The sequence below is a fragment of the Callorhinus ursinus genome, unplaced genomic scaffold, assembly GCF_003265705.2.
Source record: "Callorhinus ursinus isolate GAN/ISIS: 27379988/994484 unplaced genomic scaffold, GSC_fseal_2.0 scaffold30, whole genome shotgun sequence".
In the NCBI taxonomy this organism is placed as follows: domain Eukaryota; kingdom Metazoa; phylum Chordata; class Mammalia; order Carnivora; family Otariidae; genus Callorhinus; species Callorhinus ursinus.
Genome location: NW_027397092.1, coordinates 11358812 through 11419759, shown reverse-complemented (window position 1 = coordinate 11419759; position 60948 = coordinate 11358812). Strand labels below are relative to the sequence as shown.

At 43.0% G+C, this 60948-nt stretch overlaps 3 protein-coding genes and 2 pseudogenes across 5 annotated transcripts in view; 2 read left to right on the top strand and 3 right to left on the bottom strand.

Moving 5' to 3' along the window:
• Positions 1–3911: 3911 nt before the first annotated feature.
• Positions 3912–5496, top strand: LOC112815164 (SH2/SH3 adapter protein NCK1-like; annotated as a pseudogene).
• Positions 5497–5753: 257 nt separating this feature from the next.
• LOC112815165 (U3 small nucleolar ribonucleoprotein protein IMP4 pseudogene) lies at positions 5754–6755 on the bottom strand (annotated as a pseudogene).
• A 23839-nt stretch (positions 6756–30594) lies between these two features.
• SPMIP10 (sperm microtubule inner protein 10) lies at positions 30595–34898 on the bottom strand. The gene is made up of 3 exons (XM_025860967.2): positions 34708–34898; positions 34052–34160; positions 30595–30832 (listed from the first exon to the last, which is right to left on the bottom strand). Exons 1-3 carry the CDS (start codon positions 34791–34793, stop codon positions 30623–30625), a joined length of 405 nt encoding a protein of 134 aa, XP_025716752.1. The 5' UTR covers positions 34794–34898; the 3' UTR covers positions 30595–30622.
• Positions 34899–38676: 3778 nt separating this feature from the next.
• PHAX (phosphorylated adaptor for RNA export) lies at positions 38677–53852 on the bottom strand. 2 transcript variants are annotated; one of them, XM_025860956.2, is made up of 5 exons: positions 53730–53852; positions 50105–50718; positions 47917–48037; positions 44565–44648; positions 38677–39682 (listed from the first exon to the last, which is right to left on the bottom strand). In XM_025860956.2, the coding sequence occupies exons 1-5, from the start codon at positions 53817–53819 to the stop codon at positions 39413–39415; spliced, it is 1179 nt and encodes a 392-aa protein (XP_025716741.1). In that variant the 5' UTR covers positions 53820–53852; the 3' UTR covers positions 38677–39412. The 2 variants fall into 2 exon arrangements, with proteins under 2 accessions (XP_025716741.1, XP_025716740.1); XM_025860955.2 differs by having other exon boundaries at positions 53724–53838.
• Positions 53853–59049: 5197 nt separating this feature from the next.
• ALDH7A1 (aldehyde dehydrogenase 7 family member A1) overlaps positions 59050–60948 on the top strand; it is a 42341-nt gene continuing 40442 nt past the window's right edge. For both annotated transcript variants that reach the window (XM_025860916.2, XM_025860915.2), the window contains exons 1-2: positions 59050–59279; positions 60583–60636. In XM_025860916.2, the coding sequence (XP_025716701.1) occupies positions 59088–59279; positions 60583–60636 (246 nt within the window). In that variant the 5' untranslated portion in view covers positions 59050–59087. The remainder of the gene's footprint in view (positions 59280–60582; positions 60637–60948) is intronic.

Sequence of the window (60948 nt, the reverse complement as noted above, 5' to 3'; positions counted from 1 at the left end):
TTAAAAATAGAACTGCCCTGGGCGCCTGGGGGGCCCAGTCGGTTAAGCGACTGCCTTCGGCTCAGGTCATGATCCTGGGGTCCCGGGATCGAGTCCCGCATCCGGCTCCCTGCTCAGCGAGGGGCCTGCTTCTCCCTGTGACCCTCCCCCCTCTCATGTACTCTCTCTCTCTCTCATTCTCACTTTCTCAAAATAAATAAATAAATCTTAAAAAAAAAAAGAACTACCCTATCATCCAGCAACTGCATTCCTAAGTATTTACCCAAAGGATACAAAAAATACCAATTCCAACGGACGCATGCACCCTATGTTTATAGTAGCATTATGTACAATATCCAAATTGTGGAAAGAGCCCAGATGTCCACCAACTGGTGAATGGATAAAGAAGAGGTGGTAATATATACACAATGGAATGAAATCTTGCCTTTCACAACAATGTGGATGGAGCTAGAGAGTATAATGCTAAGAGAAATAAGTTAGTCAGAGAGAGACAAATACCACATGATTTCACTCATACTGGGAATTTAAGAAAAAACAAATGGGGGGGGGAAGAGAAAAACCAAGAAAAAGACTCTTACCTCTAGAAAACAAACTGATGGTTACCAGGGGAGACGTGGGTGGGGGATGGGTTAAATCGGTAATGGAGATTAAGGAGGGCACTTGGTGTGATAAGCACCTGTGTTGTATGTAAGTGATGAATCACTAAATTCTACTCCTGAAACTAATATTGCACTGTATGTTAACTAATTAGAATTAAAATAAAAACTTGAAACAGACAAACAAAAAAAGAATGTAATGGGTTCTAAAGACCAAAAAGCTTGAGAAGCACCATTTCATATGGTATAATCGATCTGAACTCAGAAAGCACAGAGGGCTTAACATGTGAACATAATTATTATTAGAAATGGGCTTCAGGAAGTGTTTGGTTTTGCTCGTGGAAGAAAGAGACCAGTATAACATGGGCACACATTCCTGTAGTCTCAACTTGCCCAAATTAATTAATAAAATAATTTAGTAGGACAAGTTTCTATGCCAACACATGGGACTCTGCCACCAAACAAAAAGTCTCGTGGCTTCACTCTGACAAATACTGGGAAACACAAAACTTACTTTTTTTTTCATAGCTACAATCATTAGCCTAGACTGTCATCTATGAAGTGCTTGTGGGCAGGAAATTGCAATGACAGAATGTCAAGAAGGGTACAATACAGCCAATGATGCGTGAACACTCAAAGCTCTGATGATCCACCAACTATATCAAGCCAAAGGAAAATTCTCATTTGAACAAGTGTTGGTCTTCTTTTTTTTTCTTTTTTTAATGATACAATTTAGGGAGATGACACAGTTAATAGATGTATTTAGATGCATGAATTTTTGACATTTTCATTATGAAAATTAAATACAACAAAGACGAGAGTATAGTACATTACATCCTGTGTGTCCATCCTCTGTTTCAACAGTTACTAACAGTTTTATCAATGTGGTCTTATCTATCTACCACCCCACAACCCCACTTTTTAGCAGCAGTATTTAAAACAGATCCCAGTTCAGCCTGGGAAATATAGTCAATGTTATTGTAATAACGTTGTATGGTGACAGATGGTAACTACACTTATCATGGTGAGCACTTTGTAAGGTATATAAACGTCAAATTGCTGTGTCGTACACTTGAAACTAATGTAATTTATGTCAACTATACTTCAATTTTAAAAATCCCGGACATTATACTATTTCACTCATAAATAATTCAACATGACTTGGTAATAAAGACTTTTAAAATTCTATCTAATAAAATGGTCAATACTTTCTTGGTACACAGTAATCTAATACCTAGTCCATGTGCAAATTTCCCTGATTATCTTAAAACTTCCATTTGCAGTGGCCTACCCCCCCTTTCCTTGGGATTCAAATCAGTTTCCCTGATTTTCTTTGTCTCTTAAATCTCTCTTAATCTCATTTGTTTGTTGAAGAATCCAGGTAATTAAAATGAATATTTTAATTCCATCATTAAGTAGAGAGGCACGAAGGAGCACCTGGGTGGCTCAGTCAGTTAAGTGTCTGCCTTCCACTCAGGTCATGATCCCAGGGTCCTGGGATGGAGCCCCATATTGGGCTCTCTGCTCACAGGGGAGCCTGCTTCTCCCTCTGCCTGCCCCTCCCCCTGCTTGTGCTCTCTCTCTCTCTCTCTCTCTCTCTCTAATTCTGGTAAATAAATAAATAAAATCTTTTAAAAAATGTAATTAATTCAAATTTGATACAGCTAACGATCGAAAAGTAGGGGGGATGAGATAGGGCTTTTTTTCATTTAAAATAGAGTGGCAAATAACTTTCTCAAGTCACAGTTACTTTGCTTTGTTCTCTTTCTTCCTCTGTTGCCTGAAGGAGAATGGGGGTTCTGAGGGAATGCAAGGAACCTCTGGGATGAGACAGGAGCTCCAGGAGGTCAAACCAATGTCAGAGTCGTCTACTTAGAGTGCTTCCGGCCTCCAAAGACAGCTTCAAAGGAGGCTGCTTTCGGTCGCAGCCTCCGGTACTGTCAGAATAGAGTACTGGCTCCTTGCTTACCCCACTCAAGTTATTCTATTTAGTTATTTTGGAACAAATTCAAAGGTATACTGCCCTGATTCCCCCTTCAGGGCTGAGGCCCCCACAGCCCTGCTGTTGGGAACATTGGTGGCAATTGGCATCAGCCGCTGGGAGCTGCCTCTCCCAAAATTACATCCCTCCCAGAGGGCAGCCCCAGGCCAATGACCAGTTGAGGCCGGGATACAAAGTCCTGGTTTCCTTGCTTCAGCTGGGGCCAAAGCTGAAGGACCCAACCCGCTCTGGAGTTCACCACAGACTGGAGGACAGTCCAAGGCCTCACCTGCAACTGACATCGTGGGTCAACCTCTCCCTCTGCCCAGCACCGCCTTCTTCATCCCTGGGGGGTGAATCTCCTGAGAGCACTCCCTAATCAACCTTCTGTACTCATTTTTGTACTGGTCTGTTTCCAGCAAACTCTGTCTAAAACGGTTGGTTAAAGAAGCTTCTTCCCACAGTTATTCTTCAGCCGCTTGATTGCTTTCCAGAGGCAATCGTATGTATCAGTTTGTCATACATACTTGCAGAGACATTTCATGTAGTTCTAAACATACATGTATATATTCTGTCCCTCGTATATGTTTTTTAAACATATACCAGCTTTCAACCATTCTTTGCTTTGCTTTATTCTTTTAACAATATATTTATCTCTTAATAGTATGCTTTGCAAGACTGCCTTATCGGGCGCCTGGGTGGCTCAGTTGGTTGAGCGACTGCCTTCGGCTCAGGTCATGATCCTGGAGTCCCGGGATTGAGTCCCACATCGGGCTCCCTGCTCAGCGGGGAGTCTGCTTCTCCCTCTGACCCTCTTCCCTCTCGTGCTTTCTATCCGTCATTCTCTCTCTCAAATAAATAAAATCTTTAAAAAAAAAAAAAAGACTGCCTTATTATTTTTGTTGGATGTTCACTATGGCGTTACCACAATTTATTTAACCATTACTCTATTATTATTGCATATATAAATTGTGTCCAATTTTTTTTTATTACATGCCATGCTGTAAGATATCACTCTGGCCATGTATCTCTTTCTAAATATGTGACTACATCTCTAACACACAGAGTTAGAAGTCAAATTGTTGGGTCAGAGAATATGCATTTAAAATGCTGATTGATGTTGGGGCGCCTGGGTGGCTCAGTCGGTTAAACGGCTGACTCTTGATTTCAGCTCAGGTCATGATCTCAGGGTCGTGAGATCCAGCCCCACGTTGAGCTCCGCTCTGGGTGTGGAGCCTGCTTAAGGTTCTCCCTCTCCCGCGTCCCGCCCCTCTCCCGAGAGCTACGCGGCAGTCTCCCGGTGCCCTCTTCAGTGTAGCTGAAGCTGCTGAGAGATGGCAGAAGAAGCGGTGGTAGTAGCCAAATTTGATTAGGTGGCCCAACAAGAACAAGAGCTGGACATCAAGAAGAATGAGAGATTATGGCTTCTGGATGACTCTAAGTCCTGGTGGCGAGTTCGAAACTCCATGAATAAAACGGGTTTTGTGCCTTCAACTATGTGGAGAGGAAAAACAGGGCTCGGAAAGCATCCATTGTAAAAAATCTAAAGGATACCTTAGGCATTGGAAAAGTGAAAAGAAAACGTAGTGTGCCAGATTCTGCATCTCCTGCTGATGATAGCTTTGTTGACGCAGGGGAACATCTCTATGACCTCAACATGCCTGCTTATGTGAAATTTAACTACATGGCAGAGAGAAAGGGTGAATTATCATTGATAAAAGGGACAAAGGTGAGCGTCATGGAGAAATGCAGTGATGGGTGGTGGCGGGGTAGCTACAATGGACAAGTTGGATGGTTCCTTTCAAACTATGTGACTGGGGAAGGTGACAGTTCTTTGGGTGACCATGTGGGTTCTCTGTCAGAGAAATTAGCAGCAGTTGTCAATAACCTAAGTACTGGGCAAGTGTTGCATGTGGTACAGGCTCTTTACCCATCCAGTTCGTCCAACGATGAAGAACTTAATTCTGAGAAAGGAGATGTAATGGATGTTATTGAAAAGCCTGAAAATGACCCTGAATAGTGGAAATGCAGGAAGATCAATGGAATGGTTGGTCTGGTGCCAAAATCTATGTTACCATTATGCAGAATAATCCATTAACCTCAGGTGTGGAACCATCACCTCCGCAGTGTGATTACATTAGGCCTTCACTCACTGGAAAGTTTGCTGGCAATCCATGGTATTATGGGAAAGTCACCAAGCATCAAGCAGAAATGGCATTAAATGAAAGAGGGCATGAAGGTGATTTCCTCATTCATGATAGTGAATCTTCGCCAAATGATTTCTCTGTATCACTAAAAGCACAAGGGAAAAACAAGCATTTTAAAGTCCAACTAAGGGGCACCCGGGTGGCTCAGTCGTTAAGCGTCTGCCTTCGGCTCGGGTTGTGATCCCAGGGTCCTGGGATCGAGCCCCGCTTCGGGCTCCCTGCTCCGCGGGAAGCCTGCTTCTCCCTCTCCCACTCCCCCTGCTTGTGTTCCCTCTCTCGCTGTCTCTCTCTCTCTGTCAAATAAATAAAGAATCTTTTTTTTTTAAAGATTTTATTTATTTATTTGAGAGAGGGAGAATGAGAGATAGAGAGCTCGAGAGGGAAGAGGGTTAGAGGGAGAAGCAGACTCCCTGCTGAGCAGGGAGCCCGATGCGGGACTCGATCCCGGGACTCCAGGATCATGACCTGAGCCGAAGGCAGTCGCTTAACCAACTGAGCCACCCAGGCGCCCCATAAATAAAGAATCTTAAAAAAAAAAATAAAGTCCAACTAAAAGAGACTGTCTACTGCATTGGGCAGCGTAAATTCAGCACCATGGAAGAACTTGCAGAGCATTACAAAAAGGCACCAATTTTTACAAGTGAACAAGGAGAAAAACTGTATCTTATCAAGCATTTGTCATGATAATGCTGACCAGAAGTGACTGCCTCACAGCTATAATTCATCATGTAATTAAAGACTGAGAAAATGTAGTCCAGTCATGTTTGATTGGAAATTGCTTTCTGACCCTACATGAGAATTGACTATAATACATAAGTATTTTTATTATAACTCAGCCCATACATATATACTACATATGCAAAGCATCTGCACAAAGCAGTTCCTTATCCTTGGTCTTTTGTTTTATTGTTTTCTTTGCTGTTTTTCTCTTTGCTTCTAATATTAAGGTTTTTGTTTTTGGGGTTTTTTTTTTGGTGTGGCACATAGACTTTATTCTGACCGCTCCCCAAGTCCTGGGTCCAGGCCCGCGTCCTGACCAGCGTGTGGGTTCACTCAGCACTCAGAAAGACCCTCTTGTGTGCGGTATTGGTGTACGGGTGCCAGCGCCACTCCACGTCTGCTATGGCCTCCTGCTCCAGCGTGCCCAGGCGGATCATGTACAGCTTCAGTTCAAAGCGAGGTCCAACCTCGGTCAGCTCCACACTGCGGTGGCTGGTGACTTCCCATATACATGGTGCCGGAAGGAGATATAGTCATCTTGGTTTGCAAAGGTGATGACCCGGTGGCTGTCATCTTTGGGCACGGAACAGGTAACGGAGTATGTCGGAGACCCGCTTGCCTAGTCGGGAGGAGAAGCCATGCATGATGAGGTGAGGCTTGGCCTCGGACACGGAGCCCAGGTCAGGGATGTCGTGCCGCATGACCACATTGCACAGTGTGAAGTAAGCAGTAGGGCCGAAGGGCAGGTGGCCGACAATGAGCCCCACAGGTGTGCCTCGATGTTCATGGACAACCAGCAGGTCAGTGACACCATTGGCTTTGCAGGCTTGCACCAGTGCCCCTACCTCATGCCAGCCATGGTTCATGCGTTGGGCACCTGGGAACACCAACTTCAGCTCCTTTGCAAACATCTTGAGGCGGGAACTGGGGTCTCGGGAGATAGTGATCATGACCTTAGGATCCTCGACCCCTGCCCATCGATATTCATCATCCATTTGGTTGGTCACACCTTCACCGCCGGCGTCATCGAACTCCAGGGAACCCTGTAAGGCCAGAGCCTCCCTGCGTAACTCGGTGGGAATCAGGCGATTCTCTTCCAGGGCGCGCCGAACCTTCTCCTTCCCCCCCCCCGCCCCGGGCGGTTCGCAGCGACTCCTCGCGGGCCTTGCGGTACAGGTACTCCCGGCCAAGGCGGGCCTCAGGACGCAGCATCCTGAGCGTGACTTCCACGTGGGTCCAGGAGAATGCCAGGGCAGCCGTAAGCCTCTAATATTAAGGTTTTATGTTTTGAAAAAATAATGCAGATCAAGTCTTTACCTGGAAGAATTAGTTGGTTTATTTTCTTTATTTCCTTGTATGGGCACCATATTAGTCACTTCTGCAATGGTTTCTCTTCAAATAAAATTATTATATCAGTATATGGCTAAAATAAATTTCTTGGACAATGCTTTTTTCTGTGACTAAATAGCAATAATAAACAGAAAATTAGAAATTATTTTCAGGTATTTGTTGAAAGCCATTGTAAATACCATGTTGTGTCTGCCATTTTTAAAAATATATTCATTGTCTTCATTGTAAAGTAAAACAAATGGGACATACGTTTGAAATGTATCTTGTACACTTTTAATTTACAGCTGTTGGAAACAAAAATCTCTAAATTTCTAGGATTTTGGGGGGTTGCTTCTTATCTGGTTATTCAAAAGAATAAAGCAGTCTCTGAGGAAAAAAAAAAAAGATTCTCCCTCTCCCTCTGCCTCTGCCCCCCTTCCCCGACCCTTGTTTCTCTCTCATAAATAAATAAATAAATAAAATATTGCTTGATAATGCCAAATTTGCCCTTCGTGGAAGTTGATGAGAATGTGTATCATGCTATACCCTAGCCAATGGCCTGAGTTATTGATATTTTTTATCTTTATCAATCTGATGAGGAAATCATCTAATGATAGCGTTAACTTTCTACTGAGTCATAGAGAGTGTCTTGTGTTTAAAAAACATTTATAGGGGTGCCTGGGTGGCTCAGTTGGTTAAGCGACTGCCTTCAGCTCAGGTCATGATCCCAGAGTCCCGGGATCGAGTCCCACATCGCCTCTCCCTCTGACCCTCTTCCCTCTCGTGCTCTCTGTCTCTCATTCTCTCTCTCTCAAATAAATAAATAAAATCTTCAAAAAACACACACACACAAAAACTAAAAAAAAATTTATAATGAGCTTTTTATCATGTACTGTCTGTTCATATCCATTGTTGATTTTTCTATTGGGTTTTTATTGTTGTTTCTTATCTTTTTGTAGAAGCTCTTTATATATTAGGAAATGCAATATTATAGTATAAGCTATAAATACTGTTTCATGATTTGTCATTTGTATTTAGACTTTGCTTTCGGTAGTTTCTATCATGCTAATTTTTAAAATGTAGTTTAATTTATCACTTGTCTCTGGTTTCTGAGATTTGTGTTAAAGAGTACTAGGAGAAAAAGACTTTGAGATAAAACCCAGGATGTGCTAGAAAGGAACATTCTAATTAAAACTGTGGATAAGACTAAAACTATTCGCAATTATCACTGATATTTCTCCAAAGAAGACATGCAGATGGCCAACAGACACATGAAAAGATGATCATCATTTCTTACCATCAGGGAAATGCAAATCAAAACTGCAATGAGGCATCACCTCAAACCTGTCAGAAAGGCTAAAATCAACAACACAAGAAGAAACAGGTGTTGGCAAGGATGTGGAGAAAAAGGAACACTTGTGCACTGTTGGTGGGAATGCAAACTGGGGCAACCACTGTGGAAAACGGTATGGAGTTTCTTCAAAAAGTTAAAAATAGGGGTGCCTGGGTAGCTCAGTCTGTTAAGCATCTACCTTTGGCTCAGGTCATGATCCCAGGGTCCTGGGATCAAGCCCTGCATCTGTTCATGCTCTCTCTCTCTCTCAAATAAATTAAAAAATAAATAAAATCTTTAAAAAAATCCCATTAAAAAAAAGTTAAAAATAGAGCTACCCGATAATCTAATCCTGCAATTGCACTACCAGGTATTTACCCAAAGAATACAAAATACTAATTCTAAGGGATACATGCACCCCGATGTTTATAGCAGCATTATCTACAATAGCCAAACTATGGAAGCAACCCAAGTGTTCATTAATAGATGAATGGATAAAGAAGATGTGACATGTATACAATAGAATATTACTCAGCCATAAAAAATAATGAAATCTTGCCATTTGCAATGACATGGATGGAGCTAGAGAGTATAATCCTAAGAGAAGTAAGTTAGAGAAAGACAAATACCATATGATTTCACTCATGTGGAATTTAAGAAACAAAACAAATTAGCAAAGGGAAAAAGAGAGAGAAAGAGACAAACCAAGAAACAGACTCTGAACCATAGAGAACACACTGATGGTTACCGGGGGGGAGGAGACGGGGGGATGGGTGACATAGGTGATGGGGATTAAGGAGAGCACTTATCGTGAGGAGCATCGGGTGATGTATGGACCTGTTGGATCACGATATTGTACACCGGAAACTAATATTACACTGTATGTCTACTAACTGGAATTAAACTAAAAACATAAAACAAAACAAAAAGAATTATCACCAATAACCTAATAAAAATCATGATCTTCTCTCTACCTCACCCTCTAAAACTCGTTCCTCTCATAGTCTGCCCCATTTCAGTAAGTGCCAACTTTATCCTTCTATTGGCTCAAGGATGGCCTAGGAATTCTCCTTGGCTCTCTCTTTCTCTCACATCTCACATTCAACCCATCAGCACTTCTTATCAGCTCCTAGAGCTGATAAGAATCTGACCTCTTCCCAAAACTTTCACTATTACCCTAGTCCAGGTCACCATCATGGATCATCATAGAGGCACCTAAATGGTTTCCCTGCTTCTACTCTGGCTTCTACAGTTTACTTTCAAGCAGTTAGAGAGATCCTTTGAAAATATAATACAGATCACTGAACTCTTCTACTCCGCACCCTGCAAAGTCTACAGCTATTTGGTTTAGGGTAAAAGCCAAAGTCTTCCCAATGGCTTAGGGTCCACTAAGTTCCTCCAACCTCATCTCTTACCACACACTGCCTGGCTCACTCTGTTGTCTTTGCTATTTACTCCTAGAATGCTAAAAGTTTCTGCCTCAGGGCCTTTGCAAGTCTGGTGCCTGTCTTTAGAAGCTCAGTAGCCACAGCTCATTTTCTCCCCCCTTTTCGTATTTTGCTCAAATGTCACTTTTTCAGTGGGTCCCTCTGTGATCACCATATTCAGAACTCCGGGCCCCATTTCAACATTTTCTGCTACTCCTTGCCCCCCTTCCTACTCTATAGCTCACATATACATATGGCCTTCTGAATATGTTGTTTATTTATTTAATATCTTCATACCCTAGCCCTGCCACAACTCATTTAAGCTCCATGAGGGCAGAAATCTATTCCTGTTGTGTTCACTTTTATATCCTTAGCCCTACAACAGTGCCTGTCAGATAATTAGGATGAAATGGATTTTGAATTTTACCTGAGGGATTTCATTTCTTAATTTGATTCCACAACAGTGTACTGAAAAGTAGCTATGTGGATGGCTCTGCACTTGGAGCACTAGGAGGGGGGAAAAAAAACCCACCAGACATATTTTTCATATGGAAAAAGTTTCAAAGAAGAACTGAGGCAGAGTATTAAAAAAGATACACATGGGATGCCTGGGTGACTCAGTCAGTTAAGCCTCTGACTCTTGATTTTGGCTCAGGTCGTGATCTCAGGGTCATGAGATTGAGCCAGGCGTTGGGCTCCACGCTCAGCACGGAGTCTGCTTGTCCCTCTCCCTGTTCCTACCCCTGCTCTCTCTCTCTCTCAAATAAATAAATAAACTCTTTTTTTTTTAAAGCACATATGTAGGAAAGCTTAAGCTTTTCCAGGTAGTTATATTAGAGGTGGGTGTATGAAATAGATACTAGGAAATTAAACCTGAAAAATGCAAATTTTCTTAGTTTTAAGAGATTCTGGGGTTAGGTTACACCAAATTATACATGCACTAGGAAACCAGGACAAGACTTGAGCAGAACTTGATATGGTGGGAAATGAGTTTAGGTGCTTCATTTCCCAGTATGTCTAGGAGGCAATGGGGCTGGAAAGGCAGTTTAGAGCCTAATGCTTACCCTGTCAGTGAGAAAGCTTGAGGTCAGCGATAGTGGCCTTCGAAAGGAGTCACATGAAAAATCCCGTGTATGTTGAATAAACATAAGCTAGCATATGATTGGCTATAGAAGGCAAAAGGGGGCGGGGGGTCAGATGATGCTAAAATTTGAAGTGTAGGTGACCCTTACAGCATAGAGACGCCTTATGTAACTGCGTCTTGGATCCTTCAACATGTCCTCTGGTGCTTTGATGTATTTGTGTGTAAGGAGACTTGTGATCACTCCATAGACCCTCAGCGGAGAAAGCCAGCAATGCCTTGGCTCTAGCTGCTTAAGGAAGTACTTGTGCCCTTTACACTAGTAACAGGAGTACAAGGAATAAACAGCACAACCCCAGGGAGACAGGTTTGTGGGGAGCTGAATGGAGCCAAAACCTGGGTAAAGAGGCTGAGAAGATCATCTGCCTTTTCTCTCCCTTGAAGTGTTCTATGGAATGTCATTGCTCAAGCAGCTAACCCCTAGAATTTGACAAAAATTTGCATGGCTCTTCAGGAAAGCGAACTCCACTCTGCCTAAATTGAATCCAGCAGTTCTTTAGCCTCCGAGGATTGGTCATCATCCTCGCCTGTGGGAAAATCAGCCCAGACTGAATTTGTATATTGTACAGTGGGTCAGACAAAGGCAGCCCGTAAAATGTCAAAGTCCCAGATACTTTCTGACACCTTCTTTATCTACACTTCACCTAGGTTTCTCATGCAAACATCAAGAGATTAATTAAACGCCCTGCCCAGCACCCCCAAAAAAAGAGAGAGAAAGAAAGAAAAAGAAAATCTATGTGATTCAGAGACACAGAATGTCAGTCGACTTTATATTTACCAGGATAAAAGATTTATCTGTAGTAGCTTACGGAAATATTTCTTTAATAATTTTGTACCTTCTAAATGACTTTCTTTAGGTGTGTTAACTTTTTCAAAAAGATTACCAAAACCAGTAAGCGAAATCTTGTTGGAACATAGCCATGCCTATTTGTTCATAAAGGAAACCAAACTTAATTCAGCCTACAGCTTAATGTTGGATTCATTCTCTGCATGGGCTGTATCACTGCCATGGTCATAGCCCGGTACCCCGGAGTGTTTCTGGGCATTGCCAAATACAGCCATTTCCCACTGGACTCACTTGGCCCCTTCTCCCACTCCTCTGAAACAAATCATCCCCAATTATGCCTTAATTGAATGGAGTATTTGAGCTGTTTGAGGCAACTTGACTGTATCCAGAGCCAAAAGCAAAGAACTTAGTGTCTTTGACTCATCTCCAAATTTTGAAGTCCAATAATAAAAGACACTTTATGATTAAAGGTTTTATTTTATTTTTTTTAAGATTTTATTTAGTTATTTGAGAGAGAGAGACACAGCAAGAGAGGGAACACAAGCAGGGGGAGTGGGAGAGGGAGAAGCAGGCTTCCCGCCGAGCAGGGAGCCCGACGCGGGGCTCGATCCCAGGACCCTGGGACCATGACCTGAGCCGAAGGCAGACGCTTAACGACGGAGCCACCCAGACGCCCCGATTAAAGGGTTTATTATAGGTTAAGTTTAGTGTAGTATTTAAAGCACTAGAGTCCTGTGCTCCCACTTCTCCCAGCTTATAAAGAATTGATGCTGTATATTCCCTTGAAGAGATTTGATTTTAATACAATACAGAGTATCACTAAATACAAAAGCTAGAAAGGACCTAAGAGGTCCTCTTGTCCACTTTATTTGCATTTTTCAGATGGTGAGACTGAGACACACAGAGATAAGGTCATATTTTATAGGCCTCTATAACAGGCTGGAGAGGAGCCTGGAACTGGAAGCCAGTTCATCTGATCCATTGGTTTTGAACTTTACCATGTTTACAACAGAATAATTTACACTGTTTAACAGAATAAAATACAAGCACAATAATTCATCATTCAGCCATTTTTCGGAGGAAATGCACCAGAGAATCTGTATCAGAAGGGACCTTTGGAAACATTCTGCTCAACTTCCTAGTATTTCAGAAATCCCCTTCGAGTTCACAGGCAGAGAGTATATTAGAGGAATGCCAGACGCTGTAACAAAACAAACCCCAAACTTTAATGGCTAAACACAACTAAAGTTTACTTCAGTCATTTACCAATACAAGTATTACTGATTGGTAGCCTTTCACGAGGTAACTCAGAGCCCAGGCTCCTTTCATCTGATGGCCCACGCTATTGTAGGGTCATCTATGTGCAGAAGGAGGGTGGGGGAAAGAAATAAGTAGAAAAGACTTCTTAATCTTGGCCTTAAGAGAATACACCTTACCTCCGCTCACATTCCATTGATGAGAACTGTTCCCATGGCCCCCTCTAGTTGCAAGACAGGCTGAGAAATGCAGTCAGTGGCTGGACACTATAGAGAAAGGAGTACAAATGTTTAGTGAACTCTCTGTGAAGCAAAAGGGCTGGGTCTATATTCCTGCACCAGTCAGTTGGACACTGATCCCAGGCAATACCTCGGGTGAGAAGTGGCTTAACCTCCCAGCCATCTGTGCCTTAGGCAGTTTCCTTCAGCCAAATGCAAGCCTCTGGGGAATAGCATAGGTGTGAACCATTGGCAGCCTATAAAGGGGATGTAGCAAGACATCAAAAGCATCTGCTCCAGTCTGTACCCTTTGTACCACTCAGAGCTGATGGTTCCTCCTGTTCCTGTCAATCCATCTGGTTGCAGGTCCTCCAGGATTCTGGCTGGTGCAATTTCTTTTTTTTTTTTTTTAAAGATTTTATTTATTTATTTGAGAGAGAGAATGAGAGAGAGAGAGTGAGCACATGAGAGGGGAGAGGGTCAGAGGGAGAAGCAGACTCCCCGCCGAGCAGGGAGCCCGATGCGGGACTCGATCCCGGGACTCCAGGATCATGACCTGAGCCCAAGGCAGTCGCTTAACCAACTGAGCCACCCAGGCGCCCTGGCTGGTGCAATTTCTTGTAAGAGGAGGGTTTCTGGAACAAACTACAACCCTGACTATAACAGGGGGGTCCTGAGGTTATGATAAATACAATTATGCCCAGGATGAATTGTTGCTCTTTCCAGCATGAAGGGGGTCTGATATAATCACTCAGCCACCAAGTAGCTGGTTGGTTTTCTCAAGGGGTTGCGGTGTCTGGAGACCTCCATTGCTCTTCATTCCTGGTGGCTGGAAATGTGGCAGCTGCAGTAGCTAGATCAGCTTTGAGGGGAGGTAGCACGTACTATTGAACTCACCCAAACTCCCCATCGCGGCCACCACAGCTACTCTGTTCAGAAGCCAGTTGTGCAAGGGCTGGTGTGGCTGAGGATGGAAACTAGCTGGCATCTGCTGAGTGACTCTTCCGGTCCCCTGGTTGGTCAGTGCCTTGTCTGTAATAGATAGGATCTGGCAGACCTTAACAAATGCTCTTGCCACATCCACTAATCCACTCACACGCTTCTCTAGACCTACTTCTTCATGATTTTCTAATCTTGCTCTTTGCCAGCCCACTACCTGACCAGTCAGGCCATTTGCCACTGCCTGTGAATCTCCACGTAACCTTTTTGGGGAGGCCATTTTCTCTCCACACAGAGTAGATATCCAGGAGCACCGAAGTAGATACCCACTGGCAGAAATTGTTTCCACCACCATCTTCGAGCCCAAGTGGGCTGTAGTGTGGTAGCAGCCTATTAACCTGAGGATTCATCCTCCTCTATCAGCAGGTCTTAGGGAACCCTCAAGAAGCTAGGAGTTCAAGGCAAAGTTCATGAAAGAGATGGGAGAGACATATCACCAGAAGCACTTGTTTGTACAGTTTACCTCACAACCTGGGGACCTGCGTGAGCCCAGTCTCTGACATACTGTTTCCATCTGATGATGGAATGCCGCTGGTGTTCCCAGTCTCACGACGAGGTGTGTCTGAACAAGCCCAGCTCATGGTGGGCAGCTCTAATTGCATAACTGCTTGATGTCTCATACTCAGAGAGTCCCTTCCAGGTCCCAAAGTGTGTCAGAAGCTCTTACGTGAATGGTGTATAGTTCTCGGCTGCAGATGGCATGGCCTTGCCCAAGTAACCCTACAAGTCCATCCTGCAACTGTCCCATCTGGGCGTCCTGAGTATTTCACACAGCATTTGTATCCACCACAGATCAGTCTGCTACCCTAGAAACCTTCGAGTCATATGACCCAGAGAGCAGTGTTTCTTATACTGTCACCCAGATGACGACAGAGCCCTCTTCTGCGCTGAGTCTCATCCTTCCTCATCCCCCATAAGCAGGTCAGAGCCGGGTTTCGCAAATGTGATAAACACTACCTCCCAAATGCTTGCAGGCTCTGTGCCTTTTTTAATGGCAGGAAACCCAAGGCACAATTACTTGTCCTTTGGCAGAGAAGAGACGTCCTGGCATGTCCCAGAACACTGTGCCCCTAAAAATGTTTACATGGTGGCAGGCTCCTTCATCTTTTCAGTATGATCTTCCACCTTCTGAAGTGCACGTGTCTTGCCAGCATCCCAGAGCACTTGCCAGTTCCTCCTTCCCAGATTCACTTAGTGTGACATCGATATGGTTGACTAGTGTGAAGTTCTGTGGAACGTCCACACAATCCAGGTCCCTTTGGACTACATTATGATAGAGCAGAGGACAAGTGAAGTAGCCCTGGGGCCAGGTCACGAATATATTCTATTATCCCTTCCATGTGAAAGCCAACTGTTTCTGATTCACCTTCCGGATGGGTCTAGAAAAGAAGTGGTTGCCGGTTACAGCTGCACGCCACATTCCAAAGTCTATATTAATCTGTTTTAGTGACGATACCATGCTCAGTCAAGCAACTTTGGTTGGGGCTCCTAATTGCTTGAGTTTCTGGGAGTCCCTATTATCTGCCACAATTCATCTAGTTTTTGCAAAGGACAAGCTATTGAATTAAATGGCAACTACGTGGGAACTATTCTCTGAATCCTGTAAGTCCTTGAGGACGCTACTAATGCCTACCATTTCCCCTAGGATATAATGTTGTTTTCACACTACGGCTGTTCATTTGCTTGTCTTTATTTTTAACTTTTTATTTTGAAGTAACTACAGACACAAGAAATTGCGAAATTGGTGCAAGCAGTCCTGTGTACCAAGCTTCCCGTTTGCCTGAAACGTGTGAAATGCCAGAGTCATTGCATGATTTAATGCAGTCTCTCTCTCTTTTCTATTTTTAAAGATTTTATTTATTTATTTATTTATCAGAGAGAGAGAGAGAGAGAGAGAGAGAGAGAGAGAGAGACAGCGAGAGAGGGAACACAAGCAGAGGGAGTGGGAGAGGGAGAAGCAGGCTTCCCGCGGAGCAGGGAGCCCGATGCGGGGCTCGATCCCAGGACCCCGGGATGATGACCTGAACCGAAGGCAGACACTTAACGACTGAGCCACCCAGGCGCCCCTTAATGCAGTCTCTTCTACCTGTATTCTGTCCCAGTCACCACAGGTGACAATCTCAGTGAGCGTACCCCTCCAGGAAGTCAGACTAACATTTCACCGTCTGACAATGATGAGGTTCACATTGCCATCTAGTGGTTGATTTATCCAATCCCGAATTCTAGATCTACTCCGCTTCCTGGGACCACTGCTGCACCAACTATCTTACAATATGCTCCCTGTGAACAGAGCCTCAGGTGGGAATCCCTGCTTCAGTGACCCTAAGGAGAGTGAAAAAAGTAGCAGATAGGGACGCCTGGGTGGCTCAGTCGGTTGAGTGACTGACTCTTGGTTTTGTCTCAGGTCATGGTCTCAGGTCATGGTCTCAGGGTCATAAGACTGAGCCCCGCATCAGGCTCCCCGCTCAGCACGGGGTCTGCTTGAGATTCTCTCTCTCTCTCTCTAACTCTGCCCCTCCCCCACTTGTGCATGTGCTCTCTAATGGAATAAATAAACTCTTTTATTTTATTTTTTAAAAGATTTTATTTATTTGTTTGACAGAGAAAGACACAGCGCGAGAGAGAACACAAGCCAGGGAGTGGGAGAGGGAGAAGCAGGCTTCCCGCTGAGCAGGGAGCCCGATGCAGGGCTCCATCCCAGGACCCTGGGATCAAGACCTGAGCCGAAGGCAGATGCCTAACGACTGAGCCACCCAGGCGCCCCCTGCTTCAGTGATCTTAAGGAGAGTGGAAAAGTAGCAGACAGGGATGCCTGGGTGGCTCAGTCGGTTGAACAACCGACTCTTGGTTTTGTCTCAGGTCACAGTTATGTCTCTGGTCATAGTCCAGGGTCATAAGACTAAGCCCCGCATCAGGCTCCCCACTCAGCAGGGAGTCTGCCTGAGATTCTCTCTCTCTCTCTCCCTCTGCCTCTGCCCCTCCTCCACTCGTACGTGTGCTCTCTAAATAAATAAAGTCTTAAAAAAAAAAGTAGACAGCAGGGGATGAAATCTGGCAATCATACTCCTTAGAAGTCTAGTCTCAGCCTGATCCCGTGGGAAGCCCTGAATCATAAGTTGCACCAAGGGGGCACCTGGGTGGCTCAGTTGGTTGAGCGGCCGACTCTTGGTTTCAGCTCGGGTCATGATCTCGGGGTCTTGGGATCAAGCCCTGCGTCAGACTCCACATTCAGCAGGAAGTCTGCTTCAGAATTCACCCTCTGCCTCTGCCTCTCCTCCCTTAAATGAATAAATAAATCCTTAAAAATAATCTCAGAAAACAAACTGAGGGTTGCTCGAGTGGGGGGTTGGGAGGGATGGGGTGGCTGGGTCATAGACATTGGGGAGGGTATGTGCTATGGTGAGTGCTGTGAATTGTGCAAGACTGTTGAATCACAGATCTGTACCCCTGAAACAAATAATAGAATATATGTTAAAAAAAAAAAAGAAGAAGAAGATAGCAGGAGGGGAAGAATGAAGGGGGGGAAATCGGAGGGGGAGATGAACCATGACAGAGGATAGACCCTGAAAAACAAACTGAAGGTTCTAGAGGGGAGGGGGTTGGGGGGATGGGTTAGCCTGGTGATGGGTATTAAAGAGGGCACGTTCTGCGTGGAGCACTGGGTGTTATACACAAACAATGAATCATGGAACACTACATCAAAAACTAATGATATGGTGATTAACATGACAATAAATAAATAAATAAATAAATAAATAAATAGATTGTACCAAGAAGTTGTCCCACCCAGAGGAGAGGAGACTGCTAGATCCCCTCATCACTTAGGCTTTGGCCATGGCCCTCCCCTGGGTGGAGGACATAATCGTCAGCCATTGTCTCTAGGACCACCACCGATCGAGGAGGTTCCAGGCAGCCAAGGACAATCCTCCATAAAAGCACAAAGCCCCGAGCCTTGAGCAGCCAAACACCCACAGCACCGGGGAGGTGGGGGAGGGGCGCTGAACACACAGTCTCTTAAGGGGGATGTGGGCAGGGTGCCCAACAGCATCCACCGCACCTCCCTGAGAAGACAGACAGTCACTTTAAAAAACTGAATGAGGAGATGGAGTGAACCGTGTGCAGCTCTTGGGAAGAGCATCCCAGGTAGTTCTGAGATGGGGCAGCATGTTTGAAGTACAGAAAGAAGCCCCACGTGAGTGGAATGTGATGACAGAGGAGGGGAGGCAAGAGACGGTGTTTGGGACTCAGCCAGCGCAGCAGGACAAAGGTTTTTACTCTGATTACCACTTCCTTAAGACACCCTATCTTTAAAGCTTGGCGATAACGTTGTTTCCTAAATAAATAAATAGTGCACTCCAGGAATGACTTTCTTTTTAATCATTGGAGAAACAGGAGCTGGCGTGATTCGCCATGAGGAAATGTGAGTTAGTGACACGGTTAGCAAGGTTACTCCTGCTTCCATGAAAAGCGCACAGCCACACATCAGCCCGGAGCCTGTTCAGAACGCATCAGATCTGAGGTACCGCCGCATTCAGGCATTTTCATAAGGTAACCAAGCAGGTCCGATCTTGACCTTGGGTGCCTTATCTATTCCTTCTTAATTAGGCTGTACTTAAATGAACCATCTCTGAAAGGGAAAATAGATTAGTCACACTAAATGGCTTTCTTAAAATACTTCACCATAAAAAAAAAAAAGCACCACACCTCTTGCTACTTTCTATACTGCACATTGATTTTTTTTCCTCTCTGTATTATCATGTTTTTTAGTTTTATAACTTTTCTTGGAGATTATGATGGCTCTCTCTAATAGTGCCTTACTGACCTCATTTATAAAGGTGACTACCAAGTACAACGAAGTTCTTTTCCAGTACAGGTAGATCCTGTCTCTGCATGCACAGCCTCTCTTGTGCACTTCATCTACACCAATATAAACTGTGGAGAGGCAGCTCCCTCGTCTCCATTCGCATGGCTTTGATCCTAATCTGGGCCTTCTCACCTGGATGTTTTTCCAAACAAGTGTCCCCATCTCTTAATCTCCAATCCATCCTTTGAATTATTGACAGATACATTTTTCTGAAACCCTATTTTGATCATTAACATAACTCTCCATAGTTATCTATTTTATCTATCATTCGTTCTAGCCACACATAAAGTCCTCAATAAGCTGAATCCCTTTTCCTAAGATTCCCTTTTTTTTAATTCCCTAATAGAATATTGCTCTGCCCAGGACATTCTCACCATCCTGTAAACACAATGGCTTTTTCTTTCTTGGTTGCCTCTGTTCATACTTTGCCGCATGTGGAAAGTTCTTTCTGGTTCTTCTCTGCTCACATTTCACCCATTATTCAAACCTTGCAACTCCTGTAAGCAGAGAGAGTTAGGGGTCCCCAGAAAAAAAGAAGCTTTTTTGACATAAGAAAAGTCATTTTAGGCCACCAGCCATCTTGGGAAAGAATGTAAGAACCGCGACCTTGACTTGGACTCAGTCACCTTAAGATGACTTTTGCCCCAAATCCATGCTGCATTCCCCATTGTGCAAGTTCCTTCATGAATATGTATGCACCCTTAGCTTAAAACTTCCCTGATTTTGTTGTTTGGAGAGACCCTGCTTTGGGAAAGATTTCTGGTGTTCTCCTTTACTTGTTGCAACTAAAATCCTTCATTTTCCTATTCTTTGGCATGGTTCTATCTTTTGGCTCTACATGCACCAAGAGGCAAACCCAGTTTTGGGTAACAGTCCTGGAATTTGTCCTGATTTCTTTCACTCTATAAAGCTTATCGCTCCCCTGATAGGTGGCACCAGTCAAGGACTGGTCACCTAGCAATCACTTAGGATACAATGCACATGTAATTGTTTGAGAAACATAGAACAAGACCATGATCTTTGTCTTCCAATATCAGGATGGCAACGAGCCTTGGGGTACTTGCAAAGAATTCTTTTAACTCCCCAGGAACACCAAAGGATGAACAAGTTTGTTATCCGGAGCAAAGAAAAAGCAGAGTTGCCACAACTCATTGCTGGGGGAATTAAGCATGGCCTATGTGACTCCACAGCAAGAAGACTCTTGGAAACTTGTGCCCACTATCCCCATGTGCCGTTTCCCTTCACTGATTTTGCTCTGTATTCCTTTGTAATAAATTACAACCATGAGTATAACTATACACTGTTTTATGAGTCTTCCTAATGAATTACTGAGCTTGGAGGTGGTCCTGGGGACTCTTCATGCAAGCCGAAGGACAGTTAGTGGAGGAACGGATAAAGAAATTTGGTGCGTCCATATGCTGGACTAGCACTCAGCAATAAAGAACAATAAACGACTGATACATGCAACGAATTGGATGGATCTCAATGGCATTACACTTAGAAAAGCCAATGTCAAAGGGTTGCAAACTGTAGGATTCTATTACTAGGACATTCATAAAGTGACAAAATTATAATGTTGGGACATGGACCAGTAGTAGTGGATCCAGGGGAAAGGTGCAACTCTCAAGGGGTAACATGAGAGAGTTTCTTTGTGGTGATGGAACAGTTCTGCATGCTGATGGTCATGATGGTTAATTGATTTCACAGAACTCTATACCCCTCCTTGTCCCCTCCCAAAAGGAGTGCATGTGAAAAGTGGTGAAATCCTAATAAATTCTATATCTCCATACCTGAATTAATAGTGTTTTAACAAAATCAGTGTCCTGGTTTTGACCAATTATTATGGTTATGTAAGATATTATCATTGTGAAAGCTGAGTGAAGAGTGCATGGGAACTCTCTGTACTGTTTTTACAAATTCTTGTAAGTCTGAGATAATTTCAAAATATAAACGCATTAACAGAAGAGAGAGAGAGAGAAAGAGAGAGAGAGAGAGAGAGAGAGAGAGAGAGTGTGTGTGTGTGTGTGTGTGTGTGTGTGTGTGTGTGTTTTGCCCAACTTTGCCAGAGGAGACAAGAAGTCTGTAGAGAATAAACAGCATACTTTCTCCTCATGCTGCCAGAAAGCAGAGAGGACTCCCTTTTGTTTAACACCTGTTTGTCTTTTGTTCAATTTTAAAATTGAATCGCTAATTAAGGGTAGCAGAATATGCCATTCCCAAATATGTCAGTTTGGCATAAGGATTATTTTGAGCTAAAGACAATTGAGAAGATGTGGATACAGGAAAAGCTCTCTGCCTTCCTTCCACTTGCCTAAAACAGGAAATCCATTTGGGGAGGTGTCCCCATTTCTCCTCTCTACCAGGGGACAGAAGTTAATCATCAGAGACAACTCTACACCCTTATCAGCCCAGAAGAATCTCTATAACAAACCTTTCTTAAACTAGCCTTTATCTACCACTGATTTCTCCATATATTCTCTCCCCCAATCTGCAACTTGTATGAGTTCTAAGTCCTTTTGTTTGTTTTGTCAGTTCTGTACAAAATTATTTTTATTGTTCTTCCATTAAGATGCTGTAAGATCCAAGTTTTAACACTGTTTTGAGTTACTCATCACTGGGTGCTCCCATTTGTATGCATGAAGCATATGTTAATAAACTTCTGTTTGTTTTTCTCTTGTTAATCAGTCCTTTGTCAGTCTAATTTATATGGGCCCAGAAGAAGATCCTAGGAAGATTTGTGAAAAAAGTTAAAAATTTCCTTCCCTACCCTCATCTTTTTCTTATTGATTTGAAGAAGCTCTTTATATATTCTGAATGGAAGCCTTCAGATTTATGTATTTCATCTTCTACCAATCTGTGACTCTTTCCTTGTCCACTCTTTTAATGGAGTCTTATGAGGAAAATAAGTTTTTAATTTTAATGAAGTCCAACATTTCAATCGTTCCTTTATGGTTAGAGCTTTTATATCCAGTTTAAGCAATCTTTGCTCACTCCACGTTCTTCAAGTCAAAGTTGTCTCTGTTTGCCCCAAAATATACTCTCCACGACCAGCTTCTGGTCCAGCACTGAAGACTCAGCACTCCATATTTGGTGGTGAAGAATGGCTCTTCTCTCACTGTTGTTAGTACATTCTGTTTTCAAAAGACAGGTCTGAAGGCTTTAGGAAGGGATGATGATGACACTCATTAACACACTGTATAGCACTAAACCCATCCATCAGAATGGGCCCTGACGGTGAGCAGCCTGAACTAGTGATAGCAGAAGCATCATCCCTGCTTGTAGGGAGGGAACGCCATTTACCGGTAATCCAGATTCTCTAAATCTGTTTCAGCTGTGTGAACGGTGGCTTTGATTACCTTTGGACCAACTATCACGTTGAAGGATGGACTGGCTATAGCAGGCTTCTTGCATAGCAGCCCTTTCTACAAAGATGCAGTGTTATTTAGAGTGTGGTCCACGCAACGTAAGCCTCACCGGGAAGCTTGTTAGAAACTCAAATTCGTGGGCCCCATCTCAGACCGTCTGAACCAGAATCTCTGGATGTGGGGCCCATAAATCTGCGCTTTAATAGAATTTCCAGGCAATTCTGAGGTATGCTAAATTTTAGGAACCATGGCAGAATAAAATTTCTTGTAGAAATCAGCCAGCAACTTGACATTTATCCCCCAAATTAAGTACCTGGCACCTAATATAGTCTCAAGAAACATTTGACGAACAAAAACAAGAGTGTATGAATGAAAGCAAGAGCCCGAATTAAAGACAGCAACCACATTTAATCTTCTTGCTATTCATATACACTAACTTGCCAACATGGGCTCCCCATTCTCCAGTCATTAAAGCGTAAAGCAAAGGTCTGTGAAAAAAGCAAGTCTAGTTCACTTGTAATTAATCCTTTTTTTTAAAAAAATAAAAGAAATTACAGATTTAAAGTGTGATAATTGGTTGGAATATTTTAAGGTCTTTGTGAGAAGAATGCCGTTTTCTGAAATAGAGAATTCACATTTATATTAGACAAAAAGCCCAGTCCTCAAAGAAAGTTCTTTGTCTTGTGCTGCTTCATCCGAGAGAACAGCAGGTGGCAGATGACCCTGGGCGCTGCAGGAGGGCCGGTGGTCGGGGCTTGGGTGAGGCCACGGAGCTTTCAGAGGCAAGGCCGAGGACAAGGAGTGGATCCCCGTCACCAAGCTGGGCTGCCTGGCCAAGGACATGAAGATCAAGTCCCTGGAGGAGCTCTATCTCTCCCCCCCCCGCCCCCGTCAAGCCATCTGAGATCATGGACTTCTTCCTGGGGGCGTCCCTCAAGGAAGAGGTTTTGAAGATCATGCCTGTGCAAAAGCAGGGCCGTGCTGGCCAGCAGACCAGGTTCAAAGCATTTGTTGTCATTGGACATTACCATGGACACGTCGGTCTGGATGTCAAGTGCTCCAGGGAGATAGCCACTGCCATTCTGGCCAAGCTTTCCATAGCCCCGTGAGGGGAGGCTACCGGGCGAACAAGATCAGCAAGCCCCACGCTCTGTGCTGCCCCCAGAGGCACGGACATGGTCTCAGCCCCTGTGCCCAAGAAGCTCCTGAGGATGGCTGGTATTGACAACTCTACACCTCAGCCAGAGACCCTGCCACCCTGGGCGACTTTGCCAAGGCTACTTTGGATGCCATCTCCAAGACCTATGGCTAGCTCACCCCTGACCTCTGGAAAGAGACGGTGTTCACCAAGTCTCCCTATCAGGGATCTACTGACCATCTTGTAAAGACCCACACCAGAGTCTCCGTGCAGAGGACCCATGGCTCCAGCGGTGGCCACCACATAGTTTTATACAAGAAAAATAAAGTGAACTGAGGCTCTTTGTCTTGTGGTTTTGTTTTCTTGGTATTTAAGAGTTAAATTTTTTCCTCATGTAAAAATGGCCTTTTAGGAGCACCTGGGTGGCTCAGTCGGTTAAGCATCCAACTCTTGATTTCAGCTCAGGTCAGGATCTCAGGGTGGTGAGATCGAGCCCCACGTTGAGCCCCCGTCAGGTTCCGTGCTGAGCGTGGAGCCTGCTTAGGATTCTCTCTCTTCCACTCCCTCTGCCCCTCCCCCAACTCCCTCTCTTAAAAAAAAAATAGCTTTCTTTTCCACTATGGTTAGGAAGTCCAGAGTCCACTGTTAACCCAGACAAATCATTTACAATGAAGTTATATCTTTATAATGGAGATGTTGACATAATATTAACTTCTGGCAATGCTGCAGGAGAAGTTATATCAAGGACAACCACATATTCTTCCAAGGTTACTTTCCTGGAAGGTAAAATATTGCTTAGCAACAACTTACTGAAAAGATAATGGTGCATACCCATGTACAGTTTTATCAAGATTAGTTGGTTATCTTAAAAATTATGTCCTTAGACCACCCAACAGCAAAACACTGCCAGGGCATCCAATATATATATCGAGTTAGAGATACAGAATATTCCTTTGCTACAGGTTGTTATGGGAATCTAAGGAAGATGGACTGTGAATCCATTACATTTTGGCCCCACAATTAACATGAAATTTCATAATTTGGAATTTAATGATTAATGAAATGAAGCAGGAAAACTAATATTCCCAAAAAAGGGGCAAAACAAAATGTGTTGCATGAAAGCTACATAAAGCCCTTTGAATACTGGTGGGGATGGGGGTGGGGGTTGGGGGGCTTAGAGTCAGATGTGACGCAAGGCTCTCCCAAGATCCAAGGTACCCTTTCCAGGGCCTCCTTAGGTCTCTCGCTTCAGCCATTCAATAAACATTCACTGTAAGTCTGCTCTGTGCAAAGCCCTGAAGTAAAAGCAAGGGGAAATACCAGGAGGATTAAGGAATGGTCTCCATGCTTCAGGAGATTTATGCAGGCAGAATAGTAATATAGAGAGCCATGGAAGCCCAGAGCAAGGGAGAGATATAAGAGTGAAGGCTTCATGGACAAGATACAGTTGAGCTGGACTTTGAATGGATAGATCAGTACATGGTTATATTAGACAGGGTGGAGACGGGGAGAAGCTATATCCAGGACAAAGCACAGACCATTCCCAGCAACGGGGGAGGGAAGCGACCTCAGAGAAAGGACAGTGAGTACAAGTGTGTGGGGTGGTAGCGCACCTGTCATGGGCAATAAGATAACCACCATCGCTCCTTTCACTGTCCTGGATGCCAGACACTCTATCGATGAAAATGATCGGGCTTGGATGGTGCTGGTCCTTATATAACATCATGCTCTGGTCTTCGAATCATTAATGGTTTTGTGTGTGTGTGTGGTCAAGTAGACATATCAGAAAGCTTACCATTTCAACCCTTTTAAAGTGTATAGGTCCAGCGACATTGAGTACATTCACACCGCTGTGCAGCCATCACCACCAGCCAGCTCCAGAACTTTCCATGAATGATTTTTGAGCAGGTGCATGAAAGAGTCGCAGAGGGCATTAGCAAAATTACTCTAGTAGCTGCTTGCAGGACCGCCTGAGCTGTCCTCACATGCTTACGGGGAAGGTGAGAGAGAGGACAGGGAACATGTGAGGAAGTTATTGTAAGTCACTTGGTGCAAGGAGGAGAGTAGATCCTCCCTGGGAAAGAAAGAGGGGACAGACATGTCTACACCACTATCCACCTACAAGGACAGATGAGACTGGGTTTGGTTGGGGAAGGGAGCAGGACTCTAAAGTGATTTCTGAGACCCAGAAAACTGAGAATATGGGTGTATTATTCATTGATGGTATTTATCAATATTGGCTAATTTCAGAAATAGGCAAGGCTGGGAGAAAAAATAGGCCCAAGAAGAAAAAAGCAGGGAAGATGAGAAGCTCCTCCGATGAATTTGAGACTCTCGGTGAGATAATTATTTGAAACGTGCAGCTTGGAGTAGGAATTCCAGCTTAGCCTGTAAAAGAGATCAGAGGTGTGAATTTTTTGGTTTTCTCTGAGGCGAGAATATTTGAAGCCAAAATGGCATGTGAAATATGTTCCTCTTCTTGGGGGAAAAAAAAAGAAAAGGAAAATGTTCCTATTCTCATTTTCAGGGAATTTCTATTTCCTGAATTCACTATATTCTTCCTCCCAGAAAAAGCTACTTTGCAACTAAGTCAGCCATAGTTGCTAAAATTTAACTGGCAATCTAACCCGTATGCCCATCCATAGGCCTAAGAAAAATATGTAAGTGGTATTTTGTGTCATGCTAAGGACTTTACAGGTAATCTAATAGACTGTTTACAACAACCCTCTGAACTAGCTATCACTAGCCCCATTAGCTTGCTTCAAGCTACACGGTAAGTAGCAGAGTCAGAATTTGGTCCAGGTCAGCCTAACTATAAAGCCCACACCCTCTGAAGCACTTCCCTGATGGTTTTTAATTTGTCCCTAGAAAACATACGATTTCCTGCTTAAATGAGTACTCCCTTGTTCTCTCTTTTTCTACTTTCAATTTTTTACATATCAGATAAAATTCTTCTGTGACCCTGCAAAGTGCTAGGTACTAGTGGGGTTAGTCCTCAGGGTTCAAGCTCCCCTTTGTTGATAAAATAGTTTGGAAATTTGTTAGTTATGGAGACACTGAAGAATTTTTCTCTTGAACTTCTATAATATTATAATCTCTCCAACAGTAAAGACAGTTTTCATTCATTAAATAAACATTTTTTTTTAATTTGTTTTTCTTGAGCAATGCAACAGAGACCTCTCCTGGTCAAGAAGCAGAAGTCTTAGGCACAGAACCAACATGGGAAAAGTGAAGGCGGAGAGAAGATGAAACATGAAACCGGTTTCGCCTAAGAGTTGACATTGACTTTGGGGCTTGAACTCTGACAAGCAGAACAGAGAGAGGGATGATCCCACACATAGGGAGCAGTGTGTACAGGAGTGGAAGGGTTCTTTCTTTTCTGATGATAAAATACAGACTTAGTGTAGATAATTTATAAAGATACAGGATGTAAGAATCATTCATAACTCTACCATCCAGAAATTATACTATATAAATATTCTGGTGCATGGCTTTCTGCATTGTTTTCTGGTGACTTACATTCTTTTTTGTCCACAAAACTGCATAAATCCTGATTTTTCTTTCTTTTCTTTTCTTTTTTTTTAATAAGATTTTTTACTTATTTACCTGACACAGAGAGAGAGACAGTGAGAAAGGGAACACAAGCAGGGGGAGTGGGAAAGGGAGAAGCAGGTTTCCCGCTGAGCAGAGAGCCCGATGTGGGGCTCGATCCCAGGACCCTGGGATCATGACCTGAGCTGAAGGCAGACACTTAACAACTGAGCCACCAGGCGCCCCTGATTTTTCACTCAGTGTTTTATGACACCCATTTCTCCATATTCTTTTTTTTTTTTTTAAGTAGGTTCCACTGGGCATGGTGCCTAACATGGGGTTGAACTCATGACCCTGATATCAAGACCTGAGCTGAGCTCAAGAGTCGGACGCTTATAGAGGGGAGGGGGGGGAGGGGGATGGGTTATCCTGGTGATGGGTATTGAGGAGGGCACGTTCTGCATGGAGCACTGGGTGTTATGAACAAACAATGAATCATGGAACACTGCACCAAAAACTAATGATGTAATATATGGTGATTAACATAACAATAAAAAATTTAAAAAAAAAAGAGTCGGACGCTTAACCAACTGAGCCACCCAGGTTCCCCTTTCCATATTCTTAACAGAAGAAAAAGATGTATTCTGATAGCCAGGCTTCTCTTGGTAAATCATGTAAAAGCCAGAGGAGTTTCAATGAATACTTCTATATGGTCTCCATATTGCCAGGACTCCCATTAATGCACGAAGAGGCACACAGCATGGTGAGTGGATTGCTGGCTACGTTCCAACTCCTGCTCATCTTCTCAGCCAGACTCCCCTTCTCTGCCAGACCTGCACTCGGTGGCCCCTCAGCCTGTCAGGAAGCTAACTAGTAAAGGTCAAATATGATCACCAACGTTCTCAGTATGTGAAAAACACATACTGTTGGCTTTTTTGACCTTGGAAATCCCAGAGATTTCTAGGCCCAAGATGGAGCTGCTCCAGCCCAGGATGTCACATCAGCAGAACAAAACTTTGATAACTGTCAGGTGCCTGAAAATGCTCTGCCTGATCAGAAATGCAGTATATCCCAAGCCAACTATGGATTGTGTACTTCCTTCCTTGTTTCTTATTCTTTTTTTTTTTAAGATTTTATTTATTTGTCAGAGAGAGAGAGAGCACAAGCAGGGGGAGGGGCAGAGGGAGAAGCAGAATCCCTGCTGAGCAGGGAACCCGACATGGGACTCGATCCCAGAATCCTGAGATCATGACCTGAGCCAAAGGTAGACGCTTAACTGGCTGAGCCACCCAGGCACCCCTGTTTCTTATTCTTTATCCTATAAAAGCTTCTTGCCTTCCACTCCATTCTGTAGTTCTCCTAGTAGAAGCAATCCGCTTAAAGTGTTAAACAAAGTTTGTATCACCTAAACTGTCTTAATAATTTTTATTTTTTTTAAAGATTTTATTTATTTATTCATGAGAGACAGAGGAGGAGAGAGAGAGAAGCAGAGGGAGAAGCAGGCTCCCAAGGAGCAGGGAGCCCGATGCGGGACTCGATCCCAGGACCCTGGGATCATGACCTGAGCCGAAGGCAGACGCTTAACCATCTGAGCCACCCAGGCGCCCCTGTCTTAATAATTTTTAACACCCTGTATATATACTTTTTTTTTTACTTTATTTATACTTTAGTGATCTTTAAGTTGATGTCAGATGGACATCTTTGTCCTTTTTTATAACAGTTTACTTCATGTGGTAATCATATATGAACACTTGGCTGGGTGAAGCATGGCTTAGACCGACTATGATCTTTTTTAAACTGTGGTAAGGGGGCGCCTGGGTGGCTCAGTTGGTTAAGCGACTGCCTTCGGCTCAGGTCATGATCCTGGAGTCCCGGGATCGAGTCCCACATCGGGCTCCCTGCTCAATGGGGAGCCTGCTTCTCTCTCGGACCCTCTTCGCTCTTGTGCTCTCTATCTCTCATTCTCTCTCTCTCTCAAATAAATAAATAAAATCTTTAAAAAAAAATAAAAATAAACTGTGGTAAGGGACGCCTGGCTGGCTCAGTCAGTAGAGCGGGTGACTCTTGATCTTGGGGTTGTGAGTTCAGGCCCCACGTTGGGTGTAGAGATTACTTTACAAATAAAAAGAATCTTTAAGAAAATTGTGGTAAAATATACATGACATAAAATTCACTTTAACCCTTTTTGAATGTACAATTCAGTGGCAGTAAGTACATTTACCTTGTCCTGCACCTGTCTCCAGAATTTTATTATTTCAAACTGAAACCCTGTACCCACTAAACAGAAACCCTATTCTCCCCTCCTCTGCTACCTTTGGTAACTATTATTCTTTCTTTGCCTAGGAATTTGATTATTCTAGGTACGTAAGAGGAATTATACAATTTTTGTCCTTTTGTGGACAAATTTAGCACAATATTTTCAAGATTCCTCCATGTTGCAGCATGTATCGAATTTCAGGACATTTTGTGGCTGAATAATATTCCATTGCATGCATATACCGCATTTTGCATATGTATTCATCTGTCGGTGGACACTTGAGTTGTTTCCACATCTTGGGTCTTGTGAAAATGTTGTTAGGAACACTGGCACACAAATATCTGCTCAAGTCCCTGCTTTCAAATCGCTCTCTTTTTTTTTTTTAAGATTTTTTAAAAGTAATCTCTACACCCAGCATGGGACTCGAACCCACAACAACCCAAGATCAGAAGCTGGACATTCTACCACCTGAGCTGGCCAGTTGCACCCTCCCACCCCCACCCCTCCCGCCTTCTTTTGGGCATATACCTAGAAGGGGAAGTCCTGGATCATAAGGTAATTCTATGTTTAATTGCTTGAGAAACCACTACACGCTCCTCCCCGGTGATGCACCATTTTGCATATGGTCATTTTTAAATTACGCTCATCCATTCTTTCCTGCAGGAATACAGCGCTTGGATACACTGAACCAATACAAAAAATACGCTCCAGCTGAAATCGTGCGGTGCATCATAGAGGTATCTGCCAAACACTTCAAATTACCATGTGAAACCGTTGCCAGGACCCACGGCCTTGGTGGGGAGAGGTGTGTTGGTGAGGTGGGGCAGAAAGGTGGTGCTGGGGCAGGCAGAAAAGCAGCAGAAATAACTCCACATCCTGTCACTCTTTCTCAGTGAGGCTCCTCTGACCCTGAGTTTTGGAGCATGATGAACAACAAAGGAGCGAGGAGAAGGGCAAGAAGAACACAGTGAAGATAGATGGTTGGATGGGATCCATCAGTTAAAAGTCTTAACTATTCGGGGGGCGCCTGGGTGGCTCAGTCGTTAAGCGTCTGCCCTCGGCTCAGGTCATGATCCCAGGGTCCTGGGATCGAGCCCCATCTCAGGCTCCCTGCTCAGCAGGGAGTCTGCTTCTCTCTCTCTGCTCTCCCTGCCCCTGCTCATGCTCACTTGCACTCTCTCTCTCTCAAATAAAATAAATAAAATATTTTAAAAAAAAAAGTCTTAACTATTGGGTATGAAATCAGTTTCACTGAGACTATGCCTTGCCCCCTCCCCGCCCCCATCAACTCCGATGTTCTCAGAGCCCATTTGCTTTCAAAAACTTGTATAATGGATCAAGAGTACAGCTGACTTGTAGCCTTTAAACAAGTTGAAACTGTAGGGGAAATACAATGGTACAACGGGTTTACATTTGTGGGGAGAGAAAGAGATTGAGATTGAAATACTCGGACACTTTTTATTCTTCTAGCCTCAGACAAGTCGCCTCCTGAAGCCATGGGAGATCACAGTGCTTTGGTATCTGGAGAGCGGTGAATGCAGAGGCATATCTGCAATTTTTATTTCTGGTGGACCTTTCTTCAAGACAACTTCCCGATCTTCCCCATGGCAAAGTCTTTCGCTGTGATTCAAAAACAGAGAGTCTTCTAAAGGGCCAGCGTGGATCCCACACGCTTCTGCGTGCTAAGGGGGGAAAAAAATCCCACCATGAATCACACCAAACAGCACTTGATTAGAGGAGGATGGAGATTCCTCAGTGGTTTTTCCTAACTACCCCTGCTGAGAAGGAAGGTCTAGGGGAGCCCGGATGGCTGCCCGTTGGCAGCCTGGATGGCTGCTCCTGGCTTTCAGCTCAGGGCCTTGGGGTTCAGCCCCGCGATGGGCTCTGCCCTCAAGAGTGCAATGCGGGGTCTGCTTGTCCCTCCCCTGTGCCCCATCCCCTTCAGCGGATGCGCGTGCGCTAGCGCTCTCGCTAATAAAGAAATAAACCAAATCTTTTTAAAAAATTAAGGAAGGTCTAGTGGACAGAGCACTATAACATCCCTTTTTAATTTCAATTTTTTTTTTTTAGATTTGTGTTTATTACTTATTTGAGAGAGAGAGAGAAAGAGCCCAAGCAGGGGGAGTGGCAGACAGAGGCAGAGGGAGAAGCAGACTCTCCGCGGAGCAGGGAGCCCGATGTGGGACTCGATCCCAGGACCCCGGGATCATGACCTGAGCCGAAGGCAGACGCTTAACCAACTGAGCCACCCAGGCGCCCCAACATTTTTTTTTTTAAAGGCGATGATCTCTAGCTCGAGCTTGGACCCCCAGGAAGAGTGGTGTGGACTGCTGACTAATCATGTAGTTCTTCACAGCTTGTGGGACCTTGTACAAGTCACTTACCCCGCTGTGAGACCCGGTTTTCTCAAATATGAAATGGGTATTAGTCAAGGATTCTTTGAGTGTTGAATAAAACATTGTAGGTGAATGAAAAGACTTTGGCCAACTTCAAAGTATTAGATCAATATCCACTATGCTGCTGCCATGGCACCTGGGCCTGGAGAAATAGCAGGCACTTGAGCTACTGTCTTACATATGCATCTATTTCTGTGCTGAATCGCACTCTGGGGGGGTCTTGGGGTGCAGCCCCATCTCCACTATGCTGTGTTCTCACTGTGATGTTGCCTAGTTACATCCTCTCCAGCAGGAAAAATGGTAAAGGTAAATAGAAGGAAGGAAAACGTAGCTGGCATTCACCCAGGCTACATTCATTTCTTCTCACTTAATTTTCTTTTCTTTTCTTTTCTTTTCTTTTTTTAAAGTGTTTGTATTTAGGGGCGCCTGCATGGCTCATTCTGTCTTCAGCTCAGGTCATGATCCCAGGGTCCTGGGATGGAGCCTGGAGTCAGGCTCCCTGCTTAGAGGGGAGTCTGCTTCTCCCTCTCGCTCTGTCTTTCCCCACCTCTCTCTCTCAGATAAATAAAATCTTTAAAAAGAGTTTGTATTGATTTATTTGCGAGAGAGAGCAAGTGCATGCGTGCGTGTGCATGAGTGGAGGGGAGGGGCAGAGGGAGAGGGAGAGGGAGAAGCAGGCTCCTGGCTGAGCAAGGAATCCCAGGACCCCAGGATCATGACCTGAGCCAAAGACAGATGCCAAGAAGGCGCCCCTCACTTAATTTTCATTTTTACTCTGTCAGGGAGAATTTCCTCTACACCAGTCTCTAATATTATTTTTTAAATTGTTAGGAGTGCTGTCAACTAAATTGCACAAGTGAAACACAAGAGAAAATTACGCTGGATTATAGCTCTCAAGAGTGAGGTCAAGATGTATTCAAAACAGTTTTTCGTTGTTGACTTCAGCTCAAAGTTTATATACACCGTAGTTCCGGCAAATGGGAAAGATAAAGTCAGTACTAATATTGTCACCATGCTCAAGCCATTTACGACACGAAAAATGACCTGACAAGCCACTGAATTATAAGAAATACAGTTCAATATTAAGACTACAGAGAAGTCTTAATACAGGTAAATTTGATATGTTGAGTCTAGATTTCCTCCATTTTATATTTGTTTCCAAAATATCAGACAAAAATACATATAAAATAATCATCTCAGGGCTAGTGGCAGCTTCATTTACTATATTGTTTGTAGTTTATAAAAAAAATAAGTAAGCTATATTTTTTATATATTTTATATATCATATAATATTCATATTTTATTATGTTATCTCTTGGTAAAGTATATTCTTATTCAAGCTTAATTGCTTAGCTGTTAGAAATTTACAAATTTATGCAAACCCATTTCTTTCTAGGAATCCTAACTTGAAATCTCCTATTATAGTCTGATTATTACAATAGATTCTATTCTACTTTTTAAAAAATATTTTATTTATTTATTTGACAGAGAGAGTGAGTGAACACAAGCAGGGGGAGTAGCAGAGGGAGAGGGAGAAGCAGGCTTCCCACTGAGCAGGGAGCCTGATGTGGGGTTTGATCCCAGGACCCTGGGATCATGACTTGAGCTGAAGTCAGATGCTTAACCAACTGAGCCACCCAGGCGCTCCTATTTTACTTTTTTTTTTTTAAGATTTTATTTATTGTATTAGAGAGAGAGAGATCTCATGAGCAAGGGGAGGGGCAGAGGGAGAGAGACTCCCAAGCAACTCTGCACTGAGCAGGGAGCCTGATGCAGGGCATGATCCCAGTGGGATCATGACCTGAGCTGAAGGCAGACACTTAACTGACTGAGCCACCCAGGCGCCCCTAAGTTAATTCATAATTGCAAGTTGCCATTATGTGGAGAAAGGTAGACAGAGAGTTCTGAAAACTTTGGGTGTAGTTTGTCTTTGGACTCAAATACTTGAATAGATGTTGCTATTTAACTGTTCTTGCGAGTTTCTGTGAAAGTACATCAAATAGTTTATAGTTTTTGTCAGACAATAGAATGGCGGTTACCAGGGCTTAGAGGAGGGAGAAATGGGGAGACCTAGATCAAACGGCATAAACTTTCAGTTATAAGACCAAGTTCTGAAGATCTAATGTTCAGCCTAGTAACCATAGTGAATATATGTGCTGCCGAAGCGAGCATAAGCCTAGTAACTATAGTTAATAATACAGTACTGTATCCTCGAAAGATGCAGAAAGTAGATCTTAAGCTCGCCGGAAGAAAAAATGAGTTAACACTGTGAGGGGATGAATGTGTTAATTATCTTGATCCTGGTAATTATTCTACAGTGTGTATGTTTATCAAGTCATCACGTTGTCTACTTTAAATACATATATTTATTATTCCCAGTAAAGCTGGAAAAAATAAATATAAATTTAAAAATAGCTTTTGCATAGTTACATATTTATTCATAGGTATATTAAAGTATATTATTTAACTATGAATTTTTTATTATGAACATTTATAGGAAAATACCTTCAGATTCACATTCCTGAATTTCATGTTTTCTTTCCAAGGCATAATGTAACGTCTTGGGATCATCCCTTGCTTTAATGAAAACCGTGGCAAATGAACCTCATTACACCTGAAGATTAGGAAGGCAGGAAGGAAGGATATCTGGTGAGTTCAATACAATCGTTTTAGCGTTATTCATGTGTTGTGTCCATGATGTTTGAACCCCCCCAGCTGCAGGACGGAGAGCTATGGCATTGTCTGAAGCTCATCTAATATTGAACCCATTAAAACTCCAAGTATCACCAAGATCAAGAGTACGACCTGATTATCTGTACCTCCAGCTGCATGCTATCCTTTACAACTTGCTTGCAGTGTTCATGTAACCTGATACTAAGGGAGAAGGCAGCCCACCATGATTTGCCGCAGGCCCACCCGTGGCCTAAAGAAGTCTCTGACCAGGTACAAACAACAGCTTCTGAATTTAGTACCTGCTTTTTATACTCAGGGCAGACTTGCTTTCCCTGCCCACCCATTGTTTCCCTCTGGAACATCAAGCTTTCTAGACAGATGCCAAGGGAAGCGCAAAATGTTTGTCCTCATCTGTGTGTCGCTCCCGGAGGGCAAACAAAACAAAACCGAACACAAAACCCCCAAACCCAGAACCCTCAAGTCCTCACTTATTAGAAGGCTTATATGAACTCTCCTCGCAACAGCTGTTGGTAAGCTTAGGTAGGATAGGACAAGTGTCTTTCCCTGAAGCCATCGCTGCCAGTAGGGAGAGACTTCTCCTCTAGAACTTCACTCACTCACTCCTCTAATTATGATGACATTGTTGCCTCAGACAGAACACTGTCTTGCTAACTTCACAGTAACCCAGAGCAGTAGTTACCTTAGCAGGAGATTAAGAACAGAGAGAGCTTAGGGGCGCCTGGGTGGCTCAGTCGTTAAGCGTCTGCCTTCGGCTCAGGTCATGATCCCGGGATCCTGGGATGGAGCCCCACGTCGGGCTCCCTGCTTGGCGGGAAGCCTGCTTCTCCCTCTCCCTCTGTCTGCTTCTCCCCCTGCTTGTGCACACGTTCTCTCTCGGGCAAATAAATAAAATCTTAAAACAACAACAAAAAAAGAATGTAGAGCTTAAAGGGTGCCTGGCTGGCTCAGTTGAAAGAGCGCATGATTCTTGATCTTGGGGTCGTGAGTTCAAGCCCCACATGGGCTATAGACATTAAATAAACAAAACTTGAAAACGTATTTTTTTAAAATGTGGAGCTTAGGGCTATTTTCAGTGGGTTTTTTTTTTTTATATCCCTATGACTAAAACATCATTCTTATCATGAACAATTAAAAAACTGAGAATGCTTGCAGACGTATTACAAATTTGACACAACCATCCTAGGTAACATTTTGGACTATGCAACTATTATCCACAAAGTAGCCGTTCACATTAATATTCTGTATTTGTCCTTAGCTGATTGTCCTATTTATATTACAAATTTGACACAACCATCCTAGGTAACATTTTGGACTATGCAACTATTATTCACAAAGTAGCCGTTCACATTAATATTCTGTATTTGTCCTTAGCTGATTGTCCTATTTATATACCGCACATGGTGGTTGTGTCTTATTTACGTTTCACCATCTGTTGCTTAGACAAACCCTTTAAGAGTGGAAATCAAATATATTTAAACCCAAAACCATACCAACCCATTTTATCCCCAAGGATGTGAGTTCCATTGCAGAGTATTTGAGATTATAAAAACTCGTTTTAATACAGGGGGTGTGTCTTGCAAGTGAGAATGACACCTAAATTACCACGAGAAGTGGAGGGCTAGTCAGGTCAATCCCATAGTCAGCAAGTACAAAGAAGTTAGGCTGAGCAGCAAGAATTATTGCCAGATAGTTTGGTAAGAGTATTAACTGAATATAGACCTGACAATAGTTTGGATAGACATTTTTTTTTCTTTACGTAATCTCCTCGCCCAACGTGGGGCTTGAACCCAGGATCAAGAGTTGCGTGCTCTACCACCTGAGCCAGCCAGGCGTCCCTGGATAGAGATTTCTAGATCTAGATGGGCAGAAAGAAGAGTAATTTTAATGGATAAAAAGTAAAGAACCTTAAAAATTGAAGTGTTGGGGAGGACTCCAGGCTCTGGTCTGTGCCCCATTTGGGACCCTCACTCCATTCAGACCAGGTTATCTTGCTTCTGGAGCATGTCTTGGAGCAGAAGACCGTGAACCCCCAAACTCTGCCAAGTCTTGAGAAGACATGCCACCTCCCCCAGTAGGATGCAGAGGTTCGCTATGGGTCATGTGAATCGTTTTTAAGCAAAAGTACAGAAAAGTGTACAGAGATGTGGCGAAATTCCTTCAGGGGATCTGGCCATGGGCACACACCTCTATGGGGAGCTGATGGTGAGTGAGGACGCAAGGCGGCCGGGTCACCTACAGATGCTTTGAGTAGCCCGAGGGGCAGATGGGTAGGTCCTCAGTGGAGGTAGTGGCCAAGATGCTATTTTAAAGAGGAAACATCGGGCGCCTGGGTGGCTCAGTTGGTTAAGCGACTGCCTTCGGCTCAGGTCATGATCCTGGAGTCCTGGGACCGAGTCCCACATCGGGCTCCCTGCTCGGCGGGGAGCCTACTTTTCCCTCTAACCCTCCCCCCCTCATGTACTCTCTCTCTCATTCTCCCTCTTGCAAAATAAATGGATAAATCTTTAAAAAATAAAAAAATAAAATAAAATAAAGAGGAAACATCACAGTGAGATTCTTTTTCATACATCTACTCCTAGCCCTGGTGTGGCCTGGATGTTGAAGGCAGGCTAATGAGGCAGCCAAACCCATCAGCCAAGAGCAGCACCCATGTCTCAGTGCTTCTCTTTCCAGAGGCTGCTCTTGGTGGAGCTCACGGGGCTCCGTGAGGTGCTTTGTTCCCTACCCTGGAATTGCCATCTCAAGATCCTGACCCTGAACTGGATCTCTTCTGTGAAGTTAAGGCAGTTCTTTCACACTAATGATTAAAGCCATCTGGGACACATCGAAAATCCTGCTGAGTATTTTGCATCAATCCCCACAGCATATGCCTGCAAGAGGTGCTGCTCTGCAGAATTATTTTGATTGGTGTTTAGATATTTTCAAAACTTGAGTACCTTTTGGTAAGAATGCAGGATAAGCATCCAAGATGTAGTGATAATAAAATGTCATGGATTACTAAGAAACAAAACAAAACACTTCTAAGTGTTGGTTTCTATTTAACATTAGGATGTAATCCTAATGTAATTCAGAAATCCGTGGTTTCCAAATGGTAACAACCACTGGTGACAATGAACCGGGGGAGCACCTGGGTGGCTCAGTCCGTGAAGGGTCTGCCTTCGGCTCAGGTCAGGATCCCAGGGTCCTGGGATCGAGCCCCGCGTCGGGCTCCCTGCTCAGCGGGGAGCCTGCTTCTCCCTCTCCCTCTGCCCCTCCACTCATGCTCTCTCAAATAAATAAAATCTTAAAAAAAAAAAGGAAAAAGAACCAGGACGGACCATCTAGTGAAGATGAAGTAACCTCAGATGTTAATACCCTTCAAAAAACCTTAACTTTCACTAGAAAATTTAGCAGTATTTACACAAACGTATGGCATTTAAGGTAGCAGTTAGGGATGCCTGGGTGGCTCAGTCGATTAAGCATCTGCCTTCCGCTCAGGTCATGATCAGGGTCGTGAGAGGCAGTCCCACTTCAAGTTCTGCTTCTCCCTCTCCCTCTGTGTCCCCTACCCCCACCACCTCCCACCCCCACCCCCAGCTTATGCTCTCTCTCACTCTCTCTCAAATAAATAAAATCTTAAAAAAAAAAAAAAGTAAAGGGGCGCCGGGGTGGCTCAGTCGTTAAGCGTCTGCCTTCGGCTCAGGTCATGATCTCAGGGTCCTGGGATCGAGCCCCGCATCGGGCTCCCTGCTCGGCGGGAAGCCTGCTTCTCCCTCTCCCGCTCCCCCTGCTTGTGTTCCTGCTCTCGCCGTGTCTCTGTCAAGTAAATAAATAAAATCTTTAAACAAAAAAAAGTAAAAAAAACACAAAAAAACGAAAGTAGCAGTTAAGTGAATGTTATCTTTCCCAGTGTATTACACCTTTAAAATCATCTCTCGTGAATAATCTCAGGAACAATATTCAGTTACCTATTTAAAATACTTTCTTCCCTTGATTATAGCCATTTTATGCAAGAATATCTGAGATTAAAAAAAAATAGCCCCTTGAGGGGCACCTGGCTGGCTCAGTCAGAGGAGCATGAGACTCGTGATCTTGGAGTCTTGAGTTCAAGCCCCAGGCTGGGTGTAGAGATTACTTAAATAAATAAATCTTTAAAAAAAAAAGTCACTTGAAGTGCATTAAGGACTGCCCAAAATCTAATTTTATTTTTGCATTCTTTATGAATAAAAAGCAACCAATAACCACTTTCCTCTTCTTTTCCCACTGATATTCTTAGATCCAACTTTGGTGACTATGTATTCCAGGAACTACAGAAAGACTTTAAATACTGTCTGTAAAGAATAGTTTATAATTGCTTCCTACAGATTTTTGTTTATTTTGTAAACCATAGTCAACCCTTAGAACACCTTAACTCCCCTTATTTCCTTCAATAAAAATGAGTAATTTGACACTTCAGGCAGATGTAACATTTTTAATACCCAACTTCCTTAACATAAGGTAAAACAGTCTTAGGCAGGCAACCACTGTGAATTTTGTAAATGTCCAAAGTAATTACACAGGTATGGATCATATTCTAGTATTGAGTGTATGATCGAGTAATTAGAAAGAAGTAAAAAACAAAGTTAAAGATAAGAACCAATATTTCTTTGAAAAGCTTCTGATGTTAATTTACTTCTGGACAAATAAGTGGTTAAGAGCCATCAGTATAAACCTATTTTTTTAGTCTCTGTCCTTACAACTGCCTAAAAGTTCTTAGAACCCAGAAAAACTAAATTTGAATGCATTTATAACAGCTTAACAATGTATGTGCCTTATTAGGATCTTTTAATGGAATGTTTTGAAACCAATCATAACTCACTGCAAGGATAAATCAGAAAAAGAAAACAAATTTTTAAATGGCATGTTACAACAACCTGGACAAAAGTAACTATCAACTAGTAATAACTAACACATGCAAGAGATTGAGAAATTAAATCCTCTGCTATATATACTTGTAAGTATTTTGTCAGACATGAGAAATGTTTCTATCAATAACATTCATCTCCCCACAGATTCAACTTTATTTTAAACAAGAAAAAAAAAGTTCTTTCTCTCCGGATTTTTACATGTATCAGTGCAAAGTAAAACAAAGCAACTTCAGTAGAAATGGCTTATTACAAGGTTATTCTAAAAAGGCTTATTCCTCCAAATGTACTAAAAGATGTCCAAATCGTGCGAATGATCCACCTCGATGGCTTCCTCTGCATCCAGCTTTGTCTCTCCGTGGCCTTCCTGCGGCTCGTCAAGAGAGGCCAGAGCCTCGTTTGTATCACTTGCGAAAGTTTCTCGCGATGTATCATCATCTTCTTGAAAATTTAGATTTTTAATAGCTTGTTTCATCTTTTTCCCCAACACTTGTGTTCTCCTCTTTCTAGCAGCCTTTTTATTTTCATACTCCTTTTGATTTTCAACGTAGAAAATGTCCTACAATAAAAGAACGACTCGGACGTAAAAACTGCCATTTACTGAACGTTTATTAGAAGGCTTCCTTTACGTTATCTTCATTTCTCACAAAAAACAAGCAAATATTATTAGACTCTAAGAGGACACAGAGTCCAAGGTAGCAGGGAAGACCCCACTGCAACCAGAGGATGAAGCTGTAATTCAAACTTAACCTCATGTTAGCTCTGGGGCGCATGCTTATTCAACCATCACATACCATCTCTTTAGCCACAGGCTTCCTAAATGGGAAGATACGGTAGAAAAATCATGTTGTTCAGGATTTAAATAAAATCTATTCTGTCCCAAGAAAACAGAAGTCTTTGGAATAAGGGTTTACTAACTTTGAAATGGCATCATAACCATATGTGACTGCACATGCTAAGAAACCAAGCCATGCCTGAAGGGTGTGACTAAGTATGATCATGTAACCTACACAATGGAAAAAAATCCATCCTTTAAAAAAATGTTACTGTAATTAGCGTGAGGAATGTAAATCTGTCATGAGGCATAAAAATAATATAATCAGCATTGGGATATATTCCAGGATGTTAGAAGAGGGATTTTGTAACAGAAAAATATGAGATTGTTAGTACAGGGCTTCTCCACCTGGGCAATCTAAAACCTCCAGCTCGATCTCTGCTGTATGCCGGAGGGTTAGCAGCATACCTGGCCTCGCCCCATCAGCACAGAACCCTGCCATCCCCAAACTGAGACAACAAAACACATCCCTAGGCACTGCCCAACGTCCTCCAAGAGGCAAAATCACCAGCAGATGAGAGCCAAAGGAGAAAATGTGTTTCATTCAACTACTACATGGGAAAACAAAATAGCACCTGGGAACCTTGATGCACATAGAGAAGTGTAGTTTCAGAGGCTACAAAAAGAAAAGTAGATGAGGAATCTAAAGACAAGGCCAAAAATGACTATACTAAAACAGAGAAGGTTCCAAGGTCTAAAAGAGAAGTTAGGATAGGCAGGACACACTTCTGACACCCTCGGATCTTCTGGGAAGGGACTACTAAAAGCTATAACCAAGTCACTCCCTATCATATTCCTAAAGTGCACAAATTACAAATCCCCTCTTGTTTATAAAAAGTACTATGGACGATGGTGAAATAAAGGAGGCCCTCTCCTAATATTTATGCTGAATAGTTACAAGCCGCACAGAGAACTAGCAGAGGAAGGAGTAAGGAGCCCTGAAATTAAGGCAACAAGGGAAGGCTTCAGAAGGTGAAAGCTTTGATGGAAAGGAGGAATTAAAGTACCTGCTAAAGGAATGACAAGACTGGGGGTGGAGAAGGAGGGTACAGGTGTAAGAAGTGGAAGCAGGACCAAAAAAAGTGACTTCAGATAGGTACCATTTACTGAATGAGCACTTTATATGGCAGGTATCGTGCTAAGGATTTTTCATTGTCAGCAGAACCTTATCAAGTGGGTATTACCCTCTTCAGATGAGGAAAGCGAGAGCGCCCACTTCGGCAGCACATACGCTAAGATCAGATGAGGGGAGAAGGCACAAGACTGCAGAGCCAACATGTGAAGGTATCAAGTGTAAGCTCGTGTATTAGTTTTCCATATTCGCATTCTGAAAACCCATGGTGTTGCCTTCACAGAAGTGTGACAACTCACAATTTTTTCAAGGGTCTGCTTCCCCGCCAAGGGCAGAGATAAAGAGCAGCTGCGAGGGGAAGGATTCCCATTTCATGGGAAAGCTCATCCAAGCACCTCGAAAAAAACAAGTCTGAGGAGTACAGTGCTTGGCAACACCAAGTAAAATGATAGTTTCCCTTTTGCCTCCAAACACGTGAAAAAGGAATGATATTCCATAGGTTACGAATGTGGCAGAACCAACAGGGCAATGGCCCAGGGAAATGCCGCTGTAAACTGTTGTTCATGTTGTTACAACAAATGCAGACAAGGGATCATTCACCGGGAGCTTTTTCTCCTCCCTTCCCTATCTACCTGCACAGAATTCATTTTACAAGTTAAGAACCTAAACGGTACACTATTTGCAGAGGGAGACCAGTAGAGCTGAGCTTTTTAAAAATATAGCAAATTAACTTTTTAACTACTCCTAATCTTTTTTTCTCTCACAAACTTTGTATTTTCCAAAACAAAACTTAAACAACTACAAACCAAAACAAAATGGTATGTCATATACCAAAACGAAATCAAATAAAAAAACCACAAACAAGCCCACTCAGTTCGGTTCTGGCTTCCAAGTTCTACGGACTGATTATTAGCATTATAGTGATCAAAACAGTAATTATAACATGATCATTTAGATGATCTGAAATTACCTATGATGAAATTCTATTTGCTTTAGGTATTTTCCTCTGATAACAAAAGGACTCAATCCATGCACATGCAGAAAATTTGGAAAAACACAGAAATATCTTAAAAGCCAAAGCATTTATAATCCTCTGGAGCAGACCAAATCATTGGTAACTCTTTGGTGTTTTACATATCAATTAATTGTCCCATGCCTCTTTTTTGTTCTAAATTTGTAGTTTTTGCCTTTTTAAAAAATTCGGTATTACTTCATTTTTCTCCTTTTCTTAAGACGCTTCACAAAAATGGAGGCTACAGCGTAGTCACTTTAAAAATGTCCCTCTGGTGCGCCTGGGTGGCTCAGTTGGTTGAGCGACTGCCTTCGGCTCAGGTCATGATCCTGGAGTCCCGGGATCGAGTCCTACATCGGGCTCCCTGCTCAGCGGGGAGTCTGCTTCTCCCTCTGACCCTCTCCCCTCTCATGCTCTCTATCTCATTCTAATAAATAAAATCTTAAATAAATAAATAAATAAATAAAAATGTCCCTCTGGGTTAACACTCTTCTATTATTAGATATTTCAAATGTTTGTTTGTTGTTATAATGCAGTGTTTCTGGTAGCTTAACATAACCTACTAACATTAAAATCTCTTTCTCCACAATGAGTTAGAACTGAAGTTCGAAGACATGATTCAGTGAAAACAACCAGTTTCAAGTCAGTATTCTGCGGGATCCCAGGAGGATCATTTTTGTTACTTTTCATGTGCATACCATGGTAACATCCACTCTGATAGAACCTGGTACAGATTAAGTCCTATAAATATTTGGCCTAGTGCTGGGAACATGGTGAATAAATGTTATTTTCTTCTCTTCTGCTTGTGGAAATTGTCCAAAGTTTAGTTACCTACAAGAAGTTTTTCCAGAAACCACTTTATTTAATCCTTTTAGAGCTCTATGCAAAAGGCAGGACACTTACTAAAAAGTCCCCACTTTATAACTGAGAAAATTAAGGCTAAGGGAGAGTAAGTGATCTGCTCAGTCATATAATTACTAGATGGCAAAATTAAGATTAAAACCCAGATTTTGAATGTGAATGTTAGAGAATTCTTTTTATCACATCATGCTATTCCTCTGACATTTTACTATCAAACAATGTTTAATGTTCCTTAGAAGGATGTTCCTTCTCAGTGTACACCTTTTGTCAGGGATCACAGTGGGGGAGGCGGGAGAACATAAGCAAAAGCTCTGCTCTACTAATTACGTAATTAGTAAGGAAAATTACATTGTTACAAATTTATCAAAGTCATTGTTCCAATGAGGAAAAAAGGCAGTTATGGACAAGAGATTTCAAATGTGCGATAACAGTAACGTTTCCTGTAGGAATTTCAACAATAGATTTTTAAAAAATAACTGGAAGTGGACAGCCAGAAAACTTGAGGAAAAAAAATCTAACACTGAGCAGATGTAAAATAAACTCACAAGGAGTGGCAGCTCCAGAGAAGTGACTTTCACTTATCTGTCTTCATTAGCATTATAAATGGCTCAACCACATTCCTCCGACCTGTATTACCCACTGTTACTGTAAAGAGAACACAAAGCTGCTCAAATACACCATCTGCGTTGCCTGTGTACCTACCACCTCTTTCCTATGCAAGAAGCAAGTTCTCCATCTTGATCAGATCTGCTAAACGTCATCATGTTCCTTAATTAACAAATTAAAAGATAAATTCTGAGCTGTGAAAATCTCACATGGTAAAAGAACTTCCCATATCCTATATGCATTCTAGTAATGCAAAAATGATTAATACTGAAAAGCTTAGATTCTAGTTTATAAGAATTCCTGGAGACAGAAGAATGAATGAAACAAATCCACGAGGAGACAATGACCAGAATGTGGTATGTTCTATTAGATAACCATCTCAGACTCTTCAAAAGGTCTAAATCACAAAAGAAAACGTGGAGTTAAAATGAGCAAAAGAGATACAATGGAAATCTAGACAGGATCCTGGTTTTGGGGGCGGGGGGAGGTAGACAATACATTCTTGGGACAATTCAGGAAATTGGAATAAGGTCAAGATATTGGATGATACTATGAAGTTGTTTTTCCTTCTCTAAGGCAAAGCTATGTAGGAAACTGTCCTTATTATTGACAGATGCTCATTGAAATAATTAGAGCTGAGTGTCACGATGTTCACTACTTATTACCAAATGGTATAGAAAAACAACTGTAAGGTAAGAATCTCAAAATATTAATAACCCCTAAATCTAAGGGTAGGAAATTCATCCTATTATTCTTTCATCTATTCTGCACGTTTGAAATTTTTCATTAATAAAAAGTTGTAGGAGCGTAGAAAAAATAATTACGTGCTAAAAGGCCAGGAAAACGACATAACAGAAATTGTGACCTTGGCTTGGAAAGGGAAGAAGAAGAGGAGGCAGTTTACAAAGGCACATGTTTTACTTGAAATGAGACACTGACAGAACTGGTCAAGTTAAGGCAGAACAGGTGATGGGGATTAAGAGAATATGAAGCTAGAACCCAAGTAGAAGTGAAATTATGATAGATCTTAAAGTCAAGGACAGTATAATTTTTACCTTAATTTGTTCCTCACTGATACTAGGAGTATTTTTCAGGAGATTCAGGAAAACTCCACCTGGTGTTCTTCTTCGACTACCATTCTACAAAAAGAAAGAGAAAAATGATACTGTGTAGACTGTTCCTATGAATGGCCTAAAGCATCTTTTAAACAGAAAGGTACCTAAAGAAATAAAAAGGTCTACCCTGATCACCACAGTTTAACTGCAATGTGCTCCTCTCTTCTCCATACCTCCATACCTCTATTTCTTTTACCATAGCATTTATCACTTTCTAACATACCTGAACATGTATTTATTCTTTACATATTGTCTCCCTCCCACCCCCACCTACAATGTAAGATTGCTGTGTCTACAACAGTGCCTAGTACACAGCAATAAATAATTGTACAAGAAAAATGTCCATTAGGGCGACTGGGTGGCTCAGTCAGTGAGGCGTCTGCCTTCGGCTCAGGTCATGATCCCAGGGTCCTGGGATCGAGCCCCGCATCGGGCTCCCTGCTCAGCCGGGAGTCTGCTTCTCCCTCTCCCTCTGACCCTCACCTTACTCGTGCTCTCTAATAATTAATAAAATCTTTAAAAGAACAAAAAAAAGAAAACTGTCCATTAAAAGAAAGTGAATTTGGACTTGCATCTTTCCAACAACCAGGAGATTTTCACTAGCTCACTACGATATAAACTTTTATTACTACAGTATTAAGATATTAATGAATCTGTAACTTTGGGCTCAACTAAAAAATCCAGGTACCTCAGCAGTGACAAACAATGGTGCCAGTACATTCATGATTATTGTAATTTGTTTTGTCATCAAGTTCTGTTTTGACTTCCATAATCTATATTCACACGCTATTTCCTCAGCCAATGCTATCAATTCTCACTGGTTTCCTTTCTCTCCATTTCCACAGCATAATATTGATTCACTCTCATGTGATGTTACCATTCAGATTCATGAGGAGCAAATAAGAAGGAGCCATTCAAACTTCATCCTCACCCTGCGGTGAAAGCTGAATTAAATGAGATCTCCAAAACCATATGGGATAAAGTACCACTGCCTGTGATCGGGCCCTTAACCAGAGTGGTGCTCTTTTTGCCATTCTCAAGCAGTAAAGTGTTCCTTACTTCACATCTGTCAGAATGGCTAGTATCAAGACAACAGGAAATAAGAAATGCTGGTGAGAATGTGGAGAAAAGGGAATTTCTGTGCACTGTTGGTGGGAATGTAAACTGGTACAGCCAGTACGGAAAACGGTATGGAGGTTCCTCAAAAACTCAAAAGAGAAATACCGTATGAGGGACACCTGGGTGGCTCAGTTGCTTAAGCGTCTGCCTTCAGCTCAGGTCATGATCCCAGGGTCCTGGGATCGAGTCCCACATCGGGCTCCTTGCTTGGCAGAGAGCCTGCTTCTCCCTCTACCTGCTCTGCCTGCCGCTCCCCCTGCTTGTGCTTTCTCTCTCTGACAAAAAAATAAATAAAATCTTTAAAAAAAAGAGTGTTCCTCTTTCATTCCTCTTAAAAAAAAAAAAAAAAAGAAATACCGTATGATTCAGCAATTCCACTGCTGGGTATTCAACCAAAGAAAACAAAAACATGAATTTGAAAAGACATATGGACCCCTATGTTTACTACAGTATTATTTAAAACAGCCAAAATATGAAAGCAACCTAAATGTCCAATGATGGGTAAAGATGATATATATCTCTATATGTATCTCTATACATATGATGAAATATCACTTGGCTATAAGAAAGTATGAAGTCTTGCCATTCACATCATGAATGGACATAGAGGATATCATGCTAAGTCAGAAAGAACAAGCCAAATACCAGATGACTTCACTTATATGTGAAATCTAAAAACCAAAACATACTTGTTTACCAAAAAACTAGAAAGAGACTCATAAATACAGAGAACAAACTGGTGGCTGCCAGAGGGGCAGGGGGTGGGGAATGGGCAAAACAGGTGAAGAGGATTAACAGGTACAAACTTCCAGTGACACAATAAAGTCACAGGGATGGAAAGTACAGCATGGGCAATATAATCCATAATATTGTAATAACTTTGGGGCGCCTGGGTGGCTCAGTCAGTTAAACATCTGCCTTCGGCTCACGTCATGATCCCAGGGTCCTGGGAGAGAGTCCTGAGTTGGGTTTCCTGCCTAGCAGGGAGTCTGCTTCTCCCTCTGCCCCTCCCCACCGCTCATGTTCTCTCTCTCTAATAAGTAAAATCTTAAAAAAATATATTGTAATAACTTTGTATGGAGATAGCTGATAACTACGCTCATTGTGGTGAGCATTCTATAATGTTTATAACTGTCAAATCACTATGTTGTATAGCTAAAATTATTTTTGTATGTCAACTAAACTTGAGTTAAAACAACAGAAAACAAAACGGTAAAGTGTAAAGAAAAACAAATACTAAAGTGTTTCTCAAGTTTTTTTCACTGTTGCTTCCCCTACCCCACCCCACCACCCATGGGACTTTAATATTCACCGATACACTGTATATCTACCTGTGTTTTATACCTATATATGTGGGTTTTTGTTTTTTGGTCCCAAGAATCAATTTTTAAGAATGCATGAATTACACAAATCCAAGCAACATGTTACCAAAGCAACATGTCTGTTCATCACTGCCAACTAAGGGCTGGGCACACTGTGGTAAATATTTTATGTGCATCATCTTGTCTAATCCTTGTAACATAGGATGAGTCCCCAATCTGTACCTGGGAGAAAGAGGCTCTGAAAAGTCAAATAATTTAGCCACATCTCACACCGATTAAGTTGCAGACCCAGAATTCAAAACAAGGTATCTCAAATTCTAAAACCTGTATTCTTAAAATTTGAGTTTCCAAGTTCCCTCTAGATTGTTTTCTTAAAATTTCAGCCCCTACTCTCACTGAATCCTATAAGAGATGCATTGTTGACTGCACACTAACAGGATACAATTTATGTATGTTTTTTTTTTTTTTAATTTTATTTATCTGACACAGAGAGACATAGCGAGAGAGGGAACACAAGCACGGGAAGTGGGAGAGGGAGAGGCAGGCTCCCCACGGAGCTGGGAGCCCAATGAGGAGCTCGATCCCAGGACCCTGGGATCATGACCTGAGCTGAAGGCAAACGCTCAACCACTAAGCCACCCAGGGGCCCCTATGTATGGTTTTTGTAAGGAAAGTAATAATTGCAAAAACTAACTATACATAACTTTTAAATTCAGTTTTTTAAAATCTGAGCCACACTGTAATATACTGATAAATAAGAAATCCAACAGAGACAAGTTTATTTTGTAAAAAAAAAAAAAAATCACATGAAACACAATATAAAATAGAAACAACAGAGCAGTAAGTCTTACCATTATAAAAAGGCCACCATTTTGTTCAACTTCAGCAGTTTCCATCAGAAGTTCAATTGCTTTTTTGTTCCCAATTATCCTCACTACTCGCGCTATCAGATCTTTCTTTGGTTCCTGCAACCTGATAAGGAACAAACAGAATAAATATTTGCTGTATGAAGTTGAAGAAACGTACCTTTGTCTCCAGTTTAATCCCCAAGTAGGATCAAAATCCTATTCTGGTAACATCTGCTTTTGGCAATCTTCAATATTTAACTTTAGAATCACTGACATACCAACACTACTATCTTGGGTCACCCAAAGAGATAATAAACTCAAGGTTCCATCTCAAGTCTCAGAACTGGCCTCTTCATTTTGCCTTAATGGATTATGGTGAATTTCAAAATAAATGTGCACATCCAGCAAGGGGAATGCAAGCCTAAACTCTTGTCAAAACAAGTAACAAACATACACTATGCTTTCAATTATCATGCCTACAAGTTAGCTCTAACTCCAGAGATGTGTGGGAGCTTTAAAGTGGATAGGATCTTCCTCTCAGTCTCTCTGCCTCAGAACAAAGGCCACAGCTAATATTTACTGATGACTTACTATGGGATGAGCACAATCCTAAAAACTTTGTATGCATTATCTCAATTAATTATCTCAACAACCTTATGAAGTAGATACTTTTCATCTTACCACTGAGAGGTAAAAACACAGGAAGTCTAACTAACACTTCTCACGTCACAGTCCACACTCTATAGAGATGAATGAGGATTAACATGGAAGTTCTCTAACTAGACCTGGTTTTCTTGCTCCTTCTCAACAAGAGGCAGTGCATTATTGAAGAAAGAGCACTAGGAACAAAGCAACCAAGGTTTAGTTCCAAATCTGACACTTAAAACTGTGACTTTGGACAAGCCCTATTAACTACTGGGTCTGTTTCCTTATCCATAAAATGAAGGCTGTGGTTTACAAAATCTCAAAATTCCTTTCCAACAGTCAAATTCCAAACTCACTCTGTAGGTTAAAAGTCCAGTATTAGCATTATTACTCTTGAACCATATCTGTTTTAAAATTTGTGACACTGTTCATTAATCACTTAGAGATAAGAAAGTTAAACAAAATCTGAACTTGTTGAAAATAAAATGAAGTATCAATTTACCATACACCAAGAAATTCTACTTCTAGGTGTTTACCAGTAAAAATTAAAATACATGTCCTAAATATCTGCATGTCAAAGCTCTAGAGCATTATTCATGATAGTCAAAAAGTGGAATAGCAATATGCATGTTTGTATATGTACAGAAATTAAGAAATTAAGTGTTGATGCCTACTACAAAATGGACCAATCTCAAAAACATTACACATACAGACCACACACTGTATGATTCCATTATTATGAAATGTCCAGAAAATGCAAATTTATGCCAACAGACAGTAGACCAGTAGTCATCTGGGGTAGGAACAAAGAATAACTTTAGGGGCGCCTGGGTGGCTCAGCTGGTTAAGCATCTGCCTTCGGCTCAGGTCATGATCCCGGGGTCCTGGGATCGAGCCCCACATGGGGCTCCCTGCTCTGCGGGGAGCCTGCTTCTCCCTCTGCCTGCCACTGCCCCTGCTTGTGCGCACTGCGCATGAGTGCTCTCTCTCTCCCTGTCAAATAAATAAATAAATAAAAATCTTGAAAAAAATACCTTTAAATGGGCACATGGTAACGATGGATATTAGGGTGGTGTTTTTAAAAAAGTGATTTATGGTGATGGTCGTAAAACTGATAAATTTACTAACCAATCAACACCCAAAATGGGTGAATTTTATCATGTGTATAATATGCCTCAATGAAGTTATAAAAGGTCATGAATATCTGAAAATACTAAAAACAAACAAAACAAAGCAAAAACCAAACACCCATGATTTAAAAAGATATGCTTTGATCTAAAGAGCTCCCAAGCACTAAATGGCCAAAGTCATTAAGAGTTCATAAAAGCAAAAAAAAAAATTCATAAAAGTTTACAAAATTCATTATTTTATCAGACCTGTCCATTTAAGGAAACACAGATATATTCCTATAACCAAGGAAGCCCATTCCTAGAATTAAAAAAATCTCAAAAGAAACATCATCCTTAATGCATTTGGAATTATTTCCCATAAATGGAAGACAGTAATTGGTCAAGTGCTCCTCTGCAGGCCACATTTTAATGCTCACCTGAAAGAAATTTCATCGGCGACTTTCTCTTGCGAATCGTCTTCTGTGATCTCATACCGGCCTTTGTAGTTCATTTCCAGTCTGTCCCCAAGTCTGTCTTTGACAGGTCGTTTCCGTTTGGGATGACCTTGCCCATTTTCCTCTTCCTTTGATCCCATTCTTTTGCCACCATGCATATATTCATCTAGCTCTTTGTCCAATTCTTTCATATGTTCTTGGGATTCCCTCTTAAGTTTCTTAGCAAGTAAATAATTGTAAGTCTCGGATTGTCTGCTTTTGTCAATGGTACCCTCCATCCCCAAGATACCAAGTTCAGTGGCCACTGCATCTTGATTCTGTTCTTGTAGCACAGCACCCCATATGTTGTTAACCTTCTTTCCTCCAGGAACAGGTGGTTTCTGGCTGCTCTGGCCAAACTGAAAAGGCTCTGGCTTCGGAGGAGGGTTAAAACATTTCTGTCGCTTGCGTTTCCAAAGGGAGCTATCATCATCTGAATCAGAAAAACTCTCTTCACTTGAATCCACACTTTTAACAGTCCGATAATGTGATACCGGCGCACATGGTGTTGCAGTACCCTGGAAGGGCCTCACTGTGCTGTCCCCACTTAGTGTTTTCTGCAAGTGAAAGGAAATACCGTCAATTCCACCAAATACATTAAACCTACCCACCATGTGCTATTTAAAAAAAATATATATATTTAGGGATTCAGTTGGCCCACTGAAGCAGAACAATCCTCAATGAATCTCTGAAACCAATCCAGTCCCTACTTTTCTAAAGTTCCACATGGAATTTGCCAATTTTAAAACCACAAACTCGTTATTTCTAAAGCTAATACAGAACTTAGTTCTAAAGCCTATTTCTAAAAAGCTCTTTAGAGGCACCTGGGTGGCTCAGTTGGTTAAGCGTCTGCCTTCGGGTCAGGTCATGACCTCAGGATTGAGACTGAGTCCCACAAGTAGCCCGCTTCTCCCTCCCTCCCTCTCTCTCTCATGAATAAATAAATAAAATCTAAAAAATAAAATAAAATAAAAAACTCTAATTCCCACGTTAGAAGATTTTCAGTTATTGTCAGGATGTTTGAAAATGACATGCACAATAACTGTTAGTAGCAGTTGTGAAAATTAAAAGGAAAGCCCACTAAACTGGAGTCAGGAGGCTTGAAGGGGGAAGTTCTCACGTCCTATCAAAGGAAAAGACGCGAGGTTTCACCTCCTACAGGAAGAAGCCTATACACCTTACTAACACAGCAAGAGGAAGATTTTCTTCTTGCCTGGCAGCAGCCCAGCCAATGAGACTGTCCCAACTCAGCCAATGAAATGCCACTACTTTTTTTCTTTTTAAAGATTTTATTTATTTATTTATGAGAGAGAGAGAGAGAGAGACAAACAAGCAGGGGGAGGGGCAGAGGGAGAAGCAGACTCCTCATGGAGCAGGGAGCCTGATGTAGGGCTTGATCCCAGGACCCTGGGATCATGACCTGAGCTGAAGGCAAATGTTTAACCGACTGAGCCACCCAGGCACCCAAAAAACCACTTTTAATTCCCAGTTTACTCCAGTGGACTTTTTTACAGCCCCTCTTAACTTCTCCCCTTCCTCTATAAGAGCATTCCTCTCTGTTTCCCACTTGCCTATGGTTTTGCCCTAGCTTACTTGTTCAGAGTTGTGATTCTCTGCTGTTCCAGAATAAACCCTTTTTTGCTGGTAAGATAACTGGCAAGTTTTATTTTATTTTTTTTAAAGATTTTATTTATTTATTTATTTGAGAGAGAGAGAGAGAGAGAGCGCGCGAGCACGAGAGGGAAGAGGGTCAGAGGGAGAAGCAGACTCCCTGCTGAGCAGGGAGCCCGACGCGGGACTCGATCCCGGGACTCCAGGATCATGACCTGAGCCGAAGGCAGTCGCTTAACCAACTGAGCCACCCAGGCGCCCTGGCAAGTTTTATTTTAAAAGCTTAACACAGTTATAACAGAATATGTTCTCTTTCTTTCCGAACATGTTTTTTTTTTTTTTTTGCATTTGGACACATCCAACTTCCTTTATATGGTTTAGTGACCACAGTCTTTTGAGATTAGATAGTAAACTCCGATGGGGAAGAATCCCTGACATATTATTAAAACTGCACAGTCCATGGCATTAAGTTTACCAAGTAATGGGTCAATCTATGTAAAACCACCTGGAAAAGATTGAAAACCTAAACTGAAACCTTCGTATCAATTTCCTAAGACGTCTATATGCAAAAGGGAACACCTTGGGGCATCTGGATGGCTCAGTCAGTTAAGCAGCTGACTCTTGGTTTGGGCTCAGGTGATGATCTCAGAGTCCTGAAATCAAGCCCCACCGTGGGCTCCACCTCAGCACCTCAGCACTCAGCTTGGGATTCTCTCTGCCCAAACCCCATCTCTCTCCCTAAAATAAATAAAATCTTTAAAAAAAAAAAAAAGAACACCTTTGTGTTTCGTATTAAACGAAGTATTAGCTGAGCTTCCCCGTGTTCAGCCCTATGTATTATATATGATAGGTGATCAAGAAATATTTATGGTGGGACGCCTGGGTGGTTCAGTCGGTTAAGCGGCTGCCTTTGGCCCAGGTCATGATCCCAGGATCCTAGGATCGAGTCCCACGTCGGGCTCCTTGCTCAGCAGGAAGCCTGCTTCTCCCTCTCTCTCAAATAAATAAAATCTTTTAAAAAAGAAAAAAAAATATCTATGGTTTTGGTTTTTGTTTTGTTTTTTGTTTTTTACATAAAGGGGATGTTATTTGTGCTATTATGTGATAGAAATGGCGGCAGGAGGGGGTGATTTAAGTCAATTAAGAGGCAGTCCTCCCATCTTCAAATAACCACAGCATCTAAAATTTGTCAGGCATTACTGTTCACTGAATCCTTACAAACACCCTATCACTGGCGTGTTCTTATCATTCCCATTATACAAATTGGGGCACTAGGCTAAATAACCTGCCACTGGTCACACAGCGGAGGCGCCAGTTTTCGAACGCAGGCAGCCTGGCGCTAAGCCCGCTCAAAAGTGTCTGCTACTTAGCAGGCAATCAAGACAAACTCCCATTTAGAGGGGAGGTTAATACAAAACCCGGTGCCACATTACTGCATGGCGAAACTAGGTCCGACGGAGATATGGAAAACCAGGCCCTTTAGCAAATGATGCACTTCATTCCCGGTTTTCCGTCTCCCCATCTGATCAAGGCGAAAAAGGAGCGCCCGGGGACGTTTCTGCCCGCCGTCCCCAGGTGCCGGGCGGGGACACTCCGTTAAGTTCAGAAAACCCAGAGCGGCACGCCGCAGGCGGAGAAGAGCCGGCCGCACGCCCGTCAGCAGGAGGCCGCAAGCCTCGCCGCCCCGCTAGGCAACGAGACGCCGGGGCAGGGTTCGGACGGCCCGCTGTCGCGTCCCCGCCCAGCGCCTCCCCCGCGCCGCCAGGGCCCGCGTGCCTCCGCCGGGCCCGGGAAGCCGGCCGGCCAGCTGCTCACCCCCCATAGCCGCCCGCCCCTTTCCGCAGTGTCGGCTCCGCACGCCCGCCCCTCACCCGCACCGCCGCCCGCCCCTCTTCTCAGCCCGGGCTGCGCGCTCCCGACTCCGAATGACCCGCCTGCCCTTTACAGTCACCGGGACCTGCAGCGGCCTGTCGCTGGGTGCGACCGTCATGTCGGAATCCGAGTCGGAAAGCTGCCCATCTTCCATGTCGCCGGCGTCCTGCGCCATCTTCCCGCGGCGTGGCGCGGCGGGTCAGGAGAGCACTTCCGGCGGCGCGGCGGGAAGGTCCGGCGGGCTGCGGGTGCTCGGGCGCCCCCGCCAGGGGGCCGCTCCCGCCCCGACGGCGCGCGCGGGGCCCTCTCCGCCCGCCTGGGTGCTCGTTGACGAACATGCATAATCGTGACAAACTGTGCACCACTTGCACTTCCGGGGAAATGAATCTCCTGTTCCCCCAGCACTTTGGCGCGTTTTCTCCCGAACTCTGTTTTCGTGCAAATCTAAAGTTGTGCCTGGACAGCGGCCGTCGGGGCTTCCTCCCATGGCCTCACATTCCTCACCAAGGTGCTCTGCACAGGCCTTCTTGCTCCCGTTCTTGCTCCTGCACAACCCACTCTTCTTGTAGCTTCTTGCAGAGCCTTTCAGGCAGCACCGGAGGTCATTACCCAGCTCAGACCTTCCAGGGACTTCGCTCCACACAGTTAAGTTCGGAGCTCTCAGCATGGCGGAGGCAGCCGTCTGTGTCCTCTCTAGCTCTGAAGAGTCCTTCTTCGACCACCCTAACTAAAACCAGATCCTCTACTGTCACTCTTGAACGCTTATTTTTCTTCATGACATCAAGAGTCATATCTGCCTTTGTTTTATTTTTTGGTCTTCGTTCTCCCCTGGGATATTTGTTTTATTGACTGTCGTTTGTCCCCAGTGTTCAGCCCAATGACATTGTGTATGATAGGCGATGAATAAATATTTATGGATTCTTTTTTACATAAAGGGGATCTTATTGTTTTTACCTTTTACTAGTCTATAATCTGATTTTATTTTTTTAAGATTTTATTTATTTGAGAGAGAGAGAGAGCACAAGCAGGGGACGGGCAGAGGGAGAGGGAGAAGCAGGCTCCCCACTGAACAAGGAGCCGGATCGGGGCTGGATCCCAGGACCCTGGGATCATGACCTGAGCCCAAGGCAGACGCTTAACCGACTGAGCCACCCAGGCGCGCCTGTAATCTCATTAAAGCAAAACAAAACAAGACAATAGGGGTCGTGGCTGGCTCAGTCCATAGAGCATGCGACTGGATCTTGGGGTTGTGAGTACCCGCCCCACTTTGAGGGGGTAGATTGTACTTACTAAAAAAAACAAAACAAAACAAAACAAAAAACTTAAAAAATCTTAAAAAGAAACACTTTATCATGGACACCTTTTTGTACCAAAATAGAAAGCTCTAGCTCCTTTTTAAGGACTACCTAGCATTCGGTTGCCTAGAGATACCATCACTTACTTAGTTTCTGGTGGTGTCCATTTAAGCTGTAGCCAATTTTGCAATTAGCACATATTTTTTACAGACTTGTTTTATTATTTCCTTGGGATAAGTTTCTAGACTGCATGGAAAAGAATGCGTATACATTTTTTGAAACGTGAGTTTAAGATCTAAGACCTAGTCCAGTCCCTTTTTGTCAATGAAAAGGGGTTACACAGCTACGCTATTTAAACTGAGTCTTGACTCCAGGTCTCCTCTAACTCTTACACAACTTTATTGTTTTATCTTTCCTACGTAGAATTGCAATCCCCTTGGAGCTGATCCTGTATGGTGTGAGGTAGGAGTGAAATTTTAGGCTATAATTAACCTTTTACTATGTGCTTTGGGATGCAGCTAAATATTATAAAATGCAGAGAACACCTCCCCATCCTAAAGAATTTCTCCATTGTTTTCCTCTAGAAGTTTTAGAGTTTTTGTTCTTACTTTTAGGTCCATGGTCCATTTCGAGGTAATTGTTGTATAAAATGTGAAGTGAAGGTCAAGGTTCATTTTTTTTTAGCATGTGAATATCCGATTAATATAGTACCTTTTGTGGAAAAGGCTATACTTTCCCCATTGAATTTCCTTGTCACCTTTATTGAAAATTGACTATGTATGTGAGAATCTATTTCTGGGTTCTCTATTCTGTTCCATTAATCTTTATGTCTGTCTTTACACTAATGTGACACTCTTGATTATGTAGGTTTATAACAGTTGTACAATTGTATAATAATTATTAAAATTAGGTAATGTAAATTTGTTCATTTTTCCCAAAATTGTCTTGGCTGTTCCAGATCCTTTGCATTTCCATTTAAACTTGAGATCTGCTAGCCAATTCTGGTATTTGATTGGGATTGCATTGACTCTATCATTTAATTGAGACACTGGGGAGACTATGTTAGCCTGATGCTATTAAAAACTGGAATCGGGGGCTCTTGGGTGACACAGTCGGTTGAGCGACTGACTCTTGGTTTCGGCTCACGTCATGATCTCACGGTCCTGGTATTGAGCCCAGCGACGGGTTCTGTGCTCAGCGTGGAGTCAGCTTGGGATTCTCACTCTCCCTCTGCCCCTTCTCTCTCTCTCAAATAAATAAAATCCTTAAAAAATTTTTTAAAAAAGCTGGAACCGTATATTATTAATCAGTAACTCTCCTGATGCTGGGCTCATTAAACAACCAGCTAGGTAGTTTGTATCCTGGGAGAGAATGCAGTGATTATAGGATGTGAATTGTTGGTCCTTTCTGAAGATAATTTTCCCTATAAAATAATATGCCAGCATTGTAGTTGTAGCATCATTTCTTTGTGAGCTTGATTAAGGAGTTTGCCCAGAGCAATAGCGTCACTTCGCCACACTCTGACACATCAGGTTTTGCATTTGCAAAAATGAAATTGTATCCTGGGTGGTGGAGATTTCTCTAATGTACTGCTGCCTTGGGGCAAGCATGTGTGTTCAGGTCACATCCCTCTGCCTCCTGGTAGCTATCTTTGAAGAATGAAGACTTTTAGCATTCACTGAGGACATCACATCATAAGCACTGTTCATTTGTTACAATGCTGTGACTCCAGAGTCCTTGCTTTAATCACCATGCTATGATGCCTTTGATAAGTCATTTGGAAAGCAGGATTGGCTCTTTGCAGACTCGCCACTTCTAATACAGAATACTTTCAAGGTGCCCTGAGTTCAGTCAGTACATTGACATTTCTACGAGGCTTTGCAGTTTTTATATATGCTTTTATATATGATTCACTTAATTCTTTTTCATATATGAAATGTGCTCTCGTGAATCATTTAATTCTATCTCTTCCTGCTCTGCCACATCAAAATTCATTGCTTATAATTTTTTCCTGACCTCCTATTGGACAGGGATAAGTAGTTTTGAAAAACGGAGGTAGAAGAAAGAGACGTAATCTCCATTTCAACGTGTCTATTTTTGCTATAACTGGTTTAGAGAGACAGCCATGAACTTCTCTACTTGACATAGTGAAGAGAAAGAATCTAACCTTCCTCAAGGGCATTATGTATCGCTCCTAAAATTTAGTGCATCTGTAAATGTCTTCTGAATTAAACGGAGGAGAAGGAAGACTGTGTGGTGTTGGGATATATGTATATGGAATCTTGCTAGCAGCCAGAAAGTGAGAAGAATTAAATTCTCAGTTAAATGTCTGAGGCGGAAAAAAGAGCCTGAGATTTAGAACTATGGAAATTAGGGCTTCAGTCCTAGGGGTAGACGAAGATAGTAGCTGGGCTGTCGGTAAATTACCAGTGCTGGACAAGGTGTCTATGCCTTCTGCTCCTCAGGTGTATGCGTAGGTTCATTTGTTCATTCATTCATGTAAGTGCATGGTGAGCCTGCTACAATGCTGAGATTTGCGGAGCCATGCAAGGATGAACAGGTAAAAATGAACATTTATAAACAGAAACATCATTCCTGTATATCCAGCCCATACTATACTTTCTGGTAGGTGTTTGATATGCCAGAGTATTTGTTGAAATTGTTTGAGCCGTAAGGATGGAACAGATAAAGCTCAAGCTTGAATGCAGAGATGGTCGTTTCACAGGTGGAGAGAATAGCAAAGGACAAAAGCACAGTGGGAAGAAAACAGGCTTTGCATAGAAACAAAGTAACTTAGTGTGTTTGGCTGCCATGTGGAAGGCCACCAGCAATTAGAAGGAATATTTTTAAAAGGTATGTTGGGAATCACTGAGAGACCTATTAACTCGATTCCAGAGTGGGGTGTGTGTGTGTGTGTGTGTGTGTGTGTGTGTGTATTTTTAAAAATTTATTTATTTGAGGGGGGAGGAGGGGCAGAGGGAGAGGGAGAGAGAGTCCCAAGCCCACTCCATGCTGAGTGCAGAGCCTGACATGGGGCTCCATCCATCCCACAACCCCAGATCCCAAAACCAAGAGTCCGAGGTTCAACCAACTGCGCCACACAGAAAGTGCATATATATATATACATATATATATATACACACACACATGCACACACATTTAAATATTTATTTGTTCGAGAGAGTACTCGTGCAGGGGGAGGAGCAGAGGGAGAGAGAATCCCAAGCAATCACCCCCCCTCCGGACCAGCTGGGAGCCCCACATGATCTCAGGGCTCCCAGATCAGGATGAGAGCGGAAATCAAGAGTCAGATGTTCAGTGGACTCAGCCACCCAGGCGCCCTTGCCTGTATATTTTTGACCCACATCCAAATCATGCTGATAGAGATGTTAGTATTTCCCTTATATAGGGTAGGCCTAGTTACTGTGGAATGAGATGGGAGATGGGATGGTTAAGCGTGGAGGGGGGAGGGGGGAGTGGAAAGGCTATTAGAGGAAAATTGAAGTAATGGAGAATGAAGGGGGGGAATTGATCAAAACTGTCTTTATTCATCAAAAGCAAGAATATACCCTGGCAGGATATTGAGAAGGCAGTATCATCATTTAACCTTTTTCATTAATTAGAAAACTCGAATTTGTAATTTAACGAAGCAGTGAAAACAACCCTCTCCCTCCCTCCACCAAGAAACCTCCCTTGGCTACTCCACGCACACAGCCGCGTCAGCATCACCTGGGAGCTGGTTAGAAACGGCGATTATCAGACCCCAGGCCAGAGCCACCGAAGCAGAATGATGGCCAGGTGATTACATGCATGAGACAGCCCGAAAAGCCCCGCTCTAAGGCTAGGGTACTTTAGAACCAGTGTTTTGCTGAAAAGAATTTCTAGCCGGAGCCGCGCTTCGCGGCCTCTTCCACCAGATGGCAGTAGCCCTCTCACTTCCTCCTAGCGGCACGCCACTGTTCCAGGCGGGGGCGAGCTCCGCGCGCCTCCGGAGGACCCAGGCTGGCCTGGGCCGGGGCGGGGGCGGGGGGGGCGTGCTCCGGGGGGGCGGGGCCCGGCCTGCCCAATGGGCTCTCCCGGGCGGGGGGGTGGGGCGCTATTTCAGCCGCTCCCGGGAGCGCGCGCACGCCGCGCTTCCCGGGCTCAGTATGTGGCGCGTTCCCCGCCAGCTGTGTGTGCACGTCGCGAGGGGAAGCCAGCTTTCGGGCCCTTGGAGTAGGCCTGCCGCCTTCATGTCCACTCTGCTCATCAATCAGGCCCAGTACGCTTGGCTGAAGGAGCTCGGGCTCCGCGAGGAAAACGAGGGCGTGTATAATGGAAGCTGGGGAGGCCGGGGAGAGGTATGCGGGCGTGCGGGAAATCTGTGCGGCCTCAGTGCGGTCCCTGCCCAGCCCTGCCCCGCCATCTCCGCTGCCGCTGTGCAAGGTTGTAGTGGGTGGCAAGTTTTGAAGCCATATGGTAAACGTGTGCTTGTGTAGGGCGCTTTAAAAAATGCGTTTAGATTATTAGGTCTTTTGTGTGCTGTGGAGAAATCAGTGTCATTTTGGAGCTGGAAGGGCTTGAACTTCCCACACGCGCTTACAGCCTTATGGCAGAGTTCTCCCGTGGGTCGTGAGGAGTGCCACACGCTTAGCGTTGGGAAATTATCTCAATTTTGTGCTTGACTCTGGCTCTTCTGATGTGACGTGTCCACAGGTAATGTTCTGCCTTCGTTTTATACTGTCTTTTCTGAAATCCTTTGTCGGAGTTTGCAAGCCCGGACTTGCTGACATCCTGTTAAAATTGTTGGGCGCTGAGCTTCCTCGAGGACAGGATTTTCAGCGTTTCTTTATTTCCAGAGCCACACACCGTGACTGGCACTCGGTGAAAGCGCAATTAAGTGTGTTACAGAATAGGATGGAAAAGTAAGGTTATTACCGCTCAGATTTTTTTGAAAGCTGCGTACAAAAGAAAGCTTTTATGAGAAGATGTTATAGAAAAACACAAAAAGGAAATGTTACATAACATGCCACAAAGTTTGTCGAGTGTGATATAATGAACTTGCTTTGTTAGAGGAAACAGTCCTTTCGGTTATCTGCGACTGTAGGAGATGCAGGTGCTTTTAATTATTCTCTAAATCCCCTCTTCTGTTGGCACTTGGAGCCTGTTTTTCCTGTGGCATGTCATTAGGTTCCTGGTTAAATTACTTTCTCCTGAAAATCTAGCTATGCCTTGATTTTTTTTTTTCTTTCTAATCTCTGCCGTTTGTGTGGAGGTAGGCCTTTCCCATAGTTGTCCACTGTTGGCTCTTTCACCTTCTGACCAGGGCAGAGTAAGAGCCAGAAGAGTAAGTGAAACTCGTCAGTTTGGTCTGTTCCTTGTGGAAAAAGAGGTGAAGTAACGGGTTACATCAGACTACTGCTTTTACGCCTAATGTTTAGATGGCAAGGCTGCGTTTTGCAAAAAGTGGTTCTGAATGTTTAGGTCCAAAAATGAAAGCTCTGTAAGCGACCTATTTGTAATAGAAGTTAATGTAAAAATTCCAAGTTTGGATATGGTATCTAAGTTTAATTTCTTCCTCTTTTTTTCCCATTTGGTCTGTTCCCCCATTTTGGAAGGGATTTCATTTTCTATAGATAGCATTCATTTTCTTTTTGTTTGAAGGTTATCACGACCTATTGTCCTGCTAACAATGAACCAATAGCAAGAGTCCGACAGGTAAGTTTTTTGGTTTTGCTTTTTTTTAATACAAACTGCCAGTGGAGTTTGTGCCTGTGATGAAGAGCAGTATGGAGTCGCACAGTCCAAGAATAAAGTGTTTCTTTTTCATAGGACATTTAAGAATGTCTGGGAGAAACTGCCCACTCTTTAGGTTGGGTGTCCTAGAAAAGGTGAAACAAAAGTCGTGTCGGGGGGTCCATTTAAGGCCATGTTTCTGAATCACCTGTTATTGAGCGAAGACGCTAACCTGTGAAGTCTGGGTTGGAGCCCACGGTTCTGAGTTTCTGACCTCTCAGGTGTTGTCCCCAG

Coding starts and splice junctions, on each gene's coding strand:
- SPMIP10 (XM_025860967.2), bottom strand. CDS start 34,793: ATGGCTTCAGGGAAAGACACTTGTCCTATCCTACCTAAGCTTACCAAC. Junction 34,161..34,707: donor TCATATAAGCCTTCTAATAA/GTGAGGACTTGA, acceptor CCTAATCTTCAG/GTGTAATGAGGTTCATTTGC. Junction 30,833..34,051: donor TCAGGAATGTGAATCTGAAG/GTATTTTCCTAT, acceptor TTCCCCCCTTAG/CACGCAGAAGCGTGTGGGAT.
- PHAX (XM_025860955.2), bottom strand. CDS start 53,819: ATGGCGCAGGACGCCGGCGACATGGAAGATGGGCAGCTTTCCGACTCG. Junction 48,038..50,104: donor GCCGATGAAATTTCTTTCAG/GTGAGCATTAAA, acceptor GTTCCTTATCAG/GTTGCAGGAACCAAAGAAAG. Junction 39,683..44,564: donor TCAGTGAGGAACAAATTAAG/GTAAAAATTATA, acceptor CTTTTATTGTAG/GACATTTTCTACGTTGAAAA.